The following is a 72089-nucleotide window of genomic DNA, read 5'->3' as shown; positions in this document are numbered from 1 at the left end:
GTTCTCCTCCATCTTGCAAGCATAGAATTTATCGAAGGTCTCATACCTCTCGATCCGAGCGTTCTTCTGAAAGATAAACTTCAACTCCTGGAACATCTCAAATGCTCCATGACGCTCAAAGCGACGTTGAAGTCCCGGCACTAAGCCATACAAGACTGCACATTGAACTATTGAGTAGTCCTCCTTACGTGCTAACCAAGTGTTCTTAACATCCTGATCAGCCGTAGCGGGTGGTTCATCTCCTAGCACAGCATTAAGGACATAATCCTTCTTCCCAGCTTGTAAGATTAGCTTAAGATTACGAGCCCAGTCTACAAAGTTGCTTCCATCATCTTTCAACTTAGCTTTCTCTAGGAACGTATTAAAATTCAGGGTGACTGTCGCATGAAGCATGATCTACAACACAAATATATTCAAAGTGGACTTAGGCTATGTTCAAGATAATTAGAGTTTAACTTAATCAAATTACTCGCTAAACTCCCACTCAAAAAGTACATCTCTCTAGTCATTTGAGTGGTTCATGATCCACTTACACTAGCTCAAGTCCGATCATCACGTGAGTTGAGCATACTTTCAGTAGTAAGCATCCCTATGCTAATCATATCATCTATATGATTCATGATCGACCTTTCGGTCTCATGTGTTCCGAGGCCATGTCTGCACATGCTAGGCTCGTCAAGCTTAACCCGAGTGTTCCGCGTGCGCAACTGTTTTGCACTCGTTGTATGTGAACGTTGAGTCTATCACACCCAATCATCACGTGGTGTCTCGAAACGACGAACTGTAGCAACGGTGCACAGTCGGGGAGAACACAATTTCATCTTGAAATTTTAGTGAGAGATCACCTCATAATGCTACCGTCGTTCTAAGCAAAATAAGGTGCATAAAAGGATTAACATCACATGCAATTCATAAGTGACATGATATGGCCATCATCACGTGCTCCTTGATCTCCATCACCAAAGCACCGGCACGATCTTCTTGTCACCGGCGCCACACCATGATCTCCATCAACGTGTCGCCATCGGGGTTGTCGTGCTACTCATGCTATTACTACTAAAGCTACATCCTAGCAAAATAGTAAACGCATCTGCAAGCACAAACATTAATATAAAGACAACCCTATGGCTCCTGTCGGTTGCCGTACCATCGACGTGCAAGTCGATATTATCTATTACAACATGATCATCTCATACATCCAATATATCACATCACATCGTTGGCCATATCACATCACAAGCATACCCTGCAAAAACAAGTTAGACGTCCTCTAATTTTGTTGTTGCATGTTTTACGTGGTGACCATGGGTATCTAGTAGGATCGCATCTTACTTACGCAAACACCACAGCGGAGATATATGAGTTGCTCTTTAACCTCATCCAAGGACCTCCTCGGTCAAATCCGATTCAACTAAAGTTGGAGAAACTGACACTTGCCAGTCATCTTTGAGCAACGGGGTTACTCGTAGCGATGAAACCAGTCTCTCGTAAGCGTACGACTAATGTCGGTCCAAGCCGCTTCAATCCAACAATACCGCAGAATCAAGAAAAGACTAAGGAGGGCAGCAAAACGCACATCACCGCCCACAAAAAATTTTGTGTTCTACTCGAGAAGACATCTACGCATGAACCTAGCTCATGATGCCACTGTTGGGGAACGTTGCATGGGAAACAAAAAATTTCCTACGCGCACGAAGATCTATCATGGTGATGTCCATCTACAAGAGGGGATGTGTGATCTACGTACCCTTGTAGACCGTACAGCAGAAGCGTTAGTGAACGCGGTTGATGTAGTGGAACGTCCTCACGTCCCTCGATCCGCCCCGCGAACCGTCCCGCGATCAGTCCCACGATCTAGTGCCGAACGGACGGCACCTCCGCGTTCAGCACACGTACAACTCGACGATGATCTCGGCCTTCTTGATCCAGCAAGAGAGACGGAGAGGTAGAAGAGTTCTCCGGCAGCATGACGGCGCTTCGGAGGTTGGTGGTGATCTTATCTCAGCAGGGCTCCGCCCGAGCTCCACAGAAACGCGATCTAGAGGAAAAACCATGGAGGTATGTGGTCGGGCTGCCGTGGAAAAGTCGTCTCAAATCAGCCCTAAAACCTCCGTATATATAGGGGGAAGAGGGGGAGCCTTGCCTTGGGGTCCAAGGACCCTCAAGGGCTTCGGCCGAGCCAAGGGGGGCAACCCTCCCCTTCCAAACCGAGTCCAACTAGGTTTGGAAGGAGGAGTCCTTCCCCCTTTTCCCACCTCCTCCTTTTTTTCCTTTTCTCTTTGATTTTCTTCCTATGGCGCATAGGGCCTTCTTGGGCTGTCCCACCAGCCCACTAAGGGCTGGTGCGCCACCCCGAAGGCCTATGGGCTTCCCCGGGGTGGGTTGCCCCCCGGTGAACTCCCGGAACCCATTCGTCATTCCCGGTACATTCCCGGTAACTCCGAAAACCTTCCAGTAGTCAAATGAGGTCATCCTATATATCAATCTTCGTTTCCGGACCATTCCGGAAACCCTCGTGACGTCCTGATCTCATCCGGGACTCCGAACAACATTCGGTAACCAACCATATAACTCAAATACACATAAAACAACGTCGAACCTTAAGTGTGCAGACCCTGCGGGTTCGAGAACTATGTAGACATGACCCGAGAGACTCCTCGGTCAATATCCAATAGCGGGACCTGGATGCCCATATTGGATCCTACATATTCTACGAAGATCTTATCGTTTGAACCTCAGTGCCAAGGATTCATATAATCCCGTATGTCATTCCCTTTGTCCTTCGGTATGTTACTTGCCCGAGATTCGATCGTCATTATCCGCATACCTATTTCAATCTCGTTTACCGGCAAGTCTCTTTACTCGTTCCGTAATACAAGATCCCGCAACTTACACTAAGTCACATTGCTTGGAAGGCTTGTGTGTGATGTTGTATTACCGAGTGGGCCCCGAGATACCTCTCCGTCACACGGAGTGACAAATCCCAGTCTCGATCCATACTAACTCAACGAACACCTTCGGAGATACCTGTAGAGCATCTTTATAGTCACCCAGTTACGTTGCGACGTTTGATACACACAAAGTATTCTTCCGGTGCCAGTGAGTTATATGATCTCATGGTCATAGAAACAAATACTTGACACGCAGAAAACAGTAGCAACAAAATGACACAATCAACATGCTACGTCTATTAGTTTGGGTCTAGTCCATCACGTGATTCTCCTAATGACGTGATCCAGTTATCAAGCAAAAACACCTTGTTTATAATCAGAAGACACTGACTATCTTTGATCAACTGGCTAGCCAACTAGAGGCTTGCTAGGGACAGTTTTTTGTCTATGTATCCACACATGTATATAAATCTTCATTCAATACAATTATAGCATGGATAATAAACGATTATCTTGATACAGGAATTATAATAATAACTATATTTATTATTGCCTCTAGGGCCTAATTCCAACAATATCTACTCTACTACACGAATCTGTTTTACTACTCATAATTATTTGGATTAGTGTCAAAGCTTGCATCAACGTAACCCTTTACGACGAACTCTTTAACCACCTCCATAATCGAGAAAAATTCCTTAGTCTACTAGTTACTAAGGATAACTTTGACCGCTGTTTTAGTGATTCAATCCTGGATCTCGTTTTGTACCTCTTTAACAGACTTGTGGCAAGGCACACATCAGGTGCGGTACACAGCTTGGCATACTTTAGAGTCTACGGCTAAGGCATAGGGGACGACCTTCGTCCTTTCTCTTTCTTCTGCCGTGGTCGGGCTTATGAGTCTTACTCATATTCACACCTTACAACACAACTAAGAACTCCTTCTTTGCTGATCTATTTTGAACTCCTTCAAAAACTTGTCAAGGCATGCATTTCATTTGAAAGTTCTGTTTAGCATTTTAATCTATCTCCATAGATCTTGATGCTCAATGTTCATGTAGCTCTATCCAGGTCTTCCTTTGAAACCCCCCTTTCAAATAACCTTTATGCTTTATAGAAATTCTACATTATTTCTGATCACCAATATGTCATCCACATATACTTATCAGAAATTCTATAGTGCTCCCACTCACTTCTTTGGAAATACAAGTTTCTCATAAACCTTGCACAAACCCAAAAGCTTTGATCATCTCATCAAAGCATATATTCCAACTCTGAGATGCTTGCACCAGTCCATACAAGGATCGCTGGTGCTTGCATACTTGTTAGTATCCTTAGGATCGACAAAACCTTCTGATTGTATCACATACAATCTTTCCTCAAGGAAACCGTCGAGGAAACAATGTTTTGACTTCCCATGTGCAATATTTCACAAATAATGCAGCAACTACTAACATAATTCCAACAGACTTTTAGCATCGCTACGAGTGAGAAAGTCTCATCATAGTCAACTATTTGATCTTGTTGGAAACATATTTGCAACAAGTCAAGCTTTTATTAATAGTGGCTTATCACCATCATCGTCTGTATTCTTTTTAAAGATCCATTTTACTCAACAGTCCTATGACCATCAAGTAGTCTTCCAAAGTCTACACTTTGTTTTCATACATGGATCCTCTCTCGGATTTCATGACCTCCAGCCATCTGTCGGAATCCGGGCCCACCATCGCTTCTCCATAGCTCGTAGGTTTATTGTTGTTCAACAACATGACCTCTAAGACAGGGTTACCGTACCACTGTGTAGTAGTACGCGACCTTTGTCGACCTACGAGGTTTGTAGTAACTTGATCCGAAGCTCTAATGATCACCATCATTAGCTTCCACTTCAATTGGTGTAGGCGCCACAGGAACATCTTCCTGCGCCCTGCTACACACTGGTTGAAGTGACGGTTCACTAGCCTCATCAAGTTCCACCATCCTCCCACTCAATTCTTTCGAGAGAAACCTTTCCTCGAGAAAGGATCCATTTCTAGAAACAAACACTTCGCTTCCGGATCTGAGATAGGAGATGTATCCAACTTTTTTGGATATCCTATGAAGATGCATTTATCCGCTTTGGGTTCGAGCTTATTAGACTGAAACCTTTTCACATAAGCATCGCAGCCCCAAACTTTCAAGAAATGACAGCTTAGGTTTCACTAAACCATAGTCTATGTTGTATCATCTCAACGGAAATATGCGGTGTCCTATTTAAAGTGAATGTGGTTGTCTCTAATGCATAACCCATAAAAGATAGTGGTAATTCGATAAGAGACATCATAGTATGCACCATATCATAATAGGACGTGGCTATGACGTTCAGACACATCATCACACTATGGTGTTCCAAGTGGCATGAACTGCGAAACAATTTTCACATTGTCTTAACTACGTACCAAAAACTCGCAACTCCAATATTCATCTCTATGATCATATCGTAGACAGTTTATCCTCTTGTGAGGACGATCTTCACTCTGAAATAGCTTTGAACTTTTCAATATTTCAGACTTGTGATTCATCAAGTAAATACTCATGTATCTACTCAAATCGTCAGTGAAGTAAGAACATAACGATATCCACTGCGTGCCTCAACACTCACTGGGCTGCACACATCAAAAATGTATTACTCCCAACAAGTTACTCTCTTGTTTCATGTAGCATGATCTGCATGTCTCAAGTGATTCAAAATCAAGTGAGTCCAAACGATCCATCCGCATGGAGTTTCTTCATGCGTTTATACCAACATGTATGGTTTGCATGTCTCAAACGTTTCAAAAATGAGTGAGTACAAAGATACATCAGCATGGAGCTTCTTCATGCATTTTATACCAACATGACTCAAGTAGCAGTGCCACAACTAAGTGGTACTATCATTATTACTTTGTATCTTTTGGCACCAATATTATGAACATGTGTAACACTACGATCGAGATTCAATAAACCATTGAGGGTAATTATTCAAGCAAATAGAATAACTATTATTCTCTTTAAATGAATACTCGTATTGCAATAAACACGATCCAATCATGTTCATGCTCAACTCAAACACCAAATAACAATTATTTAGGTTTTACCACCAATCCCGATGATAGAGGGAGCGTGCGATGTTTGATCACATCAACCTTGGAAACACTTCCAACACGTATCATCACCTCGCCTTTAGATAGTCTCCGTTTATGCCGTAGCTTTCATTTCGAGTTACTAATCACTTAGCAACCGAACCGGTATCCAATACCCTCGTGCTACTAGGAGTACTAGTAAAGTACACATCAATATCATGTATATCAAATATACTTCTGTCGACTTTGCCAACCTTCTTATCTACCAAGTATCTAGGGTAGCTCCGCCTCAGTGACCGTTCCCCTCATAACAGAAGCACTTAGTCTCGGGTTTGGGTTCAATTTTGGGTTTCTTCATTAGAGCAGCAACTGGTTTGCTGTTTCATGAAGTATCCCTTATAGTCCTTGCCCTTCTTGAAACTAGTGGTTTTACTAACCATCAACAATTGATGCTCCTTCTTGATTTCTACTTTCGTAGTGTCAAACATTGCGAATCACTCAAGGATCATCATATCTATCCTTAATTTGTTTATAGTTCATCACTAAGCTCTAGCAACTTAGTGGCAGTGACTTTGGAGAACCATCACTATCTCATCTGGAAGATTAACTCCCACTTGATTCAAGCGATTGTTGTACTCAGACAATCTGAGAACATGCTCAACAATTTAAGCTTTTCTCCTTTACTTTGTAGGCAAAGAATCTTGTCGGAGGTCTTATACCTCTCAACAAGGGCACGAGCATGAAATCACAATTTCATCTCTTTAGAACATCTCTTATGTTCCGTGATGTTTCAAAACGTCTTCGGCGCCTCGCTTCTAAGCCATTAAGTATTTTGCACTGAACTATCGCGTAGTCATCAGAAACGTGTATGTCGGATGTTCACAACATCCATAGACGATGCTTGAGGTGCAGCACACCGAGTGGTGCATTAAGGACATAAGCCTTCTGCGCAGCAACGAGGACAATCCTCAGTTTTACAGACTGAATCCTCAAAGTTGCTACTATCAACTTTTCAACTAAATTTTCTCTAGGAACATATAAAAAACAGTAGAGCTATAGCGCAAGCTACATCGTAATTCGCAAAGACCATTAGACTATGTTCATGAAAATTACTTCAATTAATCATATTACTTAAGAACTCCCACTCAAAAAGTACATCTCTCTAGTCATTTGAGTGGTACATGATCCAAATCTACTATCTCAACTCCGATCATCACGTGAGTCGAGAATAGTTACAGTGGTAAGCATCTCTATGCTAATCATATCAACTATACGATTCATGCTTGACCTTTCGGTCTCTTGTGTTCCGTGGCCATGTCTGCACATGCTAGGCTCGTCAAGTTTAACCCGAGTGTTCCGTGCGTGCAACTGTTTTGCACCCGTTGTATGTGAACGTTGAGTCTATCACACCCGATCATCACGTGGTGTCTCGAAACGACGAACTGTCGCAACGGTGCACGGATGGGGAGAACACAATTTGAGCTTGAAATTTTAGTGAGAGATCACCTCATAATGCTACCGTCGTTCTAAGCAAGATAAGGTGCATAAAGGATTAACATCACATGCAATTCATAAGTGACATGATATGGCCATCATCAAATGCTCCTTGATCTCCATCACCAAAGCACCGGTATGATCTTCTTGTCACCGGCACCACACCATGATCCCCATCATCATGATCTCCATCATCGTGCCACCATCGAGGTTGTCGTGTATGCTATGCTATTACTACTAAAGCTACGTCCTGGCAATATAGTAAACGCATCTGCAAACACAAACGTTAGTTTAAAGACAACCCTATGGCTCCTGCCGGTTGCCGTAGCATCGACATGCAAGTCGATATTAACTATTACAACATGATCATCTCATACATCCAATATATCACATCACGTTGTTGGCCGTATCATATCACAAGCATACCCTGCAAAAACAAGTTAGACGTCCTCTAATTGTTGTTGCATGTTTTACGTGGCTGCTATGGGTATCTAGTAGATCGCATCTTACTTACGCAAAAAACCACAACGGAGATGTGCAAATTGCTATTTAACCTCTCCAAGGTCCGCCTCGGTCAAAACCAATTCAACTAAAGTTGAAGAAACCGACACCCGCCAGTCATCTTTATGCAACGAGGTTGCATGTCAATCGATGAAACCAGTCTTTCGTAAGCGTACGAATAATGTCGGCCCGGGCCGCTTCAATCCAACAATACCGTTGAATCGAGAAAAGACTAAGGAGGGCGGCAAATCGAACATCACCGTCCACAAAACTCTTTGTGTTCTACTCGAGATAACATCTAGGCATGAACCTAGCTCATGATGCCACTATTGGGGAACGTCGCAAGGGAAAACAAAATTTTCCTACGCGCACGAAGACCTATCATGGTGATGTCCATCTACGAGAGGGGATTTCTGATCTACGTACCCTTGTAGATTGCACAGCAGGAAGCATTAAGAAACGCGGTTGATGTAGTGGAACGTCCTCACGTCCCTCGATCCGCCCCGCGAACCGTCCCACGAACCGTCCCGCGATCCGTCCCACGATCTGCTCTGATCTAGTGCCGAATGGACGGCACCTCCGCGTTCAGCACACGTACAACTCGACGATGATCTCGGCCTTCTTGATCCAGCAAAAGAGACAGAGTGGTAGATGAGTTCTCCGGTAGCGTGATGGCGCTCCGGAGGTTGGTGGTGATCTATCTCAGCAGGGCTCCGCCCGAGCTCCGCAGAAATACGATCTAGAGGAAAAACCGTGGAGGTATGTGGTCGGGCTGCCGTGGAAAAGTTGTGTCTCAAAAACCCTCAATACCTCTAGTATATATAGGAGGGAGGGAGGGGAGGAGGCAGCCTCAAACCCTCAAGGTTTGGCCGAAATTGGAGGTGGAGGAGTCCTACTCCAATCCTACTTGAAGTAGGATTCCACCTTCCCACTTGGAAACTCTTTCCACCTTGTGTTTTTTCCTTCTCCAACCTTATGGGCCTTAGTGGGAACTTATTCCAGCCCACTAGGGGCTGGTTTATCTCTTCCCATAGCCCATGAGACCCCTTGGGGTGTGACACACCTCCCGATGGTCCCCGGCACCCCTCCCGGCACTCCGGGTACACTACCGATGAGCCCGAAACTTTTCCGCTGACCAAAACAGGACTTCCTATATATCAATCTTTACCTCTGGACCATTCCGGAGCTCCTCGTGACGTCCTGGATCTCATTTACCGGCAAGTCTCTTTACTTGTTCCGTAATACAAGATCCCGTGACTTACACTAAGTCACATTGCTTGCAAGGCTTGTGTGTGATGTTGTATTACCGAGTGGGCCCCGAGATACCTCTCCGTCACACGGAGTGACAAATTGATACGTCTCCAACGTATCTATAATTTTTTATGGTTCCATGCTATTATCTTGTCAACTTTGGATGTTTTATATGCATAAATATGCTATTTTATATCTTTTTTGGGACTAACCTATTAACTCAGTGCCAAGTGCCAGTTTCTGTTTTTTCCGTGTTTTTGGCCCATTTTCAGACGGAGTCCAAATGGAATGAAACTTTACGATGCTTTTTTGGACCAAAAGAGACCCCTGAAGCTTTGGGAGAAGGCCAGATGGGCCACGAGGGAGTCACAAGCCCTCACACCGCCGCCACCACCCCCCCGGTGGTGGCGTGCAGGCTTGTGACCTCCTCGTGGGACCAACTAACGCAATTCCACCGCCATAAATTCCTATAAATTCAGAAACCTCCAGGAAGAAACCTAGATCGGGAGTTCCGCCGCCGCAAGCCTTTGTAGACACCAAAAACCAATCTGGAGCCCATTCCAGCACCCTGACGGAGGGGTAATCCATCTCCGGTGGCCATCTTCATCATCCCGGCGATCTCCATGACGAGGAGGGAGTAGTTCTCCCTCGGGGCTGAGGGTATGTACCAGTAGCTATGTGTTTACTCTCTCTCTCTCTCGTGTTCTTGAGATGTCTTGATCTCGATGTACCATGGGCTTTGCTACTATAGTTGGATCTTATGATGTTCTTCCCCCTCTCCCTCTTGTAATGAATTGAGTTTCCCCTTTAGAGTTATCTTATCGGATTGAGTCTTTGAGAACACTTGATGTATGTCTTGCACGTGTCTATCTGTTGTGATCAACTTGCGGGTTTGTGACATTTGGAACCTATGCATATGGGTTGGCACACGTGGATTCATGTGAATACTTGATGTATGTTTTGGTGATCAACTTGCGGGTTCGTGACATTGGGAACCTATGCACAGGGGTTGGCACACATTTTGACTCTCTGGTAGAAACTTTGGGGCACTCTTTGAAATTCTATGTGTTGGTTGAATAGATGATTCTGAGATTATGTGATGCATATCGTATAATCATGCCCACCGATACTTGAGGTGACACTAGAGTATCTAGGTGACATTAGGGTCTTGGTTGATATGTATCTTAAGGTGTTATTCTAGTACGAACGCTTGAATAGATCGATCAGAAAGAATAACTTTGTGGTGCTTTCGTACCCGACAATAATCTCTTCGTTTGTTCCCCGCTATTAGTGACTTTCGAGTGACTCTTTGTTGCATGTTGAGGGCTATTTATATGATCCAATCATGTTATCATTGTTGAGAGAACTTCACTAGTGAAAGTATGAACCCTAGGCCTTGTTTCCACGCATTGCAATACCGTTCGTGCTCACTTTTACCATTTGTTACCTTGCTCTTTTTGTAGTTTCAGATTACAAAAAACTATATCTGCCATCCATATTGCACTTGTATCACCATCTCTTCGCCGAACTAGTGCACCTATAAAACTTACCATTGTATTAGGTGTGTTGGGGACACAAGAGACTCTTTGTTATTTGGTTGCAGGGTTGCTTGAGAGAGACCATCTTCATCCTACGCCTCTCGCGGATTGATAAACCTTAGGTCACCCACTTGAGGGAAAATTGGTACTGTCCTACAACCCTCTGCACTTGGAGGCCCAACAACGTCTACAAGGAGAAGGTTGCGTAGTAGACATCAAGCTCTTTTCTGGCGCCGTTGCCGGGGAGGCTAGGTAAGCGGCACTAACATCCCGTCAACGAAGCTCTTTTCTGGCGCCGTTGCCGGGGAGGTTAGTGCTTGAAGGTATATCTTTAGATCTTGCAATCTAATCTTTTTGTTTCTTGTTCTTTTGCTAGAAAACTACAAAAAATGGAATTGAGGATGCCTCATATGCTCCATCTTTTCAATGTCTTTCGTGAGCATGATGGGAAGGGAAATTGTGCTCAAGTGCTGAAAGAAGAATTACATAGAATGCTTGGCATAGAATATGTGAATGATGAGCATGCTTGCAATGTTCTTAGCATGAATTATTTGAATACCCATGATGCTAATAATATGCAAAGCCACAAGCTTGGGGATGCTATATTTGATGAAGATGATCTTTTTAGTTCTTCCACTTTGAATGATCAAAATCATTTTGATGAAAGCATGCCCCCTATCTATGATGATTATTGTGAGGATACTTATGCTTTGAAGAAGAGGGATGATAAAGCTTGTCATACTTTCGAAAACCCCTTTGCTAAACCTTGCTTTTTCATTGTGGACACAATTTGTAGTGCTCAAGTCTTTTACGATACTCCCACTACTATTCTTGAGAATAGATTTCCTTATGTGGAGAGTAGTAAAATTTCTATGCTTGTAGATCATGAAAAGGAAGCCTTAGGTGCTGGTTATATTGTTGAATTCATTTATGATGCTACTGAAAATTACTATGAGAGAGGATCATATGCTTCTACTTATTGCAATAGTATCAAGCTTCCTCTCCATATGTTGAAATTTTTGAAGATATGCTTGTTTTGCCTTCCTATGCTAGTTGATTCTTGCTCCAATAAATTGTTTGATCACAAAATCCCTATGCATAGGAAGTGTGTTAGACTCAAATGTGCTAGCCATTTGCTCCATGATGCTCTCGTTGTGTTTCAATCCTTACCTTTTATGTGAGCATCATTGAAATCAATGCCTAGCTAAGGGCGTTAACGATAGCGCTTGTTGGGAGGCAACCCAATGAATAAATTTTTCTTTGCTTTTTGCTTCCTGTTTTGTTTTCTCCACACCATCATAATTTTGTTATGATTGTGTCTTTTGTGTTTCTTTTTGTGTTTGTGCCAAGCAAAACCGTTATGATTAGTCTTGGTGATGATTGTTTGATCATGCTAGAAAAAGACAGAAACTTTCTGCTCACGAAAAGAATTTTCATTTTTATTCTATAAGAGGTTTTGAGTTGATTCTTTTTGCTGATGATTTCTATGCAATTTATTCAAACTGTCGTAATTTTTCAGATTTTTGGAAGTACCAGAGGTATACGATGTTTGGTTACGTAGCATAAATTCAAAAAAAAATCCTACGCATATTCAGATCTTCCTATGGAGAGACCAGCAACGAGAGAGGGGTAAGAGCATCTTCATACCTTTGAAGATTGCTAAGCGGAAGCGTTGCTAGAACGCGGTTGATGGAGTCGTACTTGCAGCGATTCCGATCTAGTGCCGAACTACGGCACCTCCGCGTTCAACACACGTGCAGCCCGGTGACGTCTCCCGCACCTTGATCCAGCAAGGAGGAGGGAGAGGTTGGGGAAGAACTCCAGCAGCACGACGGCGTGGTGTCGATGGAGAGACGAGGTCTCCCGGCAGGGCTTCGCCAAGCACCAGCAGAGAGGAGGAGGAAGAAGGGCAGGGCTGCGCCGAGAGAGAGGGAAAAGTCTATCTCCCAATGGCCAAAAGTGCCCGGTATATATAGGGGAAGGGAGGGGCTGCACCCCCTTGAGGGTTTCCCCCTCCTTGGGGGGGGGCGGCAGCCCTAGATGGGGGCTGGTGCGGCGGCCAAGGGGGGAGGAGGGGTGTGGCGCATCCCTGGTGGGCCTTAGGCCCACCTCGCTTAGGGTTTGCCTCCCCTTTTCTCTCCCCTGTGCATTGGGCTGAGTGGGAGGCGCACCAGCCCACCTAGGGGCTGGTTCCCTCCCCTACTTGGCCCATCTTACCTCCCGGGGTCGTTGCCCCCCTTCGGTGGACCCCCGGGGCCACCTCCGGTGGTCCCGATGGTCCCGTTACGTTACCGGTGATGCCCGAAACACTTCCGGTGTCCGAAACCATCCGTCCTATATATCAATCTTTACCTCCGGACCATTCCGGAGCTCCTCGTGACGTCCGAGATGTCATCCGGGACTCCGAAAAACTTTCGGTAACCTCGTATAACAATTCCCTATAACCCTAGCGTCACCGAACCTTAAGTGTGTAGACCCTACGGGTTCGGGAGACAGGCAGACATGACCGAGACACCTCTCTAGCCAATAACCATCAGCGGGGTCTGGATACCCATGGTGGCCCCCACTTGCTCCACGATGATCTCATCGGATGAACCACGATGTCAAGGATTCAATCAATCCCGTATACAATTCCCTTTGTCTGTCGGTATAGAACTTGCCCGAGATTCGATCGTCGGTATACCAATACCTTGTTCAATCTCGTTACCGGTAAGTCTCTTTACTCGTTCCGTAGCACGTCATCGTGTGACTAACTCCTTAGTCACATTGAGCTCATGATGATGTTCTACCGAGTGGGCCCAGAGATACCTCTCCGTCACACGGAGTGACAAATCCCGATCTCGATTCGTACCAACCCAACAGACACTTTCGGAGGTACCCGTAGTGCACCTTTATATTCACCCAGTTACGTTGTGACGTTTGATACACCCAAAGCACTCCTACGGTATCCGGGAGTTGCACAATCTCACGGTCGAAGGAAAAGATACTTGACATTAGAAAAGCTTTAGCATACGAACAATACGATCTAGTGCTATGCTTAGGATTGGGTCTTGTCCATCACATCATTCTCCCAATGATGTGATCCCGTTATCAATGACATCTAATGCCCATGATCAGGAAACCATGATCATCTATTGACTAACGAGCTAGCCAACTAGAGGCTTGCTAGGGACACATTGTGATCTATTTATTCACACATGTATTACTGTTTCCTGTTAATACAATTATAGCATGAACAATAGACGATTATCATGAACAAGGAAATATGATAATGACCATTTTATTATTGCCTCTAGGGCATATTTCCAAGAGTCTCCCACTTGCACTAGAGTCAATAATCTAGTTACATTGTGATGTATCGAACACCCATAGCATTATGGTGTTGATCATGTTTTGCTCATGGAAGAGGTTTAGTCAACGGGTTTGCAACATTCAGATCCGTGTGTACTTTACAAATATCTATCACTCCACTCTGGACATGGTCATGGATGGAGTTGTAGCGGCGTTTGATGTGTTTCGTCTTCCGGTGAAACCTGGGCTCCTTGGCTATGGCAATGGGCCCGGTGTTATCACAGAAGAGTGTCATTTGACCCGACGCGCTTGGAACCACTCCAAGGTCGGTGATGAGCTCCTTCAACCAAATTCCTTCATGAGCTGCTTCTGAAGCAGCTATGTACTCCGCTTCACATGTAGATGCTGCCACGACTTCTTGCTTGCTGCTGCACCAGCTCACTGCCCCGCCATTCAACACATATACGTATCCGGTCTGTGACTTAGAGTCATCCGGATGTGTGTCGAAGCTAGCGTCGACGTAACCCTTTACGACAAGCTCTTCGTCACCTCCATAAATGAGAAACATTTCCTTAGTCCTTTTCAGGTACTTAAGGATATTCTTGACCGCTGTCCAGTGTTCCATACCGGGATCACTTTGGTACCTCCCTACCAAACTTATGGCAAGGTTTATATTAGGTCTGGTACACAGCATGGCATACATTAGAGAGCCCACGGCTGAAGCGTAGGGGACATAACTCATCTTCTCTCTTTCTGCTGCCATGGTCGGCGACTGAGTCTTACTCAATCTCATACCTTGCAAAACTGGTAAGAACCCTTTCTTTGAGTTTTCCATATTGAACTTCTTCAATATCTTGTCAAGGTATGTACTTTGCGAAAAACCTATGAGGCATCTTGATCTATCTCTATAGATCTTGATGCCTAATATGTATGTAGCTTCTCCAAGGTCCTTCATTGAAAAACTTTTGTTCAAATAGGCCTTTATGCTCTCCAACATCTCTATATTATTCCCCATCAATAATATGTCATCCACATACAGTATGAGGAAAGCTACAGAGCTCCCACTCACTTTCTTGTACAGACAGGCTTCTCCGTAAACCTGTATGAACCCAAATGCTTTAATCACCTCATTAAAGTGAATGCTCCAACTCCGAGATGCTTGCACCAGCCCATAGATGGAGCGCTGGAGCTTGCACACTTTGTTAGCACCCTTAGGGTCAACAAAACCTTCTGGTTGCATCATATACAACTCTTCCTTAAGGTTCCCGTTAAGGAACGTTGTTTTGACGTCCATTTGCCAAATTTCATAATCATAAAAGGCGGCAACTGCTAACATGATTCGGACTGATTTCAGCTTCGCTACGGGAGAGAAAGTCTCTTCGTAGTCAACTCCTTGAATTTGTCGAAAACCCTTTGCGACAAGTCGAGCTTTGTAAACGGTTACATTACCGTTTGCATCAATCTTCTCCTTGAAGATCCATTTATTTTCTATGGCTCGCCGGTCATCGGGCAAGTCCACCAAAGTACATACTTTGTTCTCATACATGTATCCTATCTCGGATTTCATAGCCTCAAGCCATTTGTTGGAATCCGGGCCCGCCATTGCTTCTTCATAGTTCGAAGGTTCACCGTTGTCTAACAACATGATCTCCATCATAGGGTTGTCGTACCACTCTGGTGCGGAGCGTGCCCTTGTGGACCTTCGCGGTTCAGTAGTAACTTGATCTGAAGCTTCATGATCATCATCATTAACTTCCTCTTCATTTGGTGTAGGCGCCACAGGAACAACTTCCCGCGCTGCGCTACTATCCTGTTCGGGAGGGGGTGTAATTACCTCATCAAGTTCTACCTTCCTCCCACTTACTTCTTTCGAGAGAAACTCTTTCTCTAGAAAGGATCCATTCTTGGCAACAAAGGTTTTACCTTCGGATCTAAGATAGAAGGTATACCCAGTAGTTTCTTTAGGGTATCCTATGAATACGCATTTATCCGCTTTGGGTTCGAGCTTTTCTGGTTGAAGTTTCTTCACATAAGCATCGCAGCCCCAAACTTTAAGAAACGACAACTTAGGTTTCTTGCCAAACCATAGTTCATACAGTGTCGTCTCAACGGATTTAGACGGTGCCCTATTTAAAGTGAATGCTGCAGTTTCTAATGCGTATCCCCAAAATGATAGCGGTAAGTCGGTAAGAGACATCATAGATCATACCATATCTAATAAAGTGCGATTACGACGTTCAGACACTCCGTTGCGTTGCGGTGTGCCAGGCGGCGTCAGTTGTAAAACGATTCCACACTTCCTTAGGTGTGTGCAAAACTCGTGACTGAAATATTCTCCTCCACGGTCAGATCGTAGACACTTAATTTTTCTGTCACGTTGATTCTCGACCTCACTCTGAAATTCTTTGAACTTTTCAAATGTCTCAGGTTTGTGCTTCATCAAGTAGATATACCCATACCTACTCAAATCATCGGTGAGAGTGAGAACATAACGATAGCCACCGCGAGCTTCAACGTTCATTGGACCACACACATCAGTATGTATTATTTCCAATAAGTCGGTTGCTCTCTCCATTATTCCTGAGAATGGAGTCTTAGTCATCTTGCCCATGAGGCACGGTTCGCATGTGTCAAATGATTCAAAGTCAAGAGACTCTAATAGTCCATCAGTATGGAGCTTCTTCATGCGCTTAACGCCGATATGACCAAGGCGGCAGTGCCACAAGTATGTGGGACTATCATTATCAACTTTACATCTTTTGGTACTCACACTATGAATATGTGTAACATCACGATCGAGATTCATCAAGAATAAACCATTCACCAGCGGAGCATGACCATAAAACATATCACTCATATAAATAGAACAACCATTATTCTCTGACTTAAATGAGTAGCCGTCTCGCATTAAGCAAGACCCTAATACAATATTCATGCTCAAATCTGGTACTAAATAACAATTATTAAGGTTTAAAACTGATCCCGACGGTATATGTAGAGGTAGCGTGCCGACGGCGATCACATCGACTTTGGAACCATTCCCCACGCGCATCGTCACCTCGTCCTTGGCCAGTCTCCGCTTATTCCGCAGTTCCTGCTTGAATAGATCTAGGTGACAATGGAGTATCTAGGTGACATTAGGGTCTTGGTTGATATGTATCTTAAGGTGTTATTCTAGTACGAACGCTTGAATAGATCGATCAGAAAGAATAACTTTGTGTTGGTTTCGCACCCGACAATAATCTCTTCGTTTGTTCCCCGCTATTAGTGACTTTGGAGTGACTCTTTGTTGCATGTTGAGGGCTAGTTATATGATCCAATTATGTTATCATTGTTGAGAGAATTTCACTAGTGAAAGTATGAACCCTAGGCCTTGTTTCCACGCATTGCAATACCGTTCGTGCTCATTTTTACCATTTGTTACCTTGCTGTTTTTGTAATTTCAGATTACAAAAACCTATATCTACCATCCATATTGCACTTGTATCACCATCTCTTCGCCGAACTAGTGCACCTATACAACTTACCATTGTATTGGGTGTGTCGGGGACACAAGAGACTCTTTGTTATTTGGTTGCGGGGTTGCTTGAGAGAGACCATCTTCATCCTACGCCTCCCGTGGATTGATAAACCTTAGGTCACCCACTAGAGGTAAAATTGGTACTGTCCTACAACCCTCTACACTTGGAGGCCCAACAACGTAAACAAGGAGAAGGTTGCGTAGTAGACATCACAAATCCCAGTCTTGATCCATACTAACTCAACGGGCACCTTCGGAGATACCTGTAGAGCATCTTTATAGTCACCCAGTTACGTTGTGACGTTTGATACACACAAGGAATTCCTCCGGTGCCAGTGAGTTATATGATCTCATGGTCATAGGAATAAATACTTGACACGCAGAAAACAGTAGCAACAAAATGACACGATCAACATGCTACATTCATTAGTTTGGGTCTAGTCCATCACATGATTCTCCTAATGATGTGATCCCGTTATCAAGTGACAACACTTGCCTATGGTCAGGAAACCTTGACCATCTTTGATCAACGAGCTAGTCAACTAGAGGCTTACTAGGGACAGTGTTTTGTCTATCTATCCACACAAGTATTGTGTTTCCAATCAATACAATTATAGCATGGATAATAAACGATTATCATGAACAAATAAATATAATAATAACTAATTTATTATTGCCTCTAGGGCATATTTCCAACAGAAAGAAACTACACTACCTGTGAAAAGGAATTTTTAGCAGTTGTGTTTGCTTGCGATAAGTTTAGACCTTATATTGTTGATTCCAAAGTAACTGTTCACACTGATCACGCTGCTATTAAGTACCTTATGGAAAAGAAAGATGCCAAGGCTAGACTTATTAGATGGGTCCTTCTGCTACAAGAATTTGATTTGCATATTATTGATAGAAAGGGCGTTGATAACCCCGTAGAAGATAGCTTGTCTAGATTAGAAAATGTTCTTGATGACCCACTGCCTATTGATGGTAGCTTTCCTAATGAATAACTAGCTGTTATAAATGCTTCACACAATGCTCCTTGGTATGCTGACTATGCTAATTACATTGTTGCTAAATTTATACCGCCTAGTTTCACATACCAACAAAAGAAAAGTTCTTCTATGATTTAATACATTACTTTTGAGACGATCCACACTTTTATAAAGAAGGAGTAGATGGTATTATTAGATGTTGTGTACCTGAGCATGAACAAGGACGGATCCTATACAAGTGTCACTCTGAAGCCTACGGAGGACACCACGCTGGAGATAGAACTGCACACAAGGTATTACAATCTCGTTTTTATTGGCATACTCTCTTCAAGGATGCTCGTAAGTTTGTCTTGTCTTGTGATGAATGCCAAAGAATAGGTAATATTAGTAGACATTAGGAAATGCCTATGAATTACTCTCTAGTTATTGAACCATTTTATGTTTGGGGGTTTGATTACATGGGACCTTTTCCAAAATCCAACGGGTATACTCATATTCTAGTTGTTGCTGATTATGCTACTAAGTGGGTAGAAGCTATTCCAACTAGTAGTGATGATCATAGCACTTCTATTAAAATGTTGAAAGAAGTTATTTTCCCTAGATTTGGAGTCCCTAGATATTTAATGACTGATGGTGATTCACACTTTATTCATGGTGCTTTCCGTAAATTGTTTGCTAGGCATGATGTTAATCATAGAGTTGCATCTCCTTATCATCCTGAGTCTAGTGGGCAAGTAGAATTGAGCAATAGAGAAATAAAATTGATCTTGCAAAAGACCGTTAATAGATCTAGAAATAATTGGTCTAAGAAACTTGACGATGCATCATGGGCTTATAGAACCGCTTACAAAAACCCTATGGGTATGTCTCCGTATAAAATGGTTTGTGGTAAAGCATGCCACTTACCTCTAGAGCTAGAATATAAAGCTTATTGAGAAATTAAAGAGCTTAATTATGATTTCAAACTTGCTGGTGAGAAGAGGTTATTTGACATTAGCTCACTTGATGAATGGAAAGCCCATGCCTATGAAAATGCCAAGTTGTTTAAAGAAAAGGTTAAGAGATGGCATGATAGAAGGATACAAAAGCATGAATTCAATGTAGGTGCTCATGTCCTGCTATACAACTCTCGTTTAAGATTTTTTTGCAGGAAAAATTCTCTCCAAATGGGAAGGTCCTTACATTATTGAGGAAGTATATCGTTCTGGTGCCATCACAATTAACATCGCCGAAGGCACAAATCCGAAGGTGGTAAATGGGCAAAGAATCAAACATTATATCTCAGGTACTCCCATAAATGTTGAAACTAATATTATCAATACCATAACTCCGGAAGAGTACATCAGAGAGACCTATCAGAATGTCTCAGACTCCGAAAAGGAATAGGTACGTGCTAGGGTAAGCAACCCAACTCCAAAACGTTTTCCATGGCAATTTTTACCAGTTTTGGAATATTTAGAAAATTAGGAAAATTTGAAGCAGTCCGAGGCGTGCACGAGGAGGCGACAAGCCTGGGGAGCGCGGCCTACCCCCCTTGGCCGCGCCCTCAGGCTTGTGGCCACCCTGTGCGCCCTCCGGACTCCGTTTTCTTGTGGAACACTCCTTCGGGTCGGCAAAAATTCATTATATAATCTCCTGAAGGTTTTGACCTCTGTATCTCGACAATATCTGTTGTTTTCGTTTCGAGCTGTTTCTGTAATAGATTTAGACAAACATGACGTCTTCAAGTTCCCTGAATGACAAGTTCTTTGAGAGGGTCATCAACCCCTAACTTTCAGAGGTGCTGCAACACGCTCAAACCATTGAGATGCATGAGGGGGTATTGCACATCCGTGATGTTAAGGGGCCAAAGAAGACCGGAAGTGTGGAGACAAGGCTCGAAGCAATGGAGCAACAAGCCTTCAAGTGCCAAGGGATGGTGGAACGAGGACTTAATGACAATCACCTGATGATCACGGAGTTTACCCATAAGCACAAGCTAGACGCCAAGGACCTCTAGGATCACATCTTCAAGATTTACGAGAAAATCAGGCACCCCCAAGCCCAGATCTATGACCTGCAAAACCAAAATTGTGAGTATGAATACATATTTAAGAAAATGAGTTTGGCTGTAGGCTTGAAGATGCCGGAGACTAGTTCATCTTTTCACAATGGTGCACCCATGCCTTGGAAGACGGAGAACAAACCTTCAACCTCACCAACAACTCAAACATCACCACCTCCGAAGGAAGACAACTGAACACATGGGTATGGGCACTCCCCTTGGCTTGTGCCAAGCTTGGGGGAGGTGCCCGGTATCATATCACCATCACACTTTTTTTTTTACTTTTTTGTTTTTCTTTCTTCGTTCGATCCTTTTGGTTATATCTTGATCTAGTAGAATAAAGTATTAGTATGATCTAGTTTTAAGTTTTTCTTTTTGTCCCCCCTATGTAAGCAAGTCCAAGAGTTATACAATAAAGAGTAGTCTTGAGTCAAGGGTGTTACTTGCTTGCTATGACCATGAGAAAAAGAAATAGAAAGAAGTATAGAGTAAAAGCAATAGAGCATACATAATGATATTATGGGGAGTGATGACTTCACATATAAAAATTATGTTGATTGAAAAAATTTTTGAGTTGACAAACAAAGCTATTGGTCATTGTTACAATTAAAAGGAAGTAATAAAGAAATAGAGGTTCACATATAAATATATTATCTTAGACATCTTTTATGATTGTGAGCACTCATTAAAATATTATATGCTAAAAGGTTGATGTTGGACAAGGAAGACAACATAATGAGTTATGTTTGCTTATTTCCGAATAGAAGTTATATGGTTGTAGATCCTTCAACATGTGTTGCTTGCTTCCACCTCATATTAGCCAGAAACTCCTGCACCAAGTAGAGATACTACTTGTGCATCCAAAAACCTTTAACCCAGTTTTGCCTTGAGAGTCCATCATACCTACCTATGGATTGAGTAAGATCCTTCAAGTAAGTTGTCATCGGTGCAAGCAATAAAAATTGCTCCTTAAATATGTGTGGTTTATTAGTGCGAGGAAAATAAACTTTATACGAACTTGTGATATAGAAGAAATAAAAGCGACGGACTGCATAATAAAGTTCTTTATCACAAGGGGCAATATAAAGTGACGTTCTTTTGCATTAAGAGATTGTGCATCCAACTATAAAAGCGCATGAGAACCTCTGCTCCCCTCTGCGAAGGGCCTATTTGTTACTTTTACTTTCTAGTTTTTACCTTTATGTAAGAGTCGTGGTGATCTTCACCATTTACTTTATTTCGCCTTTATCTTTTGGCAAGCATCATGTGTTGGGGAATGCTCTAGACAAATATATCCACTCGGATGTGGGTGATCATGAGTTATATTGTTGACATTACCCTTGAGGTAAATTGTTGGCAGGCAAAACTAAAAGCCCCTATCTTTCTCTGCGTCCGATTGAAGCTTTGACCTCATAGGTACCGCGTGAGTGTTAGCAATTATGAAAGACTGTAAGATGATTGAGTATGTGGATTTGCTTTACAAGCTCTTATATTGACTCTTTCCTGCATTGCGATAAATTGGGATTGCTTCAATTACTGAAATCATAGTTTGTTCAATGACCGAAATCATAGTTTGTTAATTCTCAATAAAGTTCTTGATTCATACTTTACCTTGTGAATGAATTGTTACTTCAGTATAAGATATTCTATGTCAATATGTATTGCTGTTCTAAAGATAATCATGTTGCCTTCATCTTCATATTTTATTTTATCGACACCTCTATCTCTAAACATGTGGGCATATTTATTGATCTCGGCTTTCGCTTGAGGAGAAGCGAGGTCTAAGCTTGGGGGAGTTGATACGTCCATTTTGCATCATGCTTTTATATCAATATTTATGTTTATTGCATTATGGGCTGTCATTACACATTAGGGTACAATATTTATGCCTTTTTCTCTCTTATTTTACAAGATTTACATGAAGAGGGCGAATGTCGGCAGCTGGAATTCTGGACTGGAAAAGAAGCAAATCTAAGAGACCTATTCTGCACAGCTCCAAAAGTCCTGAAAAGTTACGGAGAATTGTTTTGGAATATATAAAAAATAATGGGTGAAAGAAGTACCGGAGAGGACCCACTAGGTGGCCACAAGCCAGGGGGCGCGACCTACCCCCCTCGACGTGCCCTGCAGGCTTGTGGGCCCCTTGGCAGGCCTTCGGTGCTCATCTTCTCCTATATGAAGGGGTTTGACCTAGAAAAAATCATATCAAACCTTTCGGGACACGACGCCGCCGTCTCGAGGCGGAACTTCGACAGAACCAATCTAGAGCTCCGGCGGAGCTATTCCACCGGGGAAACTTCCCTCCCGAAGGTGGAAATCGAAGCCATCGTCGTCACCAACGATCCTCTCATCGAGAGGGGGTCAATCTCCATCAACATCTTCATCAACACCATCTCCTCTCCAAACCCTAGTTCATCTCTTGTATCCGATCTTTGTCTCAAAACCTCATATTGGTATCTGTGGGTTGCTAGTAGTGTTGATTACTCCTCGTAGTTGATGCTAGTAGGTTTATTTGGTGGAAGATCATATGTTCAGATCCTTAATGATTATTAATACTCCTCTGATCATGAATATGAATATGCTTTGTGAGTAGTTACGTTTGTTCCCGAGGACAAGGGATAAGTCTTGTTATAAGTAATCATGTGAATTTGGTATTCGTTCGATATTTTGATAAGTTATATGTTATCTCTTCTCTAGTGGTGTCATGTGAACGTCGACTATATGATACTTCACCATTATTTGGGCCTAGAGGAAAGCATTGGGAAGTAATAAGTAGATGATGTGTTGCTAGAGTGACAGAAGCTTAAACCCTAGTTTATGCGTTGCTTCGTAAGGGGCTGATTTGGATCCATATGTTTACTGCTATGGTTAGATTTATCTTAATTCCTATTTCGTAGTTGCGGATGCTTGCGAGAGAGGTTAATCATAAGTGGAAGGTTTGTTCAAGTAAGGGCAGCACCCAAGCGCCGGTCCACCCACATATCAAATTATCAAAGTAACGAACGCGAATCATATGAGCATGATGAAAACTAGCTTGACATAAATTTTCATGTGTCCTCGTGAGCGCTTTTCTTTATATAAAAGTTTGTCCAGGCTTGTCCTTTCCTACAAAAAGGATTGGGCCACCTTGCTGCACCTTAGTTACAATTGTTATTTGTTACCCGTTACAGATCACCTTATCACAAAACTATCTGTCAGCGATAATTTCAGTGCTTGCAGAGAATACCTTACTGAAAACCGCTTGTCATTTCCTTCTGCTCCTCGTTGGGTTCGACACTCTTACTTATCGAAAGGACTACGATAGATTCCCTACACTTGTGGGTCATCGGGAGGCATCTAGGTTCGGCTCAACATCTGAAACACCCGGCTTTTCCGGTCGATTAACCTTGTACTCGTCCTCTGAATGGGAGCTCGGATCCAAGGTTTCCTTAAGGTGGCTTCCATCGGTCGAGCTGGTTAGAGGAGCGTAAAGCTCCAGACAAGGTTCCACATCGTGCCCTGTCACCTAGACTAATTGGCGAAGCCATCGTTCCAAGGCGATCGCATAACGAGCTCTCAACGAAAGCACCAATGTCAGTGTCAAAAACAGCAGACCTCGAGTAGGGGGGCCTGAGCTGTAAGATCGGATTGATAGGTAACAAAAGACAAGGGACACGGTGTTTTTATCCAGGTTCGACCCTCCTTAAGGAGGTAAAACCCTACATCCTTTGGTCCAGGGCGGCGAGGCGGTGGCATTGTCCCGGTGTAGGAGTTTTGTTCTCCTCATCCTTACCTCGTTCCCTTGATGTGCATATCATTGGCGGAGGGCGTGGGGTGTCGTGTCTTCCGTCTTCCGGTGGATCCGTCTGTATTTAGCCGACGAGTCGGCGTTCGTGTTCTTCCGAGTTCTTACATGTCCTTATTAGCGTTTTCTTCTCCGAGAGGCCACCACGTCCGCCGGTGCCTCCTCGTTTGCATCGGAACTTTCCGGCCGCTACTTCTACAAGCACCTGAATTTATAAAAGTTTACTCCACCAAAGAGCATCCAACCATACTCACAGCGCGCCGACGATGCATCATGGATGAAGGGAAGAAGACTTCAACACTCTCCAGGATTTGATTACAATTCTACTCCCTCCGTTCCAAAATATAAGACCTTTTAGGGATTTCACTAGAAGACTACATACGGAGCAAAATGAGTGAATCTATACTCTAAAATATGTCTACGTACATCCGTATGTAGTTTATAGTACAATCTATAAAAGGTCTTATATCTAGGAACGGAGGGAGTATTATTTATATCGATGTGTATGTAAGGATCCACGATCAAAATAAATAAATTGATCCGGGGGAAGTAGGTACGACTACTCTTCTGTCCAAAATATCTGCCCGTTACCTTTGTTTTACCTAATGGACGAGAGAAATAATGCCATGTGTCACGGCACTCGTTCTATTCGATGGCAGAGGACGACGCTGGGCGCTCATCGCTGCTGGTATCCTTTTCTTCTCCAGAGAAAAGTGATGGCAACTTTGTCAAAAGTTTAGCCATGTGGTCGTCTAACAACTCATTGTTAGAAGACTGACTGGAGAGACCACCACTTTGGCAAGATAGCGACACTGGCTGATAGATATCCAGTCTGAACATAGTCTGATTGCATATCAGAGAGAAGTGATGCACTAGGGTACAAACCACACATTTGACATAGTTCAATGCATCAGTCTGTACATAAATTCACTAACAAAACCAAATCAAAACCAAATTCCGCTTGAAAGATCATACGATTAGCTAACCGTCGAACGCAGAAGTTGAGGTTCGAAATGTCGAAAAACCTCACAAGGCCATCATCCAAGGCTCTTTTCTTCCCCCATTCTGCATCAGGAAGCAGAGTTTCCCTTCCCAAGGGGAACCGGAGGCTCCCGCGCAAAAATTCCTTCCAAGGAGTAATTACATCTTATAATTAACCGCGAGTGAGTTAACATTACACGCCGTGCCTCGAGCAGGAATTAGTGTACATCCAAGAAATATGAACATCTTACAAGAGCAGCAACAACAAAAAACTTTCCAACCCTATAAACGCGTACGAGCCTAGACCGGGACGGCGGCCTGGGGCGTCGGGGGCACCCGGTTCTCGACGGGGATCTCCGTGAACTCGGACAGGATGGCCCGGAACTCGTCGCCGCTCAGCGTCTCCTTCTCCAGGAGCACCTCCACGATCTTGTCCATGGCCACGCGGTTCTCCCTCACCTGCTGCAGCGCGATCTCGTATGCCTGGTCCGACAGCTGCTTCACCGCCGAGTCGATGTCTAGCGCCAGCTTCTCCGACATGGAGTTCCGAGCCATCATCCGCATGATCACGTCCCCGCTCTGTGCGGCGTCCATCAGAGACCACGGCCCGATGTCCGACATGCCGAACGTCACCACCATCTGCAGAGGCACCGGAATCAGTATGATCATTGACAGAGACCAATGGTTGAGACCACATGTTTAGAAAATTTACTATAGCAGCCTGCTTTAGGACAGAAAGAGAGCATACCTGCTTGGCTAAGCCGGTGATCTGCTGCAAGTCACCGGCAGCTCCGGTGGTCACCTCAGGCTCTCCGAATATGACCTCCTCGGCCGCCCTACCGCCAAGGCCACCGACGATTCTGGCAAACAGCTGCTGCCTAGAGATGAGCGTTGGGTCATCCATGGGAATGAACCAGGTGAGACCACGAGCTTGACCCCTTGGAACAAGGGTGACCTTCTGGACGGGGTCGTGGCCAGGCGTCAAAGTTCTGCAAAAAGTAACATCTTCAGACATGAACCAGGTTGTTGGGAAGTTTGTCGTGCGAGTAATAAACAAAGAACGGAGAAACTCCTAAAAGCATAAGCATACAGTATCCTCTTCAGAAGGAAAAAGATGGAGAAAATAAAGTCGCTTGATACACATAACGGTGCATGCAAAAGGAGGTTGAAAGTCTTCACTGGCACAAAATAGCATCTAAATGCACTAGAGAAATGCTGAGAAATCCATCAAATACAATGCAATATATTCGGCAAAATAGGAGATTCGAAGAGATGAAGATTCTGTCTTACCCGCAAACTGCATGCCCGACTTCGTGGTAAGCAACAAGACTTTTGCTCTTCCCATCTGTCATGACAGTCCCTTCCATACCAGCCACTATCCTATCAATTGAATCGTCAATCTCCTTTGAGGAAATTCCGGTCCTCCCACGTCGGCCTGCTAATATGGCTGCCTCGTTCAGAAGATTCGCCAAGTCTGCTCCACTGAACCCAGGTGTTCTCATTGCAATGACTTCAAGAGAAACATCGGCATCAAACTTCTTGTTGCTACCGTGCACCTTGAGAATCTCTGTCCTTCCACGCACATCAGGAACATCAACACTCACCTGTGTAAGACGCAGGGTATATCCAAAACGTTAAGGAAGATCCAGAATGTTTAAAAATAGGTTCTAATTGATTCCAACTTTTTAAGATACTGGAACATAATGCAAGCGTTGAACCCAATGCACTGGACTTGTGATACAGGCACCTGAGGATCTCAGTACGAAAGAACAAATTAAGCTAAACACTTCTGCAGGAACATTTGCAATGGGTAGGAATATGCAAATATTGTACAGAACATGCAAAATAAATTCCAGACTGATGTTAACCTTAAAAAAGCTGGATAGAAACTAACCTGTCTGTCAAAGCGTCCAGGTCTAAGTAAAGCAGAATCCAAGATGTCAGCCCTGTTGGTGGCAGCAACAACAATGATTCCAGTGTTCCCCTCAAAACCATCCATCTCAGTCAACAGCTGATTGAGAGTCTGCTCCCTTTCATCGTTCCCACCACCGATACCTGTTCCTCTTTGCCTTCCAACAGCATCAATTTCATCAACAAACACTATGCAAGGAGCATTCTCCTTGGCCTTCTTGAAGAGATCACGAACACGGGAGGCACCAACACCAACAAACATCTCCACGAACTCGGAACCCGATATCGAGAAGAATGGCACGCCAGCCTCTCCTGCGATCGCCTTGGCAAGCAAAGTCTTACCAGTTCCAGGAGGACCAACAAGCAGCACACCCTTGGGAATGCGGGCACCAACGGCGGTGAACCTCTCTGGCTTCTTCAAGAACTCAACCACTTCCATAAAGTCCTGCTTTGCTTCGTCGACACCAGCAACATCATCGAACGTAACACCGGTGTTGGGCTCCATCTGGAACTTGGCCTTGGACTGGCCAAAACCAAGGGGAAAGCCAGGCCCACCGGGTCCACCCATGCCACCAGATCCCCCTCTTCTCGACAGCAAGAACAGACCGCCGATAAGGATAAGCGGGAAGGCCAAGTTCCCGATAAGGTTGAAGAGGAGATTACCGGAGTCCTCCTGCTGGTTGTGCGCAGCAAAGTCAATGTTCTTCTCCCTAAGCTTCTGGAGAAGCTCCTGGCTGAGGCCGGGAAGCTGCACACGGACCCTCTGCACGCGGTTGCCGAGCTCGGGAGAGATGGCCTCCACGATAGCAATGGTCCCGTTCTCAAACAGGTCGACCTTCTTCACCCTGTCCTTGTCGAGGTACTCGAGGAACCTGGAGTAAGACATCCTGGAGGAAGAGACGCCCTGGTCATCGGCGAGGGCCTTGTTGGCAGTCAGCAAGGCGGGCAGGCCGACTCCTCCGAGCGCAAGCTTGAGGAGCCTCCTCTTAGACTCGCTGGGCTTGTGCTCCAGGGAGGCGGTCACGGACACCGGCCTCTGCGCGACGCCGCCGCTCGAGGGGAGCGCTCCGAAGGGGAGCAGCCCTTTCGCGGCGAGGCTCATAGATGGCGCCATGTTTGCTCACTGCGGATGAAACGAACAGAAAGATGGTCAGCGTCAACCAGAGACAGGAAACAATCGTTAGTAGACAGATTATGCACCCAGTCAGCCATGTACTTTTCCTAAGCTTAATGCTATGCATCACTAATTCAGTCCAACTGAACCGCCGAATGCTACGGGCAGAAGCCCCATCATTATCACAAATCAGAAGAACATACCCCCCCTAAGTCTGAACAGCTAGTTTCATTTTGGACACTAGGCTAGGTACCACCAGCAGCCGTTGGGATGTAAAATGTTTGACAGCAAAAAGCCTTGGTCCAGCAGGCAAGAGTTCCTTGTGATTATCACAAGTAGAATGGAACGAGACAAAGTAGAGGTGCCACCAAGCAGCCATTTCATTCCTTGCTCCAGCTGGAAGCTACCAGAGCCATCCGTCCATCCATCCATCCATCCATCCCCTCAAGCTCAAAGCGCTCCCAAGCAGCTTGTGTGCTCTTGAGATTACTCTACTGTACGTAACTGAGACGAGCAATCCAACCTAAACAGCCACCATAATAACCTAGATTAGCAGCAGCGCAAGCTACCACACACGCTACCCAATCCAATCCCCCAGCCCAGATTACCCCCCCCAGAATCGCTCCAGGCCAACGCCAGCGCCCAGACGCTCGCTCCAGAACCACAGGCGGAAGCGAAGGCAAGGGAATCCCGCGGGACACCGCCGCGCAGGGCTGCCTTGGCGAGCAGGATTGAAGCGGAAACTTTTCAAACGAATCAGCCGGGGTACGAGGGCATGACGCACCTGAGTTGGATCGGGGCCGGGGCGGAGGAGGGGGGTTGTGAGGGAGCGAGGCGAGGCGAGGCGAGCGTATAAGTAGCGTATACCGGTGGGCGACGAGGAGCTAGCTAGCGGCCGCGGATTTAGTGTCCTCCGGTGGTGCGCAGTTGCGTGGGGATTTCGGTAGAGGGGAGGGAGGGGGGGGGGGACGTGGGCGGCTCTGCTCCCACAGCGTCGATAAGGAAGAGATGAGCCCACATAGACAGACGTAACCGCGCCGCGTAGAAAACGACCCTCTCTCTGCTCTAGTGCTCTGCTCCGGGTGAAAAATGAGAATGGGCCGTGCTATTTTCCCGTGGACGACGGCGTCGGCGTCGTGGCCGGGTTCGCGCTCACGCAACAACCTCCCGAGTCCCGACCCCTGTCGTGTCGCCATGCCGCCAGGGAAGAGAGGGACTTGGTTGGACCCCCTCCCGTGAAGTGCCAGTCACAGGGTGGATGTAGCAGCACGGCCAGCCGCTCGTGAGACCTGAGCTTCGTGTCACGCTGAGGCTTGAGACGCACCTCTCTTTGTTTTTAAGCTCGCGCCGTGACAGCAAAGGCCGTGTTTGGATCCATGGGTTAGATTTAGTTTAGACTCAACTAACCTAGAAATATTCAAACATGAGAATTAGTTTAGGTTAGCTGCATCTAACCAATTCAAAAGGCTAACTCATTCAAGATGTACTTATTTGGGTTAGTTCTCCTTGAGATCATTAAAAAAATAATACATTTATAGGACAGAAAATAGGGTTTAAAGTAGCCAAATGATTAAAAAAAAAGCATTTATTGTCAATCTAACCCTGTCATCCAAACACCGTTCAGGATTAAAATCTAACTTTAACCTCTAACTGAGTTGGAGTATCTAAACAGGACCAAAATCTTACTGCATTTAGTCAGAAAACCCTTAACTACCATCTGCTTCTCAGCTAGGGTTTCATCTGCCTCTCGGTGGTGCAGCGACTTCTGGTCCACCTTGTCTCCGAGGACCAGGGACGCCGTGGATCTCGGTCCTTACCGCCACGAGGCCTTCGTTTTTTAAGTGTTCCTTTTTTTCAAGTTTTATTAGGGTTTAACACGCGGTTCCGACTTTTTACAATATGGAACAAGGTTTTTCCCTCCTGGTCACCATCTCGGGGGTGCATCTGGCGTCGAAGGAGGACCTGTGGAGATGTGTCTTCGGCAAATCTCATGGGATTCGGTCGGCATTTTTCAGTCTTTGTTCGTCTTCCAATCCATGCTTCTCTTCACCGGCGGCCGTTGTTGCTCGAGTGTGATGGTCATATGGCGCCTTAATACAACAAATTCCTGACTAACTACTACAACAAGGTTTGTCGAACTCCGATGAGGGAGAGACGCTGACAGGAGCACACATTCGCCTCACTCCGGTGCTTGTCGCTAGGCGGCCTATGGACCTTCATGTAATTTTTACTTCTGATGTTCTTTATACTACCTTTACAGTTGAATAATAGATCAGAAGTTTTCTGAAAAAATAATTTAACTATAATTTACAATTCAGCCAGCACACAAAGACAGAAAAACGTTGCCACCTGCCGACTAACAATTCCCCTGCTGTTTATTTGGGTCAGCCAAATTACTGTATGATTCTCTGAATGACGTCTGTGATACTGTATGATACTCTCTATACCTGCAAGCAGTACAGTTACAACTTACAGAGGCAAAGCTCGCTGTCTCCAAAAGGGGGAAAGAAGAGGATGAATAGAGGAAGCAAGGACACATGAGCGAATTGCTCAGGATGTGGGAGGGACACACACTTGGACGCATGCTTTTACAGAGCTAGTATGACTTGCAAAAATACCACAGCAACCAACATTCTTTTCCCACTACTCTAGCGATATGCGCCGGATCTTGGAGACCAGATGGGCGGTGGGGAGGTCCAGCTGGGTTCCGCCCTCCGATTTTATCAGGTCGCGGACCTGGTCCCTCGGGGTAGAGATGCAGGCGTGGAAGGTGGACAGGAATGGAGGGATCGGCATCGACAGCGCCGAGAGGACGTTGTTCAGATACTCGATGTCCGCCGCGAGCTGCTGGGCGCCCCGGTCCGTGATGTAGTGGATCCCGCGCAGCTGCTCCATGAACAGAGCGGTGGCACCCTCGGCGACCTGAAACATGGAAACAAATATCAAGAAATCATGCTAGAATTTTTTCAGCATGTTTAAATTCAAGGGTTTCGTGCTTTTTCTTATTCGGTGCTATGTAAATATGACAAGACTGTTGAGGGGATTTAATGTATTTGATCTGTTCAATTGTGATGCACATATTTTCACTATGTATAACACACGATTCCCTACATAATTTGGAACATAAAACAAGATTAGCATTGGAGCATGGTTTGATTTTGTTGACAGCATATTTTAGAAGTAAACAGGGTGATGGACAGTCCTGTTCAAGATTCCAAGTCTACATTGTGTGACTTTGAATGTATCACTTACCTTGAATATCCACTCTGTAGCAAAGAACTGAGCCTCATCGTTGCCAGCCTCGCTGCCTGAGATGCCTTCGGTGAGAGGCTCCAACTGCTGTGGTAAAGTGAGGAGATACTCCCCGACACTGGTCACGTATGCCTGTGGGTACGCACTGAAGCTTGGAAGAGGAAGACCACCCTGCTCCTCCACGGATGACCAGATTGGGAGGCGGGCTATCTCACTGAGACGTTGCCGGACTTTGGAAATGAGAACATCGTACACAAGCTCGTTTACTTTGTCTGAGAAGGCCGCGACTCTTTGTGACGTGACAGGAAGAGCGTGGAACCTAGGATCTTTTGACTGTACAACAGAAATAATTTTAGAATTTATTCCATGCGCAAGAATCAAGAGGTATATGAAGAGGCTCTATGCCACAGTTGAATAGTAATAACTTACAGTAATACAAAAGAAAGTTACTGCTAAATTTCATGTGGAGCGAGAGATTATAAGTAAATCAAATCCAACAGTTTTACTCCATATGTTCTGTTCAAAGTAAATATGTGGACTCGCTCATGATCAGCAATCTTGAGCAACCATGTAAAGAGCATATTATCACATGATCAAGCATACATATTTTACCAAACACAGAAATCCATCATTTGCTAGAGAATAGATATATGCTGACTCAGCCCAATAAGAAAATGTAGTCTGCAGTCTTAACCCTAGATCAAAAGTCAAATAATTTGGGACCTTGATTGCTACTTAAATAAGAGTAGTGTTGACACCTTGATTGCTACTTAAATAAGAGTAGTGTTGACATGCATCATTTGCAAGTTAAGTCACTAGCTGATTGTTCAGATGTACAGTTGCAGTCAGAGAAATAATTGATGTGCCCTGCGTTGTAACACTAAATGCAAGAAATTTTAGAAGCATATAACTTACCTGTTCCAGTACAGTGAGGAGTTTCTTAGACTTGTCTGGTAGACTGGTGAGTCGAATGGTTGCAATATCAAGTGCTGCCCTCCCACCCAGAGGAGCTCCCGAGCTCTCATCAGCAGTACCAGCAGGTGATTTATCCATGGTAGAACCAAATCCGGAAAGAGAAAAGTTTGTTCCAATCCTGGCAAGAGTAGCCCTTAAAGAAGCTTCGAAAACCGAGGTTCTGCTAGTTAAGCAATCAGCAACTGTAAGAACCTGCAAAGCACCCTGGACAATTGACCATTCCTCCTCTTCAGACACATCCACCAATCGTGGTGCTTCCTTTTTCTCCAACCCTGCATCTTTTTTCGAGGCATCACTATGTGCGGTACTATCCAATCCACATACTGTCCTCAGGGACTTCAGAGTTTCTTGTAGATTAGATATGTATTGCAGCATGACGTCATCAAGAGCCAGTACTAGTTCATCTGCCTCTGAACCACCAGTGAGACTAATGCATCTCTCAACAGCTGCTTCAAGAAGTACTATCATCTGTGGGATTGATTCCTCCATCCTACGGACAGTTTCACTTAGCTCTATACCTTGTGCACCTAAACCACGGGAGACAGCCCCACGGATATCTATGCCGGCCATGGCGGCAGAAAGTACAGCGCGCTCCATCTGCCCATACCTACATGAGATGAAAGTTAGCATACAGAACTAATTGCATAGTATTATGACTTAATAATATCAATTTGTAAATACAGGTGGCAACAAGATGCAAGATAGGTTTATTTTCTTTCATTTGCTTTTATCAGATAAAACGACTTTAAAGCTTACCTCATTTTAAAGGTTTCATATGGGGAATAAATAGCTTTCAGTGTATTCAGCACAACTCCCAGATCTGATTCTGAAAATAAGTGCTGAATGTTCCGAGCAAAAGTGCCAGTCATGTTGTGCAATTCAATTAGTGCAGCAAGATGTTTATTCTGCAATTTGATGCTTTTTGGCAAGTCACCTGATATAACATCCAGTACACCTGGAGATAGAGAAAATAAATCAACTAATTAGAGAATAAAACTAAGTGCTCTTATGCAACAAACAAGAAAAAATAGCTAATAACTTGCCAAATAAACAAACAAATACACGATGCATACCTTTTGCAACAGATCTGGTTTCAGGAACAGCATCCCCAGTTGCTACATTAACGCGAGAGACAAAGCTTGAATTCAGCTCACTCATGGTCTCAACAAGTACTTTTGGGACTAGTGATCTGTATTCTTCTGGGAAAGCAGTCAAGCACCTGCAAGCATTGGCATTTTAAAACACGACGGTTCAAAGATGGTCGGTGGGGCAAACATTTTTCATGTGGCCCAAAGATAGTTAGACTGCTGCCATAGGCCAGCTTCTGTTTAACTAATTTACAACCACAAGTATTTCTAAACACACAACGGAAGAAAACAGGATCCCATGGACATACCACTTCCATTCTTGTTCAAGGTAAAGTAGTGTCTCATCATAGAAACTTGGCAACCAGCTTGAGAATAAGATGCTATTGATTTCGCCACCACGCTTCTCCATCTCTGCCCTGTTGGCCCTTTGCTTTAGGTCAAAATCTTCCCAGAGTTTCTTCAGAGGCTTGACATGAATCTTCGTGTATTGCACCTCTAGGGACTTAAACCTCCCAATACGTGTCAATATACCACGAAGATCTTGCACAGCCTCAATCTTTCAACCAAAAATGCACATGAAGAGGTTCAAAATAAAATAAATAAAGATGTTTCATGGAGTGTTGACATAAATGAGCTAATTTGCGAGACAGAAACCTTGCGGTTAGAAAGGGCATCCAATAAACGGGGCTGAACCATTTCGTCCAGCCTTTCTTCCAATACTTCAAGCTGCTTTCTCACATTAGCAAACTCTGCAACCTGAAAGCAACATTTAACAGGCTAAATGAACAGGCCATGCATAGATGCTTGGGGAGAAAGAGAGAGGGGAGAGTAAAGGACCTCCCCAACTGCTGACAAGCAATGTCTCATGGTTGCCAGGGTTTCTGCGGCTTTTGGAAGATCGCCACTCGAAAACACATCCTCAACACTTTGGCTCAATTGAGCTAGTCCAGCTGCATCCTGCAATTCCAGCCAACAGACTCACAATTATTAGATAAGAACTTACCACTTGAGTAAAGCAGGTACTCTGGTTGAATGTGCCGTGCCATGGTAGATACTATTAAAACATACCTGCAATGTCGTGTATGCAGCTTCCATGCGTTGTTTCACAGTATCAATTCGTGCTAGCGCAGTTATTGACTCAGCAGATGAGCCCTCAGCCTGGTTGGAGAGATTATCATAACTAATTGGTTAACAGACACATTTCCAAAATAAAGCTAAAAAAGTGTGCCAAATTTGTTTTTGATACATGCACGTGGCATGTGTGATTTAACGTCACTGATATATACTTCTCAATGTTTCCTTTGCATTAGAATAAGGAATCAATAGTTCCAAATAATCTAGCATGAATTAAATCCAATTGTATTCTAACAAAATGCTACTGTCGTCATAACAATTGGATTAGACAGTTGCATTGCAGTAACAACTACACACTCAATCACACTGGGAGAAGAATGTTACTGCTGCAGCTCTTTCAAGAATATGTTCAACATGTAATTCACTAGAACTATAGATCTCAGTATTTTATGGCAATACACGTACATGCTTAGACACGGTTCATATGGACATCAGCTTTGAATTTGCGAGTTTCTATGTACTTTATACAGCATGCTCAATAGTTCTCTGTGTGCATAACTATGATGTATATATAAGTGCGAAACACGGTAGCATCCCAAACTAATACGTTCTTCTTCCTTATTTTTTCTAACTCAAGTACCGAAATCTAGCAGAGTTTTACTATGCCCAGGAAAATTGAGGGATCAAATTCCACATGATAACAAAGTAGACAATGCGCCACCAAATCTAAATGCCAAATAGATCAAATCAAAGCTTAAATTGTGGGTTTGGTACTTATTCTGGGTAGTGCTATCTAACATTACGTTGTGAACATTGCATGATAATCTTAAACAAAATGCTATGCACAAGGCAAAGACCACACAGGTACAAGTGACAAGGGCTCGAGATTTGAGATCCAGATCCAGTTAAAAAACATGGTGGCGACGGTAGAGTCCGAGCTGTAAGAATGAACGAGGCATGCCTCCTCAAAGTGAACAATCGATAAATCATTCCCAGACTGAGTTGCAGCATGCGAATCAGCACATTTGAACCGATGACACTGCTCCGGAACACCCATCCAAACGAGTCTCGATTTCGCAATAGTAAATATTCCATACATGCCATTGCCGGGCGTGCCCGCGCGCGAGATCCAGATCCGACTAGGGACGACGGAGGGGTGCGGGAAGGGCGGGGGGGCAGCTACCTGGGAGAGGGAGTGGAGGACGGAGGCGAGGTGGGAGCGGAGCGCGAGGGCGTCGTCGCGGAGCCTGAGCGCGTCGCGGCAGGCGAGCGGGACGCGGCGGAGCGCGTCGGCGCTGTCCCGCTCGAGGGCCGCCCCGGCGTCGTCGGCCGCGGCGCGCAGCCGCTCCTCGGCGTCGGCGAGGAAGCGGTCGAGCGGCTCCGACGGGTGCCGCGCGTCCAGCGCCGCGTTGATCCACCGCTTCGGGTCGAACCCCTCCGCCCCGAACTCCGCCGCGTCCACCACCACCATTTTCCTCCGCGCCGCAGCCCGCTCAGCCGCGCCACGCGAGGGTCTCCCCCTCTGCCCTTCCTCCTCGGCGGCGGCCGCGGCTCGCCGGAGAATTGGACAGCGCCTTCGAGTTTGGAGGATGGCGCTGCTCGTCTCCGCGTCTCCTCACTTGCCAGTTGCCACCGAAGTAAGAGCGACTCCGACCGGACGATCACGCTTTGTCCGCAGTCGGCCAGGCGGACGTACGCATCCGCTTTTTCATTGTATGCAGAGCCAAATTTACGCACGTAAAAATAAAAATGATGCGTCCAACTAAAAGCATAACCAAATTTACACGGGTAAAATATTAATAATAAACACATGACACGTATATAAACATAACAAAATTTTAATTAAACATAAGTGGCCAAACAACCGTGGGCCAAAATCCACTTAAAACATAACTAAAACTTGATAAGAAAACAAAAAAAAAATAATCCACGCCCTAGTCGTCTGACTTGCCCTTGTCGTCGCCATCGCCGTTGGTGAGGTCGATGAAGGCGGGAGGCGACCCAGCCCACTCGAACGTCGCTTGCCCGCTCCTTCTCAAGGCGCATCGCCTCCTCCTCCTGCTCCCACTACAGCTGTCGATGGTTGTCGACGACCTCCTCGGCGAGCCAGTGCGCCTTCCAGTGCTCAAGGTGGGTCATCTCCTCCTCCGGTGTCGCGTCATAGTAGACCACATGCGCGCTCACCCACTCACGGACAATGCTGGTCCAGTTGTACTCCTCCACTGGCCAAGTGGGCGGAGGCGGCAAGCGCTTCCGCGTCGGTGTGGGCTCCGGCTCTGTATTGGGCTTGACGTTGGGTAGCGACGGCGGTGACGGAGGCGGGATGAAGAGCGGGGCCTCGAGGGAATCCCCTGCAGCCTACAAGGCGAGGGCATGCTCCAGCGCATCCCAATGGCGTCCTCGTCGGTCCTGCTCGCCTCGAGCGCGTGTTGTAGGGCCAACACGAGGGCGGCTTAGTACGCCACCTCTTCGTCTTCCTCCTCTGGGAGAACCTCGGGCGGCGAAGAGGGGACGGCTTGGTTGACGTGGACGCCCCGACGGCGCTCCTCCTTGTGCTCTAGCGCGAACTAGTGCTCCTAGTTGGGTGAGTCTCGCGCGTAGGCACGCATAGCCCGCTGCTCTGAAGTGAGGTCCTCGCGGCGCTGGCGAACCTCCTCCGTGTGCTCCCACGCCTAGCGCGACACTGCCATAATGGGGATCCGCCACAGATCCAAATGCCAACCGTACGGGAGGTTGACATCTGGATACTGCGGTGGCTGGCGGTACTGCCAATGCTATTGTGCCTGGTGGACTGGTATGCACAGCCGGTCCCGCATTGATGGCGACCCGCGTCTAGCAGGCGGCGGCACAGGAGGAAGCCCGCAGGAAAGAGCTCGTGCCAGTGCTGAGCTTTCCCCTTCCCTTTGCCCTTCTTGTTGAAGAACCACGTGGTGGCTAGGGCTTGCTAAGGTTTCTGGTCGCTCGCGAGGGAGGATCGTATGATTAGATGTGGACGGGTGTTTGGAAGTGGATGAGGTCAGTCCTGCTGCATGCTTCAATTAAAAAGGACGGCCACGTGGACCTTCCACCCACTGTCAGGCGGGCCTCGAGGTAGGTGATGTAATTTAATAAGACGAGGGTGGTGGCTGAGCGGCCGACTAGTAGGCCCGTAGTGGACACGGAGGGGACGCATGGCACGTTCATTTCGTGTCTGTGAGGATGCAAATCCGACCCAATTTTTTTAAATCCCTCCCACATGTGTAACGCCCTTGATTATCACCTACAGTAAACAATGTAATCAAGCTAGAGTGGTCATCAAGATTAAGATAATCCTTTTTGCTAAACAGCGCTTGATCCTCTTTGAAAGCATATCTCATTTCAAATTTCCTTCGAAATTCAAAATTCAAATAATAAGTGGTTTAAATATTTTTACAAACCTATAAACAAAAATCATGGCTGGGTTTAAAATATTGCCTAAACAATTACAAAATTGTAACCAACTTTTTATCAAGTATTTTAGTGCCTCTAAAACAATTTAGCAGAGGCCAGATCAATTATTAGATCCCCTTTTTTATGTAATTCCAAACATTTTCAAATGACCCCGAATCTTTTTGCGGCACCGCCAAAACAGTAAGTTGCCACTTCGTTGGTTATCCTGATAGATCAAAGGGTTTTCGTTTCTACTGTCTAAAAAGATACACAAAGTTTGTAGAAACAAGACATGCAATCTTCTTAGAGGACGAAATGATGAGGGGGGGGGGCATGGTAGTTCGGAAAATTGATCTTGAGGATAAGAGGGTGCATGCACCTAATCCGATGACTCAAGAGACATTTTTTCTCACTACCTGTTGTGACTCCAACCATGACAACTATGGAAGAAGACCCGGAACCTGTCCTTCACGATCCGACTGAACATGTTGTTGAACATGAAAGGGAGGTGCAACAACCATTTTTAGAAGATGTGCCAAAAGTTGAGGCACAAAATGTGCCAGAGAATGAGGCACATAGAAGGTCTAACAGAACTAGAAGATCATCTATTTATACTGATTATAAAGTTTATAACACATAATTGGTTCATATGGAAGGTGATCCCACTTCATATGAAGAAGCTATGAGAATCCCTCACTCATCAAAGTGGCTGGAGGCAATGAAAGAGAGATGAACTCGATGAGTTCCAACGATGTTTGGGACTTAGAAATTATTCCTAAAGGAGCCAAAACAGTAGGTTGTAAATGGGTCTACAAAACTAAGTATGACTCTAATGGGAATATAGAAAAGTATAAAGCACGACTTGTGGCAAAAGGATTCACATAAAGAGAAGGGATAGATTACAATGAGACATTTTCTCGAGTCTCATGTAAGGATTCCTTCAGAATCATAATGACATTAGTTGCGCATTTTGACTTAGAGTTACATCAAATGGATGTAAATACGACATTTCTAAACAGAGATTTAGAAGAAAATGTCCACATGAGACAATTCAAGGGTTTTATCATGGAAGGCAAGGAAGATATGGGATGCCACCTGAAAAAATCCATTTATGGACTAAGGCAAGCCTCCAGAAAGTGGTATCTAAAGTTTAATGATATAATTAAAAGTTTTGGATTTAAAGAAAATGTTGAGGATAACTGCATTTATGCAAAGTTCAAAAATGGGAAATATATTTTCTTAATCTTGTATGTGGATGATATCTTGATCGCGAGCAATGGTGTTAGTCTGCTTCAAGAAACAAAGAAGTTTTTATCCACAAATTTTGATATGAAAGATAGGGAAAATGGAGTTTTAGGACTATCCAAGAAAGCATATTTAGAAAAGGTTCTCAAAAAGTATAATATGCATGCGAGTAAGGCTACACCCGCTCCTATAGTCAAGGGCGACAGTTTTGGAAAATTGCAATGTCCCAAGAACCGAGCTCGATCAAATGAAAGCAGTGCCATATACTTCGGATGTTGGAAGTTTTCAGTATGCACAAGTGTTCACTCGCCCTGGCTTAGCTTTTATCACCGGGGTACTCGATAGATATCAAGAGAATCCAGGCATAGAGCACTTGAAGATGGTAAAGAAAGCATTGCATTATGCGCAAGGCACAAAGGACCTCATGCTAACATACAAAAGATCTGATTCCCTGGAGATAAAAGGATATTCAGACGCAGATTTTGCGGGAGACAGAGATGATAGAAAATCCACATCAGAATACGTGTTCACTCTCGCTGGAGGGGCTATTTCGTGGAAAAGCTCCAAACAGTCCATAGTTGCATCGTCCATGGTACAAGCACAATTCATAGCATGTTTTGAGTCCACCAGGCAGGTGATATGGTTAAAGAAATTTATACCCGACTTAAAAGCGGTAGATTGTATTGACAAACCACTAAAGTTGTACTGTGACAACCAACCCGCAGTATTCTATGCTCACAACAAGTCGACTAATGCTACCAAAACAATACATATAAAGTATTATGTTGTGAAAGATAAAATCCAGGATCACTACAAGTCTCGAGCATATAAGGACAAAGGATGTGCTTGCGGATCCGCTAACGAAAGGCTTACCACCCGATGTGTTCAAGGAACACTTAGTCTGCATGGGTTTAAGGGAAAACCTATGATTCCTAGATCATGAGAGGCCCAGAAGGAACAAAATTCGTTTCAAAGCAGAGAGGTATGTTATACCTGTCTGATTCTATCGACAATTGAGCTGTGGCGATGAAACTAGTAAAGTATCAAGTTAAGATCAAGGGGGGAATGTTAGATTGATCTCTTTCATGTGTGGGCCCAACGGCCCACCGGACCCTTGACTCGCGCCGGCGCCCAACCAAACTATGGTTGGTGGACCCCTGTCGCCGCGCTATATAAAGAGATGGGTGCCAGACGCACACGGTACGAGGTTCACCGTGCGCAGCAGCCCCCACCGACACTCCCTACCGATCTAGGGTTAGTGCAGGCCGACGGGAAGCACCACCGCCGCCACTACTCACGCACACACACACTCACCGCCGTCACTCTCCATCCATAGTGTCAGGCTCGGGATCCTCGAGCCAAGGAGAAGGTATAACCCATCTCCACCTCTTACTAGCGCGAATCCCCTACCCATGTGATCCAGAGGGTCTATCACATATGACTCGTGCAGCTGAGAGTTTCACATTCCATATGCTTTTCCCTTGCTAAATACATTGAAGTTTACTGTACATTGCGTCGTAATCCTACACAAACCCGGGCCACACTTCGATATTTTTGAGGATGTGTTCCCGTGGAATTCCTGCGTGCTAAACAGTCTCAACTTCGGATTTTACAATGATGGCCAAAGGCCCAAAGTAGTAAGCGCTAGTAAGTATCACAACCCTGCTAAACTGAAGGGAGAAGAACAGCTGCAGCAAAGAGAAGCTCCTCTCCCTCGGAAGTCGGTACCGCCCTAGAACAACCAATGCTTCTTCTTAGTTTTGCGAGTCAGGAGATCTGCAGTGTACAGAACAGGAGGTCCTTTAGAAGTTAGAACTGACCGTCGACCGAACAATGCAATAATTGGAATGGATTGTTAAAATTTTAATGATATGTAATGATGCAAATGAAAATTGGTAGTTCACCAAAATCAGCAGGTCTAGGCAAAACAAACGCTCACCATCAGTCGCATACAAAGAATTGTAGTGTACTTCACACCAGAAGCTCAGCCAAAGCTCTGGAACATGTGCCAGGGAAGCATATTAGTTATAGCGTGTTTCCAGCGAAATCTTAGCGTGGCGTCGTGGAGAAAGCAAATCTCTCTATAGAATTCAGGATTATAACAAGGGCATAAGAGATACTAGTGCATCGGCTCTCACCTCTTGTAGGAGTTAGGTCCCTGGGGACTATCTCAATCAAGCAGGTGTCCCTAAATGACGTCAGCAAACAAATTTTGGCACCAAACTGTGAGCAAGTAGAGATACAAGGGAGGAAGGCGTCAGGCAAATAATAAACATGAGTAAATGGTGCATGCTAATGCCATGACAACAAGGGAGATACTTCCAGGAAAAGCATTAATGTAGAAAAAAACCTGATTGGTCAGTAAACTTCGTTTTATAAGATTCGACACAATAATATGGCCGAATGTTAATGGTAACAGAATTCGGGCATGTTAGACAGGAAATGATATTGCATAGACTCGAAGTGGTACTTGTACCGGACCTGGACAAGGATAGAAGTTTTTTGTGCCTCAGGGCTTGGAGGTATAGTCAATGTTTTAGAGATAACAGGAAAATTTATGTAAAAATGCTGCAATTACAGCTAAAAAAAGTGAAATTACAAGATTTTACTTTAGAAACCATTCAAGCATCGTCAAACTAGAAGTGGCATGTTACCCGGTCTGCAGCCGCTTGAAGGGTCAGATGATCCCCCCATTCCCCGGATCTGCAGGGCATATATATGAAGCTATGAATATACTCGAAACCTAGTATAGTGTCTCTGTCAACTGTGAACATGATCATTTAAGCAGCATAATCTGTGCTACCTTTTCATTTTCTTCAAGTACACCTTATATTCCATCGGTACGTAGCCTTCATACCGTTTTCTGAATTCTTTTAGCTACAAAGCAGAGACAGGATTCAGCATAGTTGCATGTCAATGAAATTATATTATCGAGTCTGCAACGTGATCAATGCTTTTATTTAGATTACTACAGAATGTCCATGGGCTGAGACAAACAGGCTACCTGCTTCATGACTGCCTTCCTCACTTGTTTGTGATATTCAGGATTGCGAAAAATCTGGTCTGCCAAAGCTCGAAACTGTAACAATAGGTCATTGGTGGGGTTATATTTTTTTTTGGAACATATTGAATTCAACTATAGGTTAATTAACATGTTATTGGAACAGTAATTTCTGTTAAAGCCTCCTAGAATATATTTTTGGGGCGAACATGCAAACAAACCTGACAATTCCCATCTCCCTCTATCTGAAACTCGGCCAAACCATAAGTCCCCAACCTGTCGAATAAAAGGTAATGCTAAATGAACTTTGCATGCAAAAGATGGAACTTCAGAAGAAGGCGCAACAGCACATTCAAGTGGAGGGAAGAGAAGATCTGATATTTACCTTTCCAACAATCTTTCATGATCCAAGGTTGCGTTGTCAACATTAGGAATCTCTCCATTAACTCGAGGACGGTGCTGCCGCAAAAAGGGTTGTTAGTAATTTTGTCATAAAAGATGGCAAAAGACTCGTTTTTGATTTCGCAATGCGCAATTCAGAATTACTCCCTCCGATCCAAAATAAGTGTCGTGGTTTTACTTCAAAAGTATAATGCGCGTTAGCTACTATTGAGCACTACACCGACAAATTATGTTCAGTTCAGACTTCAGAGACACCTCATCAGGGTAATTACGACTCGGCTAGGGGTAAAGCCCAAGGAAGCAAATAGGAAATATCATTAAAAGATTAAAAAGTAACAAATGTTGATTGGCTCTTGATTACCGGGACGGAACCCAAATGCAAGAGGCGCCTCCCAAGACTATATCCGCTGTCGTTCCTTGCTTGAGCAAGGAGGCTGCCTATAGTCACGGACACTTCCTCCTCGCTTTCCTGAGTGCTGGTGCTGATGCTTGAGCTAGAGCTTTTACTAACATGGTCCTGTTGTTCAGACATGACATGCTATCTCCAGACGAACATCGACAAGATGATAGACCTCCAACGGGCTTCAAAGACAGAAAGTTACTGCAAGAAACAGGGAACAAGCATTGAAACACAGCAAGAAACAGCAGGTAAAAAGTTCCAAAGCAACTTATTGCAACCAACAAGATAACTTTTACTGGCATCATAGCATTTAGATGTTTGCCTGCCTGTACCACGAAATACATCAAACCTCACGGGGAGAGTGATGCTGGAACACAAAAATTCCTTGCTCTTAATAGCCTGCCCTATGAGATGCATATGCAGATCCTAACCACCCAGTAAGGAGACATCCGGAGAATGTTTTAATTACTCCATTTCCTCAGTCCTTGTCTCTCGCAGTTAATACCTACACATGGGATTCTTCCGGACACTGTGCACCAATCCCAACAAGCCAAATGGCGCATGAGAACGACTAGCAATAATGGGACCGGATAAGCAGCCAACAACACAGCAGCACATCAAAGTGTGCATCTGCTCACTCCAGTTCCTCTGCCTCGGATGAGTGGGAATTTCAGACACTTGCAGTCCAAAACCGAAGAATGAATCATGCTACTTTTACAAGACGAAAGCAGCACTGAAGGCGATCAGCAGATCAGTGGGCGGACTGAGCGCAGAACGAACAAACGGGGTGCATTCCAGAGGAGGCCAGCAGATGAACCCAATCAGTAAGCACAGCACGCTTCGGCAGATGAGCTTCAGACCACATCCTTCCTAGCAGACTGGTAGGATTAAAAATGTCCAACAAGTTCACCTGGGTAAACAACTAGTTGACCGGAACCGGATAGATCTTGGATGAGTCAACCTGAAGACCAAAAGGGACGTTTTTCTACATTTTCTTGTAAGACTCAGAACCCAGAACCAACTACTACACCAACTACAGTCTACGGGCGATCTTTCCCCGAGGGCCCTCCAAATCAAGCTCAAAGATCATCGATACTACTCACTAATCAGGACGAAGATGACACACGAAACAATCAAGTCGATCAAGAAGGTAAATAGGGAGCTTCCCTCCCAAGAAAAAAAAAGGAACGAACAAGCGGAGCTTCAGAGGTCGGCTGCGCGCGGCGGTGGCGGAGCCGGGCCGCGATCGGCCGCGCGGAGCCCTAGCTCGCGGGATGAGTGAGACGATCGGGCGAGGGGAGGGGGCTTACCGGCCTCTCGGGCTGCCGGATCAGGGAGGGCGGCGGCCGCGCGAGCGACGAGGGAGGGTGGGGGCGGGGCGGGGCAGAGCTCAGTAGCTCGCACTTGCTGTCGGGAGGGGATAGAAATCGCCGCCTTTTTCTTCGCTTCCTTTACGTTTTCTAATTCGGGGAATTTGTGAGTTTACCCCCCTCGCTTACTCAGATTCTCAGGTGAAACCATTCCACCTTCCAAATGAAGCGGGCTGGTTTTCTTAAGAAGACTTACATTTCTCGAAATTTTTTGTTAAATGGCTTCCGGTGAATTTTTTAAGACGAAAGGCCAAATGATTAAGTAGCACAAACCCTTATAAAAAAAATTACAAAAAACAAAAGGTACATCCAAATCATTGTGGGTGTCAAGGTCTTGTTCCTCCCGCATTCATCGAGGGCGCGCAGACGAGCAAACTTCTTTAAACCCGGAGGTTTGTAGAAGCAACGACCCGGAAGTCATCAATGTGGACCATAAAATGTCGACGACCACCATCCGTGTAGTAAATCGCTGCTCGGGAAAAGAAAAATATGAAGATGTTGTAAAGGCCCTAGTTTTGGCGATATGGGATCGAGGAACGCAAACCTCACATGTTCTCTAACGAGGTCAACACTGACCAACCTTCCTCGGTTAGAGTGGAAAGAACAAAGACGTGCAACCATGTTGTCCACTCCACGGGACAACATGGTCGAGATAAATCTGCATAAAAACATATTTCGGGCCTAAAGAACCAGATCTGAGGACACACCATCTTCCAAATATCTCACGTCGATACGGGTAAGGGCGATGCAGGGAGAGTTTATTCCACACCGGCGACGACACCATCATCTCGCCACCATCGAACGGATACCTACCTAATGCCCCAAACGGAGAAACTCCTACCGATACATTGGGTCCTCCGCGCACACCCCATCGACAAAGTCGATGAAGGAGGAGGATGTCGATGATGCACCAGCGAGGTAGGATGATGATGGAGGAGAACCCTAACCTTGGGGAAGGGGCTAGCTAAGCCCTACACAGCTACAAAGGAGACAACCTATTCTCATTTCGAAATAAATCTGGGTCTCTACGTCGAGTGAAATAAGGCATGTTATATGATCTTCCTCATTGGTGAAGTTTGTTTGGTAATTATGGTATGCGGGATTTCTATTCCTAGAGGTTGTAGAGAGGTCATGCACAAGGATTGAATCTTGTCTACATCTAGGAGTATCAGTAAGTCATGCACAAGGAAAATATGGGAGAAAGCCTCACCATCATCAAGTAAGGAGGAAAAAATGGAAATAAGGTATTCCCTTTCGGTTTCAGAATAACTGCTTGCTTCAGATAAAGTAAATAAGGACGCACTGGAAATCTAAGCATGTAGGATTTTCAACCCATATGTTGCCATCCTCATATTCGGAAAAGGTTAAGCCAAAATCTGCAAAACACTGATTTTTTGTCCAAAAGAACCATTAGTTGAATGTTATTGTCAAAAAAGACCACGTACGATATGAAATGCGAGAAGAGACCCCCACTTTTCGTGACGGCAGGCGCGCTGAATGACACGTGGCACCTGCCGCCACGGGCCGAGGCGGCCGGCCGCACAGGTGGGACCTGCCGCCAGCGCTCGAGGCGGCAGGGTGCGCACCGCGTTCTACGTGCATGCATCCGGCGAGCTCATGTTCGTCAGTGCGCGCTGTAAAATAGTTGACGGGCATAGTTAGCTCACTCGGTTAGCTCACTCCTTCCTCTAGCTAATAAGGGACAATGCTAATGCTAGGCATCGAGAGAGATCTATGGACTACTTACCAGCTAAATGGACTTTATTCTGAACTTGACTGATAGAAGTACTTGCACAACATAGAGCTCGCTGGATGCATGCACGTACGACGCGGTGCGCACCCTGCCGCCTCGAGCGCTGGCGGCAGGTCCCACCTGTGCGGCCGGCCGCCTCGGCCCGTGGCGGCAGGTGCCACGTGTCATTCAGCGCGCCTGCCGTCACGAAAAGTGGGGGTCTCTTCTCGCATTTCATATCGTACGTGGTCTTTTTTGACAATAACATTCAACTAATGGTTCTTTTGGACAAAAATTTCAAAACACTAGGCCGGTTTTTTATCATGAGTTTCCAAATAATTATATTGGTTGATAAGTTATAGTTTGGTTTATTTCTGAGTTCGGACTCAAACTCTATGTTGGACGTCCAAAAGTCCTTATATACCCTTGTAAGTCGTGGCTTTGAGGCTAGAGCATGTTGCAATAATATTGGATATTGTTAGGGCTCGCCCAAGCATCCATCTGGGTTTTCTCTACCCCCGGGTTCTTTGAAACAAGGTGAATCGTTCTAGCGAAAACTCAAGCCTCTAATGCTCAACCAGAATTGAAGGTTGGCAAAATCTTTCGTGGATCATGTCGATACTATGCGATTGTGCGATTCTACCGAGTCGCAAGATGGTTGAAGCGGTAGCGGATCAACCGAAAGATTTGCATCGTCGCACTAGCTATCCAAGCTGCTCATTGAGAAGGCCGGGCCGTCCAGTATCATCTTGGTAATAGATTAGATTTTCGGATTTACCTCACAAGCAGAATCCAAAATGCGTGCAACAAGGTGAAAAACAATGTCACATAGAAAAAAAAAGCAACTAACGTTCGTTCACGTGAAGCTAAAGCACGCTAAGCTAATAATGTGATCCGCAGTAATTTTTATTACTTTATGTGCTCTTTGTATTGGCATGACCGGATATGAACAGCTAAAAGATCTCTTTCGGAAAAATTGTTACCCCCTTCAATCCATATTAATTACCGCTGATTTAGTAGAAAATAACATGGATTGGAGGAAAAAGAGAGAGAGAGAGAGAGTGTGTGTTTCTCACTCAGTCACATGTAGGACCAACATTTCTCAAAAAGAAAAAGATAAAACATGTAGGAGCGCCATGCAAGAAGGCAAAAGATGCAGGTGGAGAGTGGAGACGTCAAACTCCACCACCATACCGACAGCCCAAAACCAGCAAGGGCCGCCTTTTGCGTCCCCTGTGACGCGTTTTTCTATTGTGTCGTGAAAATCCGAGAATATCTGCCCAGTGCTCACTGGTCACCACCCATCACCGCCGGTCTCGATCGGCACAATTTCACCTGAAGCTTTCCTGCTGCTCAAAAATAAAAACTGAAGCTTTCCTCGGACATGAACGACGGAGCTTCCAACTCCCAATGCACACTGCGGAGGTACTGTACAACACATGCATAATGCGCTTTTTCCTTAGGCTGGTCACAATGAAGAGTAACATAAGGTAAGAACCTACACGCTTTCCTAGACTATGTTCCTACCTCCACAATGGAGAGTAACATGTATGTAGTGTCATGCAACAATGCATTTATTAGGCTATAGAATCATTGTTTCTTGGAGTGTGTGATGTTCCGGTAACTTAGCTAGTTACCACAAGCACCTCTCTCTTCACTAAATACGTGCCACATAAGCAAAGTTGTATTGGAGTGTGTGATGTTACTGCTAAGTTCCTCCCCATTGTGACCAGCCTTATGTTTCCATCGAGAACTTTGCAAGCCTTTTTCTTTTCAAAGCACAACCTTCAAGACGGCGTTTTCTATTAAATTAAGGGAGCACCTAGAACTCAGCTAGCTAAGATTTATCTATGATCTCATTCACATGACACCATCATATATGTTGGTTGGCTTTTTTTATTCTCCCCCATGATTTGCACATGCCGTATTGCTTTTTTAGGCTTGGCCTTTTTACTACTCTTGTCGCCGGTGGCTAGAGCAAACATACTAACCCATAAGAAAAGTATATACGTCTTACTCGGCTGGCATGTACAACATAATTTTAGTTGCCATAACACATTTATGGAGTGTTCTCTTTGCTGTCTTAAAAACGAGTGTTTTTGCTTTTTTAGTTTTGATTTAGTTCAACAGTAGTCACCAGCATGATGCCTCTGGCGCACAGGATCAATCCCGGTCTTGTCTCATGTTTTTTTTTATTATTGAAAAATCATCATCTTTCTAAATGATGGAGTTTGTTGTTGTGACTCGACTATGAAAATTCAGAGTTGTGACCCGACTATGAAACTTGTAGTTACGACCCGACTTCAAACTTGTACTTGCGTATTGAGATAGACGAGCAAATTGAGAAAATAAAAAGAACCAACCCAGATTGATCTGTCAAGTATCACTAACTACAACACCCAAGGTAACACTTGCCGCCTTCCTATTTTTTCGTTTTTCTATTTCTGAAGCAAGGTTTATTCGCTATCCATATTTGCTCAATTTGTTCTTATGACCCGACTGCATGCTAGGGAAAAAAATAAGAAATGCAAAAACCTCATGAACCCTTTATGTTTTTTTGCGGCAAACCCCATCGAAGCCATGCAGTTGCGGCAAACCCCATTGAAAGGCATGCAATTGCGGCAAACCCCATCGAAGACATGCAGTTGCGGCGACCCCGTTGCAGACATGCAATTGCGGTGATCCCCGTTGAAGGCATGTAGTTGCGGAAAAAAAACACATGGGAGGGCATGCAGTTACGGCGGGCACGCGGTCACATCAACAACAACAACAAACAACATCAATTGGAAGGCATGCAATTGCGGCAAACCCCATCGAAGACATGCAGTTGCGGCGACCCCGTTGCAGACATGCAATTGCGGTGATCCCCGTTGAAGGCATGTAGTTGCGGAAAAAAACACATGGGAGGGCATGCAGTTACGGCGGGCACGCGGTCACATCAACAACAACAACAAACAACATCAATTGGAAGGCATGCAATTGCGGCAAACCCCATTGAAGACATGCAGTTGCGGCGACCCCGTTGCAGACAGGCAATTGCGGCGATCCCCGTTGAAGGCATGTAGTTGCGGAAAAAAACACATGGGAGGGCATGCAGTTACGGCAGGCACGCGGTCACATCATCAACAACAACAAACAACATCTATTGAAAGGCATGCAATTGCGGCAAACCCCATCGAAGACATGCAGTTGCGGCGACCCATTGCAGACATGCAATTGCGGCGATCCCCGTTGAAGGCATGTAGTTGCGGGGAAAAAAACATGGGAAGGCATGTAGTTACGGCGGGCAAGCGGTCACATCAACAACAACAACAAACAACATCAATTGGAGGGCATGGAATTGCGGCAAACCCCATCGAAGCCATGCAGTTGCGGCGACCCTGTTGCAGGCATGCACTTGCGGTGACCCCCGTTGAAGGCATGTAGTTGCGGAAAAAAACACATGGGAGGGCATACAGTTACAGCGGGCACGCGGTCACATCATCAAGAACAACAAACAACATCCATTGAAAGGCATGCAATTGCGGCAAAACCCCATCAAAGACATGCAGTTGCGGCGACCCCATTGCAGACATGCAATTGCGGCGATCCCCGTTGAAGGCATGTAGTTGCGGAAAAAAATATGGGAGGACATGTAGTTACGGCGGGCAAGCGGTCACATCAACAACAACAACAAACAACATCAATTGGAGGGCATGCAATTGCGGCAAACCCCATCGAAGCCATGCAGTTGCGGCGACCCCGTTGCAGGCATGCACTTGCGGTGACCCCCGTTGAAGGCATGTAGTTGCGGAAAAAACACATGGGAGGGCATACAGTTACAGCGGGCACGCGGTCACATCATCAAGAACAACAAACAACATCCATTGAAAGGCATGCAATTGCGGCAAAACCCCATCGAAGACATGCAGTTGCGGCGACCCCATTGCAGACATGCAATTGCGGCGATCCCCGTTGAAGGCATGTAGTTGCGGAAAAAAATATGGGAGGACATGCAGTTACGGCGGGCACACGGTCACATCAACAACAACAACAAACAACATCAATTGGAAGGCATGCAATTGCGGCAAACCCCATCGAAGACATGCAGTTGCGGCGACCCCGTTGCAGGCATGTAGTTGCGGAAAAAAACACATGGGAGGGCATGCAGTTACAGCGGGCACGCGGTCACATCATCAAGAACAACAAACAACATCAATTGGAAGGCATGCAATTGCGGCAAAAAACACATGGGAGGGCATGCAGTTACGGCAGGCACGCGGTCACATCAACATCAACAACAAACAACATCAGTTGGGAGGCATGCGAATTGCGACGACACCGTTGCACGCATGCAGTTGCGGCGACCCTGTTGCACGCATGCAGTTGCGGCGACCCTGTTGAAGGTATTAGCATAAATCATATAAAAAACACATTCAAAACACCAGTATTCGCACAAAAAGCGCATTACATCATATATATAACCAAAGGTGTTTATTATATTGCACTTCTCCATTTTCGACATATACTTGGCCCAAAACCCTTACGGGCATACAGTTGCAACAAAATGCCTCGACGACATGCAATTCCAACAAACTCCTTTGGAGGCATGCATTTGCACATACAGTTGGAACAAAACACGTGGAGCAGATGCAGTTGGAACAACCCCATCGAAGGCATGCAGTTGCAGCAACCCAGTGGAAGGCATGCAATTACACCAAAAATCGTGGAAGGTGTGCAGTTGACAACCACGTGGAACGCATCCAGTTGCGACAACCCCCCATCGAAGGTACAAAATTGCACTGGCTCCGTAGCATGCAATTGCGACAACCCCTATAAGACGTGCAAATGCGGCAAAACCTTGGAAGGCATGTAATTGCAACCCCCATCAAAAAGACATGCAATTGCAGCAACCCTGTTGAAGGCATGCAATTACATCAAACCCATGGAAGGCGTGCAATTGCGACAACCCCCATCGAGGGTATACAATTACGACCCATCTTAAAAACATGCAATTGCGACTCATCTTAAAAACATGCAGTTGCGACCCCTCTTAAAAAACACATGCAATTGCGATCCACCTTGTAAACATGCAGTTACGACCCCGTCTTAAAAACATGCAGTTGCAACTCATCCTGAAAATGTGCAGTTGCGACCCTGCCTTAAAAACATGCAGTTACGGGCCCTCATGGAAACATCCAGTTGCATTCAGGTCATAACATTTGCAGTTGCACGTCTAGTGGTGAACATGCAAGTGACCCCGACAACTCCCCCTCGTGAGCAGAGTTGCGGCCCCTTTTTTCCAATCTCAAGTTCATTATTGTGTTCACATGGTTTTTTTTTTAAAATAAGAGACATTTTTTGCAAAACTAAAAACCTAAACAATCAATTTGAAATATCCAGTAACAAATGAATTTTATTCTAAAGCAAAGTAAATATACTAAAGTCAAGAAAAAGAGAAAATAGGGAAACAATTGTCTACTCTATATAGTGAAATAAGAAAGAAAAACAGAAGAAAAAAAATACAACGATACATCATGAGAAGAAGATAAAAAGAAAAAGAAATTAAAATAAGCTTAGCCCTCATCCGCAAAAAAGAAAAAGAAAAAAGAAAGAACTTATTACCCCTAGAAGCTATAGTGAACAAATGACAAAACATGCACAAAGCTAGCAGCGTGGCATCTTTAGACCCCATCTTTCTTTACGTCGGTTAAAAAAGAAAAGACTCACAAAACTCAGCTCGTTCAAATAAGCAAAAAGGCCTGGAGAAAACTCATGCACATGGCTGATTCTCCTACGAGACGAGCCGTCCATCATGGCTCCCGCAATTAACAAAAGACAGGGTGAATCTAGCGAGACAACCAGAGGGACATAAAGTGACTATGACCATACTTAAAACTCAGCTAGCTGAGTTTCAGCAAAACTGTTAAATTAAAATGTGCAATGTGTACGAAGTAGCCAAGAAAGAAAGAAAGAAAAAGGGAAATGAGATGAATCTTGTCCGTTTCCTGCTCTAGGCGCCCCATTAATTTCGCGAGTCTTAACCGAACAAACGATAACGACCGATAACTTAGAGCAATTCTAGCAGACCCCGCATCCCGTCCCGATCCACAAAATAATCGTCAAAGTACGGGTCGGGGTGAAAAAACCTGTCTGATTATACCCCGCATCACGCCCCGGTTCGCAAATATTTTTGCGGGGCGCGGCAAAATCTCGGCCCCAATCCGCGTATTCGCGGGTTCCCCCTTCGTCGCTGCGCTGCCCTGCATATAAGGGAGAATTGGTTGGTGGGGGGACATTTTAGCCCGCGCTTTCCCCCACCAACCACCTCCCTTCTCCCCCTTCACCCAAGATTTTGGCCGCCGAATTTGGCTTTTGCCGGCCGCCGGTGGCTGCGCCAAGCGATGGAGTGATCGGGGAGCATCTCCCGCAGCCCCGGCAAGGACGCATCAGCGCATGCAGGGACGGATTCGTCCTCCCGGCGCCGCCGACGATTTGCGGGCATGGATTCGTCCGGCCGTCCACCGGGCTCAGCGCTCGCGCAGCGGATCTGTGGCTCGCCGTTGCCGCTCATACAGTGCGACGACTGCACGCGGACAGTGCTGCGGCTTACTTCGGGCACGCCGAACCACCCCGGATGGGTGTTCTTCAAATGCGAAAACGACGGGGTACGTGCACTTGCGATATCTCATTCTTTGGTTCAATTGCGGATCCTCATTCCGAACATGGTTATTCTTTTGTGTAGGGGGTTGACCATTTTCTTAGTTTAGTGTCACTGCCATAGGGGGTCACGTGACATACGGGTACCCATTGGATATACATGGAACAAAAGTTATAACCGTGTCCAAAGTGATTATTCATGGGTATCCAAATCGTGAATGCATGAACAAAAATGCGCTCCGTACCCTCGTCCAATCGGGTTAGGTATCCGGTGGTATCCAAATTCATAGATAAAATTGCCATGCCTACCGAGTAAGCATCAGGCAGCAGTCCAAATGCATGAAGCACACAACGAAGTATAGCAGTAGCACTAATGATTAATGGTTCCAGCTTCTATAGCGCGCTTGTACCGCTCAAACAAATTCAGGCCTTTTGCGTTTTTTCATCAGACATTTTTTCACGATCAATTACAAATAAAAAATGTTCATGCAAATAAAAAATAGGCCATCCATCCAAAATAATCTACGTGGACTACAAAAATCACAAGTTCGAATTTGTTAACGAAGCTGAAAAAAAATCAAAAATTTGATTTATTTTTTCATGAATTTGAAAATTGTTCATTGGATGCAGAAATTTGATCTTTTTTATCACAAATGCGAAAAATGTTCATGAATTTGAACAAAATTCATGCACTTAATAAATCTTAATTTTGAGAAGTGTTCATTGGATGAGAGTTTAAAATTGTTTGAGAATTTTGTTTTTTATCACAAATTGGGAAACATTTCATGAATTAAAAAAATACTCAAGATTTTTTGAAAAACCATGAAAAAAATGAAGTTGCTTAATGAACGAGGTTTAGAAAATGTTCTGTGAAAAATGGTCACGAATTTTAAAAAGTGTTCACGAATTAGAAAATTATTTATAAAATTTTAAAAATCAAGAAGAATGAAATCAAGAATTTTTTAAAAATATATCCATGGACTAAAAAATGTCCATGAATTGAACCAAATATAAAAATTTAATAAGAAAGAACTTGAAAAATATTCATCAATTAAAAAAATACTCACGTATTTGAAAGGAAATGTTGAATATGTTCGCGTATTTGAAAAGGAAACAGAAAATTGAAAAGCATAAGAAACAAAGGTGGAGAAGCAATGCATGGAAAAAATTGGGACCTTCCCAAAACTGGGAGGGAGATTCCGGATGGTTCCCAAAACCAGGGTCAGTCAGTTTCGGGTTCTAAAAAAACCATGGATAAACAAAACTGTCCAAGAAATGAAAAAATCATGAATTTGAAAATCGTTCAGTTGATGACAGTGGAAAAATGTCTAATAAATTAATTATTTTTTGAAAATAATGAATATTTTTCATGAGTTTGAAAATTGCAGATGAATTCAAAAACAAAAACAAATCTTGGCAATCAAGGTTTGCAGGTTGTTCGGTGGAAAATGATCATGAATTTAAAAATTGTTCAACGAATGAGATTTGAAAATTGTTCACAAATTTAAGAAAATAATATTAATTTAAAATTTGTTGATGTATTTGAAAAAATGTCCGTAAATTCAGAAGGTGATCATGAACTTAAGAAATGGTTGTGCATTTGAAAAATAGTCACAAGTTTTTAAAATATTTGTTTATTTGTTAAGAAAAATAGAAAACAGAAAAACGTACTTTAAAATAGAAAAACAGAAGAAAAAGGTGGGGAAACAATGCGTGAAAAAACTTTGGGAAGCTTCCCAAAACCAGGCGGGAGGTTCCGGATGGTTCCTAAAACTTGGGTGAAGTTAGTTCCTGGTTCTGGACTTGAACCGTTGCAGTTTGCATGCAAAAGATCGTAGTAGTTCTCGACGTGGATAGTTGCAGGTTTTATTATGGGTGTGAACAGTTACATATTGTGAAAAATAATATCGTTGTGCTTATTGAGTCGCAGCGCATGTCGTTGTCAAAAAACAAAAAAGAGTCGCAGCGCATGTCTGATTACTTTTAGCGCTCGCAAAAGGCGATACATATCTTTCCTCCAATCACAAGTTTGTGGATCTGCACTGCTACATTAAGAGTATCTCTAACGGACATCGTAAAAAAATTGACCCCTTAAAAATCTCTACCATTAAAGTGGATCTGCCGTCGTCGTGACTCGTACGATCCCCCCTCATACCGCTAGGCTTTCCATCGATTTTTTTCCAACCCTCCATAAACCACGCGATAAACCACGCGATTAAATAAAGAAATCAACCGGTTCAATAAAAATCCCCTCTACCTCCCCACCTCGTCCAATCGCTAATAAGAAACCCCCACGCTGGGAAGAGAAACCCCACGCCTTACGCTCGAACTGCTCCCACGCTCCCGCAGCCGCCGCTCGTCGCTCGCCTAGCGCAGCCGCTGGTGCCACCGCTCGGCCCGCCACCACCGATGCCGCCGCTCGCCTAGCGCATCCGCTGGTGCCACCCCTCGCCCCGCCTAGCGTAGCCGCTGGTGCCACCGCTCGGCCCACCGCCACCGATGCCGCCGCTCGCACCCGTCCCCGTCGGTGCCACCGCTCGCCCATGCCCCCGCCGGTGCCGCCGCTTGCTGCACGCCCCGCCTCGCGCACCCGCTGGTGTCGCAGCTCGCCCCACCCCCACCGATGCCGCCGCTCACCCCCGTCCCCGCCGGTACCACCGCTCGCCCACGCCCCTGTCGGTGCGACCGATCGCCCGGTCCCCCGCTCGGCCCGTCCTCGTCCGTGCCGCCTGAGCCCCCACCCGCACCCGTCGGTGCCACCTGAGCCCCAACCATGCCTCCAACGCCGCTGGAACCGTCTCCCATTCACACACAATCGGTATTGCCTCTTCTAGACTCTGAGAATCTCGTTGGACGCGGATATGAGGCGACTGAACTGATTGCCGCGCGGTGAAATCCGAGAGGGCACAGGGGACGCACGGGCGATGCTTCCCAAAGCTCTCGTCGGGGCAAGGCACTGGTGGCCTCCACCCTCCCTGGTTTTGCTTCCAAAAGTCGTCTGCTCATCCCCAGGACAAAACTACTGCATGATCATGACCTTTCTTTAGTCTTCACAAGGTTGAAAGCGCTTTTAGTTCTGCTGTAAAGCTTTTGAGAGCATCACGTGATGAGCCGTGCCACTGCTCGAGTGATCTTGTTCAAGCAGTGGTACATTTTGTTGCTCTGATAATTTGATGTCGCGATGGAAGGCGAGGACGATTCTGCTGAAGAAAACTGACAGAAGGCATTAGTCGCCTTGCTGGTAACCAGCCCATTTGAATCATTTTTGCCTTGCATTTTCTTCAGGATTTAGTGCATGTGCATTTTCACATATATAATTTGTAACAAACCAATTCATAGATTTGTTGTAGATAAATAACCAACCAGGCACAGATCTATTTCAGTATGTTTTTCCTACCTAACGAACACTCGTGATATATAATCAGTGTCATCCTGGGCAAATCCAAATGTGACATTTATCTAACACCATGGAATAGGCTAAATGATAACTAAAGACATTATGATTGACCATACTATCTGTAATGCATTCTTTTTTGCTCTATGGGAGTTTTTTTGTCAATCATCATGACCAACTGAAATTGATTAAACCGGTAGATCTTGAACTCAATTGGAGCGAGTGCTCTACGAAAGCTTGTGATTTACCCTGGTAATGTGCTACCTATGGTAATGTGCTACTATTAAAGGGGGATCTGCCATCATCGTGATGGTTCGACCTCGTGCGATCCCCCCTCATACCGCTAGGCTTTCCACCGATTTTTTTTTCAACCCTCCATAAACCACGCGATAAACCAGGCGATTAAATAAAGAAATCAATCGGTTCAATAAAAATCCCCTCTACCTTCCCACCTCGTCCAATCGCTAATAAGGAAACCCCCACGCTAGGAAGAGAAACCCTGTTGAAAATATGCCCTAGAGGCAATAATAAAATGGTTATTATCATATTTCCTTGTTCATGATAATAGTCTATTGTTCATGCTATAACTGTATTAACAGGAAACAGTAATACATGTGTGAATAAATAGATCACAATGTGTCCCTAGCCAGCCTCTAGTTGGCTAGCTCGTTAGTCAATAGATGATCATGGTTTCCTGATCATGGGCATTAGATGTCATTGATAATGGGATCACATCATTGGGAGAATGATGTGATGGACAAGACGCAATCCTAAGCACAACACTAGATCGTATTGTTCGTATGCTAAAGCTTTTCTAATGTCAAGTGTCTTTTCCTTCGACCATGAGATTGTGCAACTCCCGGATACCGTAGGAGTGCTTTGGGTGTATCAAACGTCAACGTAACTGGGTGACTATAAAGGTGCACTACGGGTATCTCTGAAAGTGTCTGTTGGGTTGGTACGAATCGAGATCGGGATTTGTCACTCCGTGTGACGGAGAGGTATCTCTGGGCCCACTCGGTAGAACATCATCATGAGCTCAATGTGACTAAGGAGTTAGTCACACGATGACGTGCTACAGAACGAGTAAAGAGACTTACCGGTAACGAGATTGTACAAGGTATGGGTATACCGATGATCGAATCTCGGGCAAGTTCTATAGCGACAGACAAAGGGAATCATATACGGGATTGATTGAATCCTTGACATCGTGGTTCATCTGATGAGATCATCGTGGAGAAAGTGGGAGCCACCATGGGTATCTAGACCCCGTTGATGTTTATTGGCCGGAGAGGTGTCTCGGTCATGTCTGCCTGTCTCCCGAGCCCGTAGGGTCTACACACTTAAGGTTCGATGACGCTAGGGTTACAGGGAATTGTTATACGAGGTTACCGAAAGTTGTTCGGAGTCCCGGATGAGATCCCGGACGTCACGAGGAGCTCCGGAATGGTCCGGAGGTAAAGATTGATATATAGGACGGATGGTTTCGGACATCGGAAGTGTTTCGGGCGTCACCGGTAACGTACCGGGACCACCGGAGGTGGCCCCGGGGGTCTACCGAAGGGGGCAACGACCCCGGGAGGCTAGATGGCCTAGGTGGGCTGGTGCGCTCCCTACCTAGCCCATGCGCACCAGAGAAGGGGGAAGGGGGGAACCCTAGGCGCAGGGGAGGCCCAAGGCCCACCTAGGGCGCCCCCCCTTTTCCTTGCCCTTGCCGCCAGCCCCCTCCCATCTGGTGGTTGCCGCACCACCTAGGGGGAACCCTAGGGGTGGCGCACCCCTCCCCCTCCTCCTACAAATAGAGAGGGGTTTTGGCCCTTGGGAGACAGACTTCTCCCTCTCCCTCGACGCAGCCCTGCTCTTCTTCCTCCTCCTCTCTGCCGATGCTTGGCGAAGCCCTGCCGGGAGACCTCGTCTCTCCATCGACACCACGCCGTCGTGCTGCTAGAGTTCTTCCCCAACCTCTCCCTCCTCCTTGCTGGATCAAGGTGCGGGAGACGTCACCGGGCTGCACGTGTGTTGAACGCGGAGGTGCCGTAGTTTGGCACTAGATCGGAATCACACCGCGATCGGAATCACTGGGAGTACGACTCCATCAACCGCGTTCTAGCAACGCTTCCGCTTAGCGATCTTCAAAGGTATGAAGATGCTCTTACCCCTATCTCGTTGCTGGTCTCTCCATAGGAAGATCTGAATATGCGTAGGAAAAAATTTGAATTTATGCTACGTTACCCAACAAACCCCACGCCTTACGCTGGAACCGCTCCCACGCTCGCGCAGCCGCCGCTCGTCGCTCGCCTAGCGCAGCCGCTGGTGCCACCGCTCGGCCCGCCGCCACCGATGCCGCCGCTCGCCTAGCGCATCCGCTGGTGCCACCCCTCGCCCCGCCTAGCCCAGCCACTCGTGCCACCGCTCGGCCTGCCGCCACCGATGCCGCCGCTCGCACCCGTCCCCGTCGGTGCCACCGCTCGCCCATGCTCCCGCCGGTGTCGCCGCTTGCTGCACGCCCCGACTCGCGCACCCGCTGGTGCCGCAGCTCGCCCCACCCCCACCGATGCCGCCGCTCGCCCCCGTCCCCACCGGTACCGCCGCTCGCCCACGCCCGTGTCGGTGAGGCCGATCGCCCGGTCCCCCGCTCGGCCCGTCCTCGTCCGTGCCGCCTGAGCCCCCACCCGCACCCGTCGATGCCGCCTGAGCCCCAACCATGCCTCCAACGCCGCCGGAACCGTCTCCCATTCACACACAATCGGTATTGCCTCTTCTAGACTCTGAGGATCTCGTTGGACGCGGATATGAGGCGACTGAACTGATTGCCGCGCGGTGAAATCCGAGAGGGCACAGGGGACGCACGGGCGATGCTTCCCAAAGCTCTCGTCGGGGCAAGGCACTGGTGGCCTCCACCCTCCCTGGTTTTGCTTCCAAAAGTCGTCTGCTCATCCCGAGGACAAAACTACTGCATGATCATGACCTTTCTTTAGTCTTCACAAGGTTGAAAGCGCTTTTAGTTCTGCTGTAAAGCTTTTGAGAGCATCACCTGATGAGCCGTGCCACTGCTCGAGTGATCTTGTTCAAGCAGTGGTACATTTTGTTGCTCTGATAATTTGATGTCGCGATGGAAGGCGAGGACGATTCTGCTGAAGAAAACTGACAGAAGGCATTAGTCGCCTTGTTGGTAACCAGCCCATTTGAATCATTTTGCCTTGCATTTTCTTCAGGATTTGGTGCATGTGCATTTTCACATATATAATTTGTAACAAACCAATTCATAGATTTGTTGTAGATAAATAACCAACCAGGCATAGATCTATTTCAGTATGTTTTTCCTACGTAACGAACACTAGTGATATATAATCCGTGTCATCCTAGGCAAATCCAAATGTGACATTTATCTAACACCATGGAATAGGCCAAATGATAACCAAAGACATTATGATTGACCATACTATCTGTAATGCATTCTCTTTTGCTCTATGGGAGTTTTTTTGTCAATCATCATGACCAACTGAAATTGATTAAACCGGTAGATCTTGAACTCAATTGGAGCGAGTGCTCTACGAAAGCTTGTGATTTATCCTCGTAATGTGCTACCTATGGTTTTGGTTAAGGAAAAAGAAGGTGATGCACAAGATGCATGGCGACGAGTGTAACTGGCTTGATGCTTTTCGCAATTCCTTTATTCTACCAAAAGTACCGGTATTAGGAAGTTTTCTACACATTTGGAATAGATTATCCAGAAAATTTATCAGTGACATTTAGATTCAGTTTAATTATATGGTCTGTTCATTTTTTTTACATTGGTTTTATCATGTTATAAAATTGTTATACCATAAAGTTCTTAGAACTGCATATGTTTTCCTACTGCAGGTGCCACTTGTGGTCATGATGCTGCAAATAGACGGTCCATGGATGCATATTTTAACTCTCATGAGTACTTGTAGAAGGCAAATTGTACAATGCTGAAAGATGTTATTTGCATCTGCAAAGAGGGATCATTTCTTTCGATTAATTCCATAAGAATTAGGTCACTCCTTGACTAACTCAAACTTGAATCCTTTGCCTTTTTATCATAGTTGGAGATGTGGTGTAGAAGGAGCAGCAATGAATGGACGTGCCAACGAGCCCCGAGGGCTATGGCCTGTGCAACATGAAGAAGAGTACAAGACCATCCGGCAAAGGGGAGGCACACAAATAGCTAAGGATGCAAGGAAACGTGCATCTCTGCATTTCAGAGTTATCTCTTTCAGCACCAGCGATTAAATGGTCTGTAGCTGGTTAGGCGTGCTTGCCTAAAATGTAATTTGTTAGTTGCTAGAGCCATGCTAGCTTTGTATGTTGTTCTTGCAGCCTCACCTAGCTAATTATATTTAAAGCTAATATTGTTCTATCCTTCCAATTATGGTTATTCAGATCTTTTCTTTTCTCTATTGTCATTCAGAGTACAAATCTTATGAGAATTTCAGGAATTTTGCCATATCTCCCAGTTAACTTAATTTTGTAAGTTGTGTTCTAAATCAATTTTTATTTTATTTTCAGAAAGCCTACTTTAAAGCTCCGTGAATCCATTAGAGTTTGTTGTGGAGGTAAGTAGGGAACCTTTTTTTTAACTTGGTGGATGTACCGTTGTAGGGATGGAGACTTCCTCTCCACGTGAAATGCCAGGAATTCTCAAAGGCGTCAACAAGACCGAGAGGAGATTGAGGCAAGAACGCTGATCTCAAGTTCATTGTTGTCTTTTTCTGTCTGGACATTTTCTTATTTGAAGTTGCAGCCAATTTATGGTGTATTGTAGTTCATTGTTTCTCCTCTTAACTATGTAGATGGAACAATGATCGCACATATAACAGTAAGCTATATTCTCTTCACATTTATGCATATTATTGCTGGGAGAGAAAAATCAATTATAATACACACACATATCTTTTTCCATTTATTTATTCTTGCTTGGAGAGAAAAAAACAAAGTAGCTACAATAACATGTTTTGTATAATTGTATGTCTTGCAAACTGGAAAAAGGAAACTAACCACTCCCTCCAATACATATTAATTGACAGTACAAAGTTGTACTAAAGCAGCGTCAATTATTATGGATCGGATTGTACAAAAGTAGTGTCAATTAATATGGATTGGAGGGAGTGTCATTTTTTGTTTTCTAACTTGTAATGCAAAATGTGGGAGCTTATATATACCCACATAAAACAAGTAGTTGTTACAAAATTCTTCATTGTTGGTCTTGTATGTCTAAATATTGATGATGTAGTTGTCATCTATAAACAAAAACATTCCTTTTCAAAAAAAATTCTTGAGCTGACTATGATGAGAACGAGAGCTTGGAGGAGGCCATCATGACGATGCTGCCACCTCGACAGAGAGAGGCTACGCAACACGAGAACAACGAGGCGAGCCGGTACTCTGCTGGAGCCGGACCATGGGGAGGTTTCAATTTCCAGAAATCTTAGTTGCTAGCATATGTAAGGTTTGAAGTAACAATTGGGCAAATAAACATCTAAATACCAAGCAATTTCTATGATAATTTATATTTGAGAATGTTGAGTTTGTTGTGGTGGAAGTATTGACTACCTTTCTAACTGGATAAGAAGTCGTGTGATCATAATGCACTACTACTTCCTTCATGCTTATATGGGAGAATTGATTGGTTAAAGAGGACAAAAGGTTGCCATTTTATTTTGAACTGGTACAGTTTGTTTGTCGTTGTGAGAATTTTTTTAGTACAAATCTTAGAGATATGCATACATTTGACATATGCATGGAATGAACACACATTATTGAGGAATCCCCTACATGACATATGATGGGAATCAACCTGCTCACATATGACAGGAATCCCCTATAATTTGTGATTCCCGCAAGTGTATGGGGGTATTTGAGCCATATCATAGGAAAATAATTTGCAATAGAGACTTGTGGTGAACTTAGCCATCATGATGTGAACATGCTTCCTTTAATTTGAACTTCGTGTTTACTATACTTGATTCATGCTTGCTTTCACTCTGATATGTGGAATTGATGCGTATTTATCTTAACGTTGCTCAAAATATCATGTTTGTAAGATCGGGTAGATGTTTTGATGATCTCAACTCATCATGTTTTCTCAATATAATCTCGGTTGTGTTGCAAAAATATTGGCTCCCGTACCAATGCACGGGCAATTAACTAGGTGTGAAATTCTTTCGGACGGTCGGCTCACAACCGTTGTCCTAGCCCCGCTCCCTAGGGTTCCTCCCACCCTCCCCCCCCCGCCGCCGCCCCCTCCCGGATCCGCCCCGTGCCGTCTCCCCGGGAAGTGGCCGGGGCGGCGCGAGCCCCTCCCCTCTTCGGCCTCCCTCCGTGCCCCTTCCCTCCCTGCCGCCGCCGACGGTCGCCCCCAACGCTTGGCCGGGTGGTGTTGGCGGCGGCGGCAGCAGTCGCCGACGACGCGCGAGGTGGTGGTATTGCCCCTTGGCGATGAGACGGCATGGTGACGCAGGTTGGTCGGCGGCATACCCCCGACCCAGATCTGGGCCCTGTGGGCCCCATATGGGTCCTACCGGGCCGGCTCCCGGCGTGGCTTCAACGTCGTCTGTGTGGTGGTGAGGAGGAGCAGCTCGGACAGGGGGCGGCGACGCCGATGGCGCGCCTGCTGCAGCGCGATGGCGGGAGCTTTATGGGCGTTGAGGGCCCGACCGGGCCTATGGGCCCACGGGCCTCGTATGCTCATGCTATTGTGCCCGGTCGGCTACCGTCGTCGACGATGGAGGTTGTACCCTCCCGCGTGTCGACAGTGTTGTGGCCCCTAGTCTCGGCTCCTATTCCCCGTTGTGCAGGCCTCACTTCATGGTGCCGTGGTGAGACGGCGTGGAGGCTTCGTGACCGCGGTGGCGCAAGATGGTGGTCGGTTTGGTGGAAGGCTCTGGAGCATCCGAGGTGAAGGTTGTGATCGGGGGAAACCCCTGTTGGCCTGGCCGACACCGACGCGGCGACGCCGGTGGGTGCTGCCAGACCTTCTTGGAGGGCGTCGGGGGTGACCCTTCCTATTGCCTCGTCATGTACCGGGGGAAACCCTTGGCAGCAGCGTCGCCATCGTCGCGGTCCTTCTTGGAGGTGTTGATTCGTACCGGTGCTTCGGAGCCTTGGATCTTGGTGGGAGATCTTCGATGGGCGCAGTGGTCATGAAGCGTCTTCGTTCCGTCGATCCGTCGTTGTCGGCATTTTTCTCTTGTTGTTTCTCTTGGTTGTGATTGTGCTGCTTCCGCCCCAGCACCTACTGTTGATTGTATCGGCTGGTTGCTTTGTAATACAAAGCGGGGGGAAACCTTTTTCGTATATAAACTCTTTCGGACAAAGAAGCTCCCATAAATTAAACTGTATCTCATTATAATTATTTTTTCCCCTCCTGTCCCGGCAAGCCGTCTCCGGCCACGGCGTGCCTTGTCTTGACGCCTCGACGTCGCCCACCGCATCCCGGCGCCGTCCATTTTCAGGTCACGCATGCAGTGAATGAGCCATGCGTCGCCCGCCTCGACCGCGCTTCCTGGCGCGCCCGCTCGTCCCCGATTTGAGCCGGCATTGCCCGCTACCGCGTGCGTGTTCCCCAACATGGCCGCGCGAGCTCCTCCACCTGTGCCTCGCTCTTCTTCGATGCCGTCCCACCCTGATTCGGGCCGCCAGTGGCCTGCTCCGCCCTGCTCGTGGACGGCCTCGCCTCGGGAGTGGAGGTTGAACCGGCCGTAATTCTATCCGGCGGCGGCAAAATGCCAGCGTGGAGCAGCCTCTTCCGACGTGCAGCGACGGATTTCGGTGAGTTTCAGGTACATCCCGTCCAGTTCTGCGACGACGCGTTTGCTCCAACGAGATTTGACCGATTTACGCGTTGAATTGTATATTGCCTTCGAAACTGTACATATAAGATTTTCACAGATGGATTTATCACACCCCTTAAAAAGTTTAAGGGTCAAATAAATTTTACGGGGTTTGTTCCGCGTTGTTTATCCAACCGAAACTTCAAACACCTCATTTTTACGATGTTGACCAATTTACGGGATTTGCTAGAGATGCTCTAAGAAAGTACTCCCTCCGTCTCATAATATAAAAGCAGTTTTAACACTAGTATGATGTTAAAAACGCTCTTATATTGTGGAACAGAGGAAGTAGTTCATTTGGCCTAGCCCAAGTACCATTAGCTAGTGGCAAGGGCACAGTGACACTAGATTTCTAGTGTTTACTAATAACATCTTTATATACAGTGTTATGTTATTTATATTGATCTTATTTGGATCTCGCGGCTAGAGCTACTTTGAGCTAGTTAGGGTTGAACTAAACTAACTCATCAAAAAACTATTCATGTGGAGTGGTGCTAGTTGGAGCTAGTTGTAGTGAGGCCTTAAAATTTTTTCTTTTTCTGCCGCATGCAGCCGCACCGGATCCGTCCTATCCATTCGTGCACGCTCCCTATCGTTCTTCCTACCGCTGCAGCTCGTTCTCCATCGCCGTCCGCTTCCGCTCGCCCCGTCCGCCCGCCCCGCCGCCCTCGGCCGCTTCCATCTCGCCGCACCAGTCCGCCCGTCCCCGCCGCTCCCGTCCGCCTCCATCTCGCCGCACCAGTCCGCCCGCCCCCTCCACCCCCGTCTGCTCGCCATCGCCCTCGTTCGTCTGCCCCTGCCGACCCCGTTCGCCCGCCACCTCCGGCCCCGTTCGCCTCCATCACGCCGCACCAGTCCGCCCGCCCCCGTCCGCTCGCCATCGCCCTCGTCCGTCTGCCCCTGCCGACCCCGTCCGCTCGCCACCTCCGGCCCCGTTCGCCACGCCGCACCAGTCCGCCCGCCCCAGTCCGCCCGCCACCTCCGGCCCCGTTCGCCTCCATCACGCCGCACCAGTCCGCCCGCCCCCGTCCGCTCGCCATCGCCCTCGTCCGTCTGCCCCTGCCGACCCCGTCCGCTCGCCACCTCCGGCCCCGTTCTCCTCCGTCACGCCGCACCAGTCCGCCCGCCCCCGCCAGCCCCGTCGCCGCTCCCGTTTCCATCAATCCGTCGCACCAGTCCGTCTGCCCCCGCCGGCCACAACAAATCCGGATTAAAGAAGTCAAATGATTGAAAAAATTACATTTATTATCAGACTAACCCTTTCATCCAAACACCAGCAAAGACTAGAGTTAGTTCAGGGTTAGTCTAGAGTTAGAAACTAACTCTAACCTCAGTCAAGTTAGAGTATCCAAACAGGGGCGCGTACATTGGATATCAGTGTTATGTTGTTTATATTAAGGACCCCGATCTTTTGTTTCACCTCGTGTCTTCAAAATCTTAGGGCTGCTTAATCTCTTCGACGGTGGCAGCCGGAGATCCAGCCTCCCGGCGGTGCCATACGACAAGTCTTCTACTCTTCTTCTGGTCAATGAAGGTCAGCAGAAAATATTAGTTCGACAATCATTACTCTACTGTTGCCTAAAAAGCTCCAAGAATGGGCTGGCTACGCATGCCATTGGTCATCCTTGACACGCATCCCTTGATAATTCCCTTTGTGCAGGTTCGGTTTCCGTTGGTGGTTGACAACGTTCCGTTCATGTGTATATTGGTGGTTTATAACATATGAAAAGCAGGATGTTAGATTGCCAAAAGAGAAAGAAAAAGGAATTTCCAGGCCATTGTAACCACCGGATGGCATACTGTGTGAAACTTGGAGAAGTAGATGATTCGGCGCATCATAACCTGATGGCCTTTGGAGTATATTTATATAGGGGTTGGCAAAGCCAGATACAAGGTTGTTACAAGGTTGTTACAATGATAGCTATCCTAACTATCATATCTCAACTAACTCTCGTGTTTAACATTCCCCCTCAATCTTAACTTCCATGAAGATTAAGATTGAACCTATTAGACACGAATGGAGATTCAGCCAATGGTTTGGTGAAGATGTCTGCAACCTGTTCTTTCGAGGAGATAAAACGTATTTCCAATGCCTTAGCTGCAACCCTCTCTCGAACAAAATGGAAATCCACTTCTATGTGCTTTGTTCTTGCATGGAAGACAGGGTTGGCAGATAGATAGGTAGCTCCCAAGTTGTCACACCACAAGACCGGTGATCTTGGCATGAAAACGCCCAATTCTCCAAGAACAGACTGTATCCAGATCACTTCAGCTGTTCCATTGGCAAGAGCCTTGTACCCAGACTCTGTGTTGGACCTTGATACGGTGGCTTGCTTCCTTGAGCTCCATGACACAAGATTTGGACCAAGGAAAACAACAAATCCTCGTGTAGATCGACGATCATCACTACACCCAGCCCAGTCTGCATCTGAGAAACAACTGAGGAGCATAGAGGGAGATTTGCGTATGGACAGCCCCATATCACAGGTGTATTTCAAGTATCTCAAGATACGTTTGGCTGCAGAGAAGTGAACCGTAGTTGGCGCATGCAAGAATTGACATACCCGGTTTACTGCAAAGGAAATATCTGGTCGTGTGAGCGTCAAATATTGAAGTGCACCAACTAGACTCCGGTATTTTGTGATGTCGTCATGTGGGAGAAGTGTACCACTATCTCTGCTGATCTTCTCACTGGAGGACATGGGTGTTCTTGCAATGTTGCAGTTTTCCATGTTAGCACAGTGGAGGATGTCGCCAATATATTTCTGTTGAGAGAGAACCAGCCCCTCTGGTGACGACTTCACCTGAACTCCAAGGAAGTAATGCAGAGGACCAAGATCCTTGATAGCAAAGGAAACTTTGAGATCAGCAAGAAGCTTGAGAGCAGTGGGCCGAGAGGAGCTGGCAACAATAATGTCATCGACGTATACAAGCATGAAGATAGTAACCCCACCGCGATTGTAAACGAACAAGGATGTGTCAGCCTTGGAAGGGACAAAACCAAGATCCTGAAGGCGAGAACTGAGGCGGGAATACCAAGCATGGGGCGCTTGCTTGAGGCCGTATAACGCCTTTCGGAGCATGCAGAGGTAATGAGGGACACGGGCATCTGCATACCCAGGGGCTGCCGCATGTATACTTCCTCCTGAAGAACGCCATGGAGGAATGCATTTTGGACATCGAGCTATCGTAAACACCAACCACGGGAAACAGCAATGGAAAGAACCAAGCGAACGGTAACAGGTTTAACGACGGGACTGAATGTGTCATCGTAGTCCAACCCATACCTCTGTTTGAATCCTTTGGCAACGAGACGAGCCTTGAGACGATCAACTGAGCCATCTGCCTTACGCTTTACTTTGAACACCCATTTGCAATCAATAATATAGACATTGGATGGCGGAGGAACAAGCGTCCAGGTGCCGTTGGCATGAAGAGCATCAAGTTCAGTGCACATAGCCTGACGCTACTCCGGGCACTGGAGAGCGTCACGATGGTTGGCAGGCTCGTGAGAAGCAAGAAATGCACGACGAGACGGGTTATAGGGAACAGTCCCATCCGTGCGATCTTTGCCCTTCCAAGTGTTATCACGCAGCCGGGTCGTCATTTTATGCACGGGCGGTGGAGGTGCAGTTGCAGTAGCTGGAGCGGGAACCAGAGAATCCTCCTGTAGTTCTGCACCAGGCGCGGGCGAAGGAGGTGCAGTAGGCCAGGGCGAGCAGCTGATATCCGCGAGATTGGTGTCCACTCGCGGGGTGATTGGCGAGCCGGTAGCTGCAAGGTCCAGAACACGAGCATCATCTGATCGCGAGACCATATCAGGTCCTGGTGAAGCGACAGTGGGCGAGCTGATGTCGTCTGTCGCTGCGGGATCCGAGACACAACGTTTCCTGATCGGGAGGCCGGACTGGCACCATCTGCTGCTGCTGCCTGCTGAGGAGATCTGAGCCGTGCATCCACGTTAGAATCCGAGATAGGTATGCCATATTTCATGTGGTCAAGTGAAGGTAGGAGAATGGCATGTTCAGAGATTCTTGGTGGTATAGGTGCTGTTTGGGATTGAGAAAAGGAAAAAATTCTCTCATCAAATACGACATCGCGTGAGATATAGATGCGAGCACTAGGTAGATGAAGACATTTATATCCCTTATGGCGAATACTATAACCTATGAACACACATTGTTGAGAACGAAAAGCAAGTTTGTTGTCATTGTATGGCCTTAAGTTGGGCCAGCAAGCACAACCAAAGGTTCAGAGTGATATATAGTCAGGTTTGGTGTTGAACAGTTTCTCCATGGGGCTCAGATTGTTGATAACACGACTAGGGAGTCGGTTAATGAGATAGCAGGCTGAGAGGAACGGATGATCCCAATACCGTAGAGGCATAGATGCATGTGATAAGAGAGACAAGCCCATGTCAACAATGTGACGGTGTTTCTGATAGAGCATAATATATCTCCATATGTGGTTTTGGTAATTGATGACAATTCCTATGGACTAATGGTTGCCTTAAGTTATATTTATAGGATTTGTCCATAGGCACTTCTTGAAGTCCATCTGTTGGGTTCAAGGAGTTTATATGTTGACCAAGACGTTATTCAAACTATTATCCAAAGAATGGTCATAGAAACACTAGGTTAATCAAGATCTCAGACAAAGAGTAAATCAAGATGATCAACACACAAAGCGTATAAGATGTACTGAGAGGGATCAAGTGATCTCATGGTATGGTAAGCATTGTCCATTACGTGTTTGTGTACTAACCCATGGTCTTTGTGAGACTCCTATGTGGGGGTTAGGTGTGTTTCCATTGGGCTTGCGTCAAAAGGAAGATCTCATACAACCCATGAAGGATGACGTCAAGTGGTGATCGTCATCAAGACTGTGGTGTGCAAGTTCAAGTGGATCAACACGAATATATCATTGAAACTATTGTCAATGATCATGTGTTGATAAGGACAATCTCATGTGCTAACAAGGACAAGATCAAGATAAGCATTCCTGAGCACTACATGCTTGATTCTTGTGGATGTTCACATAGTGGACAGGACAAGATCAAGATAAGCATTCTTGAGAACTTCATGCTTGATTCTTGTGGATGTTCACATGGTGGACAAATGAAGATGAATACATAAGCTAGGCTTTCCGCATTGGGTATGGGAAAGCTACTTGAAGACTTCATCATGTCTTGCTTTCAACTTGAGCAAAGAAGGAACAACAACATCAAGCTCAGGTGAAAGGGCTAACTCAAAGGTATCAGTTCCTTTGACGTTAGTGGTGCGGAGTAATGATCAGCGAATAAAAGTATACACTCAAGTATGGATCATCAGTACTCTTTTATGATTCTTGAGTCCTTAGGGATCCCACACTATTAAGAGGGGATCACAGGTTTTGCGATGAACTTGCTCAAACTACATCTTCACTTTCTGTTCAGACCACATCTCCACTGCTCTGCTATTATCTGAAAACAGAACCAGTGCCTCGGACATCCGGCCTCCTCCGGACGTCCGAGGGCCGGACGACCGACAGCTTCGGAAATCCGGAATCCTATACCAGAGAAATCAGAGCCATATAACTCGGACTTCCGGTTCTCTCCGGACGTCCGAGGCCCGGATAGCCGACCAACTTCGGAATTCCGGAACTATGCACCAGAGAAACTTGAGCCATATAACTCGGACTTCCGGCTCCCTCCAGACGTCCGAGGACCGGTCAAGGCTCGGACGACCGACAGGCTTCGTAAATCCGGAGCCTTGCACCAGAAGAACATGTGCTCTATAACTCGGACTTCCGGCTCCCTCCGGACGTCCGAGGCCCGGATGTCCGGCCAAGTCCCGGAAACCCGGAAGCCTGCACCAGTAGAAGTTGAGTTCTATATCTCGAAAATCCGGCTCCCTCCGGACGTCCGAGCGCTGGACGTCCGGCACCCGTCGGAAATCTGGAACCTACCACCAGTAGAAATTGTGCTGTATAACACGGACTTCTGGGCCACTCCGGACGTCCGTATGCTGATGAATTCAAATATGATCAGGCACATCTACAGGCCTCGGATGACCGACCCCCGTCGGACGTACGGCCGCTGACGAATTCATAAGAGTTCCAGTCATGCCTAAAAGTCTCGGACGTCCGACAACTGTCGGACGTCCGGACCCTGTGTGACTTAAGGTGTCCCCAACGACTCTTTTTCTCTCCACTCTATAAATAACCCCCTCCCACTTCGTGAGAGGGTGGCCCAACACAACCTTATCCTCATAAGAACACATTTCCACCTCACACACATTTGCTCACTCCAAATCTTAGATCCCAAGAGCATTTGTGAGACCCTTTGAGAGTTGTTCCAATCAAAAGATAGATCGTCTCCCTCTCCTTCTCTCAACCCAAGCTATTTGTGATTTGAGCAAGTTTTGAGCATTCCCCGTGATCTTGTTACTCTTGGAGGTTGGAGACTCCTAGGCGGTAGGAGTTCTTCGGAGAGGAATCAATCCGTGTGATTTCCCCCGGAAAAGTTTGTGAGGGTTTGGAAGCCACCTCAAAGGCTTACCACTAGTGGTTGAGAAACGCCTTCGTGGTGTTATCTCAAAGGGAGAATAGGGTGAGCCTTCGTGGCGTTGGTGTGCCTTCGTGGTAACATCCACCTCTCTAACGGTGACTAGCTTCCCTCCAAGGAAGTGAACATCGGGATACATCTTCGTCTCAGTGGCCTTGGTTATCCTTAACCCTAACTCCTTACTTGTGGTTTACTTGTGTTATTTGAGCATACATACATTGCATATTGCTTGTGCTCATTATATTGTGTTGGCCATTTCTTGTACAAGATTAATCATTCAAGCATACCCTCTATATCCACACGTTCATACTTGCATCCCTTGATACATCGTGTTGATATAGTGTGATCTAGTATCTTGTGTTGTTCACCTACTTGTCGTGTGATATAGCTCAAGTAAGTTTGTGTAACTTACTTGTGCTTGTTAGTAACTGTATTGTGTCCATCTTGGTAGATCGTGTTGTTGATACACGTTGCCGTGCCTAGTGCATTTAGGATTTGTGCTTGACAAGTACCCTCTTAGTTTATTTCCGCATTAGGTTCAAGCCAAATCCGAAGAAGTTTTTAAACAGCCTATTGACCCCCCCCCCTCTAGGCGTCATTGAGGTCTTTTCAGTTTCCTCTCAGCTGACCCGTTTTGTTGATGTGTGTGTGGACAAGAGACATGATGATCAATACCTAATTCATGGAAGAAGGTATTGCTAAGTTTTTCATATTCACCACCCCAGTCGGACTGCACACACAGGATCTTACGAGAGAGAAGGCGTTTAGCATGTGCGAGGAAATCACGAAATACATGAAATACATCACTCTTTTTCTTGAGAAGATAAATCCAAACAAACTTGCTATAATCATCAATGAAAGATACATAGTATTCGAACCCACTAGAAGAATTCTTAGCAGGCCCCCATACATCCGAGAAAACTAACTCCAAAGGAGAAGAAGAAACATGTGTAGACCTAGGAAACGGTAACTGATGCGATTTGCCTTGCTGACATGCGTTGCAGACATGACTCAAGGACCTACTGGATGATGCTAATTTATTGGATGCCAAAACATGCTGAACTACTTGGGAGGCCGGATGGCCAAGCCGGGAGTGCCAATCTTCTGCCATGAGTTTGACTGAGGAGAGAGCATGGAACGAGTACGGCCGAATAGGGTAGAGCCCGTTCTCACATCTGCCTCGGAGAAGAATTCTCTTGGTGGTCAAATCCTTCATAAGAAAATAGGTGGGATAATATTTTAGATAGGCATTATTGTCAGTAATGAGACGATTGACAGAAAGAAGGTTTTTATCAGCATCAGGAA

At 45.8% G+C, this 72089-nt stretch overlaps 3 protein-coding genes across 3 annotated transcripts; all 3 read right to left on the bottom strand.

Moving 5' to 3' along the window:
* Positions 1–25525: 25525 nt before the first annotated feature.
* Positions 25526–29466, bottom strand: LOC123407214 (ATP-dependent zinc metalloprotease FTSH 2, chloroplastic). The gene is made up of 5 exons (XM_045100292.1): positions 29189–29466; positions 27274–28413; positions 26670–26983; positions 26128–26368; positions 25526–26018 (listed from the first exon to the last, which is right to left on the bottom strand). The coding sequence occupies exons 2-5, from the start codon at positions 28402–28404 to the stop codon at positions 25680–25682; spliced, it is 2025 nt and encodes a 674-aa protein (XP_044956227.1). The 5' UTR covers positions 28405–28413; positions 29189–29466; the 3' UTR covers positions 25526–25679.
* Positions 29467–30828: 1362 nt separating this feature from the next.
* Positions 30829–36467, bottom strand: LOC123407213 (conserved oligomeric Golgi complex subunit 7). Its single transcript, XM_045100291.1, has 10 exons — positions 35977–36467; positions 34788–34877; positions 34557–34676; positions 34374–34475; positions 34028–34275; positions 33705–33850; positions 33388–33586; positions 32572–33238; positions 31657–31989; positions 30829–31326 (listed from the first exon to the last, which is right to left on the bottom strand). The coding sequence occupies exons 1-10, from the start codon at positions 36262–36264 to the stop codon at positions 31048–31050; spliced, it is 2472 nt and encodes an 823-aa protein (XP_044956226.1). The 5' UTR covers positions 36265–36467; the 3' UTR covers positions 30829–31047.
* A 4430-nt stretch (positions 36468–40897) lies between these two features.
* LOC123407212 (OVARIAN TUMOR DOMAIN-containing deubiquitinating enzyme 11-like) lies at positions 40898–44681 on the bottom strand. Its single transcript, XM_045100290.1, has 10 exons — positions 44560–44681; positions 43211–43450; positions 42833–42906; positions 42669–42723; positions 42451–42525; positions 42250–42323; positions 42101–42149; positions 41585–41669; positions 41386–41442; positions 40898–41222 (listed from the first exon to the last, which is right to left on the bottom strand). Exons 2-10 carry the CDS (start codon positions 43379–43381, stop codon positions 41179–41181), a joined length of 684 nt encoding a protein of 227 aa, XP_044956225.1. The 5' UTR covers positions 43382–43450; positions 44560–44681; the 3' UTR covers positions 40898–41178.
* Positions 44682–72089: the final 27408 nt, after the last annotated feature.

The sequence above is a fragment of the Hordeum vulgare genome, chromosome 7H (genome assembly GCF_904849725.1).
Source record: "Hordeum vulgare subsp. vulgare chromosome 7H, MorexV3_pseudomolecules_assembly, whole genome shotgun sequence".
NCBI classification, from domain to species: domain Eukaryota; kingdom Viridiplantae; phylum Streptophyta; class Magnoliopsida; order Poales; family Poaceae; genus Hordeum; species Hordeum vulgare.
This window is presented reverse-complemented; position numbering and strand designations above follow the sequence as displayed.

What these genes read in the sequence shown, in the direction of transcription:
- LOC123407214 (XM_045100292.1), bottom strand. Translation starts at nt 28,404, where the DNA reads ATGGCGCCATCTATGAGCCTCGCCGCGAAAGGGCTGCTCCCCTTCGGA. An exon ending in CTGGACGCTTTGACAGACAG is followed by an intron (nt 26,984 to 27,273) that starts GTTAGTTTCTAT and finishes CGTCTTACACAG; the next exon opens with GTGAGTGTTGATGTTCCTGA. An exon ending in GTCGGGCATGCAGTTTGCGG is followed by an intron (nt 26,369 to 26,669) that starts GTAAGACAGAAT and finishes TACTTTTTGCAG; the next exon opens with AACTTTGACGCCTGGCCACG.
- LOC123407213 (XM_045100291.1), bottom strand. Translation starts at nt 36,264, where the DNA reads ATGGTGGTGGTGGACGCGGCGGAGTTCGGGGCGGAGGGGTTCGACCCG. An exon ending in GCTTGTCAGCAGTTGGGGAG is followed by an intron (nt 34,476 to 34,556) that starts GTCCTTTACTCT and finishes TGTTGCTTTCAG; the next exon opens with GTTGCAGAGTTTGCTAATGT. An exon ending in CTTGAACAAGAATGGAAGTG is followed by an intron (nt 33,851 to 34,027) that starts GTATGTCCATGG and finishes CAATGCTTGCAG; the next exon opens with GTGCTTGACTGCTTTCCCAG.
- LOC123407212 (XM_045100290.1), bottom strand. Translation starts at nt 43,381, where the DNA reads ATGTCTGAACAACAGGACCATGTTAGTAAAAGCTCTAGCTCAAGCATC. An exon ending in AGGGAGATGGGAATTGTCAG is followed by an intron (nt 42,526 to 42,668) that starts GTTTGTTTGCAT and finishes CTATTGTTACAG; the next exon opens with TTTCGAGCTTTGGCAGACCA. An exon ending in TTCTTTGTATGCGACTGATG is followed by an intron (nt 41,223 to 41,385) that starts GTGAGCGTTTGT and finishes TGTACACTGCAG; the next exon opens with ATCTCCTGACTCGCAAAACT.